Below are 60989 nucleotides of genomic sequence, written 5' to 3'. Positions count from 1 at the left end.
TGAAATGACACCAAAATTTTAATACGTGAAATAAGAAGATGAAAGTTAATGGACGAAATAGTGAAAACCATGATCAGAGCCAACGGTCATGGAAGCATATCCACGTATCGAAACACAAGAGGGAGAATCAAAGGCAAGTGAATGAGCCATAACTGCTGGATACTTGAGGGAGCTAGAACTACAACTCTGAAGGACATCTTGTACGACAAATAAGTCAGTTTTAAACGATAACACGTGACAATCGATGATTTGCACTTTAAATACTAGTACAATAATAAATTAGAGTTTGTTTACTTTGATGGAAAAAGAGATAAAATATATATTTTCACGATTTTTTCACTATTTTCACATGTTTATTATGATATAATTTTTTTTTTGAGCATAGGGGAATATTTTTTTCACTCATTTTCTCTCTAATGTTGGATAATATTATCTTTTGGTAGTGGTGTGAAAATATTTTCCAACATTTTCTGATATTTTTTTATCTCTAGTAATATATGATAAGAAAAAAGAAAAATATAATATTTTCTCATATTATTCATCATTTTGCAATAAAAATTTACAATGAGAGTAAACACATCATGAAAGTTAGAGGAAATCTTCAGGATTATAAGTGGATTCGGTATTAGGCCACGTCACCTCTTCATGCCACGTCACCTAAAAAGATGTAGATGCCCTTCAATCCAAAGACTATAAGATATAAAAATACAAAAATATCTGGTTATGTGCAGAGCTGAAAAGACTATTTTACTCTTATCCTTGTAATATTTATAAAAAATAGCTCTACGTTCTCTTGTAAACTCATGTCGTGCACTCATATATTTGTATCAAAACTCTTGCCATTTGAGTTGTTAGCAATAGAAAAGTAATCTTTAAGCTTTTACTTTGAGTTTTTAAACATTTTCCCCATAAATCTTTTCGTTTCCACCGTTTCATTTGTACTTTTACCACTTCAAGAATATGTTGAGATCGAAACTCAACTCAACGCTTGTATGTATACGATTAACATCAAATATGTCATATATCAATCTCTTTCATTATATTTTACGTCAAATTTATAGTATCTTTTTATTTTTCTAAATTTTTCAATTCCGCATCGATCTTTTATAAAACTCCATCAAATGAAAAATTATTCACGATAAATTTACCACAATTTATCTTTCAATCCGTCCATAAAAAAATTATCACTTCTATTCATAGTGGTAGGATCTACACAATTTCACTCATATATTTAAAGTGAGATCTCTAGTCCATTAATAACTTCACTCATATTTTATAAAACTTGATCGTCCATGCCATGTATAATGTAGTAGCATTTTTTGTGTGGATGGAGGACGTATCTGTAGTATCCCTTAATTTACGAAAATGATTTTAAAATTCACCATCAATTTAATTTGGTCAAAGTAAATTAATTAAAAGAATAATTTATATAAAGACTATCTTATATGTTATGATTCTTATGAACATAAAAATAATAATAAACCAAAATATAAAATATTTTTTTTTCATTCAAATTCAACGAATTACACGATAATATCCGTTATAATTCTATTACCATTTATTGAAGTGGTTGATTTTTATTATTATTATTATTATTATTTTATTATTATTATTATTATTATTAAGAGTTTGGCATGCATTTTGTGAAAATTTTCATAAAATTGGATATTGCAACTAAGAAAAGTGGTTATCCCCATTCAGGTTTTGTTTAAGTGGCAAACTGAGGCATTTAAAGACTCTTCTTGTGAGAGGTCTTGTGTTCAATCTTACATGCGTGCGATTTAGTTTTTTCATTTTTGTGTGGGTAGTGGTTTTGTCTGCGTACGATTATTGTCCCATCTTTATGTGATGTATAGATGTTTGCAGACGAATTACTTATTTGATTATATAATAGATACATCTTGTAATTTAAAAAAAAATGGTTATTGAAAAGAGAAAAATGTAGTAATTCTAATTGCCAGTGAGAAAATGCCAACTCATCGATTAATTGTAATTACCAGATAACAAAATGCTTTTTTATTATTTATTTATTTATTTATTTTTAAATGTGACGGTGCCTTAATATCAAATTATATATGATAGTCTCCAATCTAAAAAAAAACGTACATATACAAAATTTTACTTGTCTTACAATTCAGAATAGGTACCTTCCTTCTATATTTGATAAATGCACATTGTCCCCACCCTCATCTTATAGGCCCAATACTATAAATTTTTCGATGGTAAAGTGAAATAAAAAGGTGGTTGGCGCAACAAGGTGAATTAAAGTATAAAAAATATTTAAAGTGTATGCATGTGTATAAGATTTAAATACGGACAACCAATTTCGTTAGGTTGTTAAAATCGCATCTGCTGTAATAGAAATTTTATTAAAAGGAAAATAGAAAGAACAAAAACAAGTGAAAGCACCCGCGAGAAGCCACGAGAAACCGAAAAACAAACAAGACTAAGAGAACATTTTTAGAGGATCATCCTCATCAAAACAATCTTCGTCGTCAAGCATATCTCCCCATCTTTTAGAAACCACGGTCGACATAGCACGAGCAGCGTCAGAAGAAGAAGAAGAGTGTATCACAAAATTTTGCATAAGCGCGCCTTCAGAATGAGCATGTTGCACTTTTTTCAAGAACTCCATTGGCGACGAAGAGTCAAGAACGGCTCCCTGCAAAACAGCACCAGCGACACGACCAGTTGCTTATTTGTCCGAGGACATACCATTCTTGATTATACGCCGGAGCCGGTTCTTGATAGAGGAATCAGAAACCTTCCCCTTCTTGGAAGCCCCTTTCGGACGCCCACGACCGCAAATTATGGGGGGATCCTCCATTGTCGCCTTTCCTGGCGTCACAGTCAAAGCCATGTCTATATTACTACAATGCAGAGTGACAATATCAACCTGTGTATCTGACACTATAGTAGTTTCCACCGGATGTCGGGTAGTGTCATTCATCACCGGAACAATCTCCATACCAACAGACTTGTCCGCCCTGTTATCACCAACCGAGTGTTCAGAGACAACCTCATTATCCAACTGAACCTCAGCATCCAACGACTCCAGAGCAGCAAAGGGGTTGTGAAGGTCCACCTGCGCAGCCTCAGATCCAAGATTTAGGGAACCAACGACTTCCTCCCTTGTTGAATCCGGGAAGGTGTCCATCTCGTCATCCCCAAGAGCAGAGTCACGATTCGAGGGGGTCAGGATTCCACCCTTCTCATAAACAACCATCTGAAGAGAAGCCTCAGAGCAGGCCTGTTTACGATCCACTTGTTTCCATTTGGAGCGATGTTGCTGAACAGGGGCTGGGTCAGTACCTTTGCCAGCTGGTTGACCCTCAGTATCATTCATCCCCTCTTTAGATCTCCTGCAAGAGGTAGTAGCATGGCCAACAACACAGCAAGAGTGACAATAATATGGGAGGTCTTCATATCCGAATTCGAGAACAAAAACCCGATCCCCACATTTGACATCAAAAAAATCAGGCACAGCCTTGGAGACATCCATCTCAACCAAAATACGCGCAAAATGACCCACAGAAGCATGAGCAGATAAACCATCAATAACAATTGGTGCCCCTACGTGTCTAGCAATACCAGAAAGCACCTCCGGATGCCAATACTCGTGAGGTAAATTAAAAACACGAATCCAAACTTGTGCTTTAGTGGATGAATCCTTGTATGGATCAAAATTTGGGACCCAAGTCTGCAAATGCAAGGTGCCCGGGCGTAATTTCCATGTATTTTTAGCGAAAGCCAGCGCCAAATCTTCCGCAGAGGAGAATTTCAGGGTGAAGTAACCTTTACCCAGATGAATAATTTCCCAAGATAAATCCGGCTTCCATATCTGCTGTAACTCGACATGCAAATCAGCAGCAAAACGAGGACGATCCCCCTTGCGAAGGATAATCCGGCCATGCAGGGCATGAGAGAATGATCGCACTTGTCGTTGATGGAACCCTTCCGAAATGATAAGACAGGGTTTATCGTTTACCAAAGAAGGCTGTAGAACCGTGAAGTCATAGGCAGGAACATCAGCTTGCCGACTTCCCTTCGTCTGTTTGAGAGTATCCGCAAAAGATCGACTGGATTGCTGTGCTTTAGATTGACCCTTCCCGACGAACTGTTCTAGTGGCGGCATAGCCGAGGTCGGCCCCCCAAGCCGAAGAGGAGACGACGTCTCCGCCTGAGAAGGCGGTGGAGTTTTCTGTGCAGCCAACTGCGGAGAATCAGAATCCGTCTCCTTCTGATCAGATGGTGAGTAGGCATCCACCGGAGAGACGACACTGGCCGTAGGAGAAGGCCGAGAACCAGGCAAAACGAGACAAGAGACGTAGTTATTTGAGACCTGCGGGAACGGTGGGAGGGAAGCCATAATAGCCCCGTCCCCAAGAAAGGACGCAGAGAGGAGAAAGCCGGAGGCTAGAAGGCAGCTCGCGCCGCCGCGTGGACAGCCCGGAGAAGAAAGACGCGCATCCTAGGGATCTGTTTTCTTGAAAGAGAAACAGCCCAGATCTGGATCGGGCAGATCTTAAGGGTGCGGCTGTAGAGCTGCTGCGGTGTGGCGGGCGACGGCGTGCCGTTGTCTGGAGGCTGCTGACGGCAGTGCCAAGATCATCAAGTCGCCGGAGACACGCCGTCGCCGTGCTGGTGTGGCCGGCGTGCGGGAGGCGGCTGCGAGCTTGCGGCTGCTGGGCTGCGGCTGGGATGGTGGGAGGCTGAGCACGGGGGCAACCGGGAAGCGGCGCCCGGCTGGGATGGTGGGAGGCTGAGCACGGGGGCAACCGGGAAAGGCGCCGGTGGATGGTGGGATGTGGGCTGAGGGATGGTGGGATGGTGGGAAAGGTGCCGGTGGATATTGTTAAAATCGCATCTGTAACATAATACATTGCGCTAAAATAAAATAAAAATACATAGTACATTTATAAAATATTTGACTTTGGTGACTAAAAATATAAAATCAGTTCGAGTCATATTCAACATAATTACAATTAATTGTACTTAATTCTGTTTTTTAAGGGTCATTGATATTGATAATGGGCGTAATAATAATATTCACCAACGTTTTGATGGAACACAAGTTAATTCGTATCACAAAGTAAATAATTACTGAGTAAATACCAAGAAATTAAAAAAACTACGAAATAACAAAAAATGGTGAGAACGTCGAAATTTCATTCTTAAATTCTACTAATATCTATGCCTCCGCAACGCTCTACTTGATGGGTTACTCGAGTAGAGCATTGCACTCGTGTAGGGGTGTTGCGGGAGGGGGAGGTTACTCGAGCCATACTCGAGTGCTCGTGTAGCACTCGAGCAGCGCGTACACGGCACACGCTCAAATAAAAAAAAAATCATAAACTTTAATTTTCAAAAATGGCAACAACTTTTTTTTTTATCCAACGGCTAAAATAGCCGTTTGGCCTTTTTTTCTTTTTTTTTTTTCTCTTCTCTCTATAAATACTATTTCTCCCTCCCTCATTCATCACAATCCACTCCTTCTTCCTTCTTCAATTTTTGTTAAAAAAATCCCATCTTTGTTCTTCCAAAAATGGCGGAACCCCAGCATGATTCTTCGCCTGATTCCAACAATGTAGCTGAAAGGTTCATGGAGTGGGTAGAGTTGCAGAAACAAGTGCTTGCTCCATACTCCTCCCAACCGGCGGCAGAGCCGGCGCGTGGCAAACGTCCTCGATCATACGTACATCGTGATCGTGAGGAGGCCCATGTACGTCTTATGCAAGACTATTTCAACGACAATCTGTCGTACAACCCTACTTTTTTCCGGCGTCGTTTTCGAATACAAAAGGAGCTGTTCTTGCGCATCGTCGATGCTGTTCAAGGTGAAGATACTTTCTTCCATATGAGCACTGATGCACTCGGTCGAGACTCTCTCTCTCATTTGCAGAAATGCACATTGGCTATCCGTCAATTAGCCATCGGGGTTAGTGCGGATGTTTTCGATGAGTATCTCAAAGTCGCCAACTCCACCGGGCGTGTATGCCTCAAGAAGTTCTGAATGGCAGTCATCTGGGCTTTTGGAGCCTATTACCTGCGCCGTCCAATGCCTACTTCATATGCACGAGGCGCGACATGATTTTCCCGGGATGTTTGGGAGCTTAGCTGTATGCATTGGGCGTGGAAGAACTGTCCAAAGGCGTGGCACGACGCCTACACACACAGTGATCAGGGAGAGCCCACCTTGATATTGGAGGCCGTTGCATCCCACGATTTGTGGATTTGACACGCCTTCTTCGGCGTCGCTGGTTCGAACAACGACATCAATGTGCTGAATCAGTCGCCTCTCTTCTCCGACGTGTTAGGAGGAATGGCGGCACCGGTGGACCGGTGGTCTTTCATGCCAACCAGCGCGAATACCGGATGGGCTACTACTTGTGTGACTGCATATATCCGGAGTGGTGTTGCTTCGTCAAGAGTCCACCAATGCCGACCAATCCGAAGGAGGCGAGGTTCAAGAAGATGCAAGAATCGGCACTGAAGGATGTCGAACGCGCCTTCGGAGTCTTTCAGGCTCAGTGGGGAATCATTCGTAGTCCGGCGCGCAACTGGTACGCACAACACCTCAAGGACATCATGTTGTGTTGCATCATTCTCCACAACATGATTGTGGAGCACGAAGGTAAAACGACTCTCAATTGGAGAGATGACGATGGGGCGTCTAACAGCACTTCGACGGAGAGTGCTCAACAAACACCGGTGTCCTTCGAGGACTACGTGCGAAGAGATTCAATTCTTCGAGATAGACATCTACATGCTAGCTCCGAAATGATTTGGTGGAGCACCTTTGGGCACGTTTCGGATCTCTAGGGCCAGCGTAGTTAATTTTTAGGAATTGTTTTTATTTTATTAAAGTTTTATGTAATATTTAGGATTTTATAATTAATGCAATTTAAATTTGAAATAAATTGTGTTATTAAATTTGAGCAATTAAATTTAAATGAAAAGCATAAAAATAAAAACTAAAAAAATCAAGTAGGCTATCAAATAACTCCAATGCATCACTACTTACTCAATGTGATCCCCCACTATCAAGTAAGCCCATTGTGGATGCTCTAAGATATTAACATTTCAACATGCAGACATGCGACTTTGGTTAAAAACCATGTAGCTCAACACGACTTTTGGGTAGTAATAATAATTCTTACTCGGCTTTCATCATTTATAGTATGGATTTAGAAAAAGAAAAGTAAACTCTTTAAATTCTTACCACAGTCGTTCTATGTGGAAGGGGAAGGCAGTTGATAATTTTATTTATTAATTTATTTATTATAGTATCATTTATGAAGATCAACACTTTATTTAAACTATGTTCATTTATCAAATATTAAGAGACTGAAAAGTAGGCTATAAAGTTCAGTTGGCTGATAAGTTGATATAACTTCATACATAAATATCCTCAGCAATTCAACATTACCACTTTTAGATCAAGTTGATTTTAGATATAAATACTACAAACAAAGAGGGTACTATAAAATTATATTTTTTTTTAAAGATTATTAAAATTGTGTTTAAAAAAAGAAAAGAAAAAGAGTGCTATAAAATTTGAACTCGAACCCAAAACATTTTGACTTTAACCATTAACCACTCTATCACTTGGCCAACAAGCGCACATGTTTTAATCCAACATTACATCAAAAGAGTGGTGATAGTCGGCTTGACATCTATTTTATTTTAATATTTTTATTAATTAAATTTTACTAATTATTATAGAATAATTGAAATCCTACATAGATTAATTACTAATGATTTTAGTACCAAACATTACATAACAAGACAGCTTTATGTTATAGTATTATATGTGTAATATAATTTTTCCATGTTAAATTAAATCTATTTAAATTTACTTTTCGTTTTGGAGATGTAAAATTAAAAAAATAATTATAATTATAAAATATTGTGAGCAGTTTTCTTATCGTGTTAGTTTAATTAGGTGAGTAACGGCGTTAGACAAACCGTCATCTCTCCCTCTTCCCTTTCTGACCTGTAAAATGGAATAACTTAAAAGAAGACTCTCTCTCTCTCTCCTCTCTCTGAGCATATGTATGTATAGATATGGATAATTTACTTTGTTAATGTTTCCATTCGTATTTTATGCATATAAATCGCTCACTCTTCTACACTCCTGCACGCCTCACCTACTATTCTCTAGGGTTCGCGACTGGTGAAACGCCTCTGCTCGATCACGTAAGTTTCTTTTCCTTTTTGAAATTATTTTTTATCAAGAGTCTCGATTCGTTTTAGCTATCATGTGAAGTATATGGATTTGTTGAGTATATTTATTGCTGTTTTCGCGGAATTATGTCTCATGGAGGTTGAAAATCGGAGCTATTGAATTGGAAAACGGTGCATATAATGCCAAAAAGAATTGCTATCGCTCCCAGTTGTTGAGCAATGAATTCCGGATCTCAGTAAATCTTTTCATGGGGGTTTTCAATAGATTCTCCGCAAAATTTGGTGCATGAAAATGTGTTAGTGTCTTTTGCATTTGCTATGCACATGAAGTTCACTGGTGTAAGTGTTCATTCTCTTCACACGAATGAAATTTTGTTTTTATTGTTAGTGCCATGTGATTTTACGTCTCTGGCGGATTCAATGGGTGAGGTCTATGTTAGATCTTCAACAGTTCATCTGCATAAATATTTTGGTTGTTGATCTGTGATTGTTTTTAGTGTGTGATCATGGATCTGTGGATGCTTTGATTTTGGTTGTTGAAGATGAAGATAACAAGTGAAATTGAATTGGATTGATTATTGATAATAGAAAACTGTGCGGTGTTTCTGATTTAGCTCAGTAATTGGCCTTAATTTACATGGCAGAGTGTTGCTTGTGTGCAAATCCTAGTTAATGTTGTCAGTATGATGATGTTTATAGGTAGTGGATTTCATTTCTCCATCTCCAGCAAGATAGTCTATATTATCTACTTTCTTTGATATAATAAGCATAAGGATTCGGTAGATGTTTGTTCATTTACATATACATGTAGAGGAGTGTAATGAGGTGAAGCATATAGCTCTGATTTCCATGATTTCTGGTAAGGGTTGGGAAAGAATGTTGTGATGCACTATTGTTGTTAAAAAGCACGCTGACCAACAAAGGGCCATATATTTTTAATTAGCTGTTGGATGTAGTTGATGTGTATGTTATGATTGCAGGTAATGTTTGCCAATATTCTCCAAGTTTATTTTCTGAGGTGATTGACACAGAACGCTATTATAAACGTAATCTGTCCAACTTTTTGCCTGTATGTGAGAAGAATGGGAGCTGCTTGTTGTGTTGCCGCAAAGGACAGAACTATAGTACATGGACCAAGTAGTGGAAGTCTGCAGAGACATGTTCGATATTCACCATCATGGAGCTTTAGATGGGATAATCGTGGTCGGGTAGCTGGAGAAGAAACACATGCAAACTGGTTGCAAGATGGAGATGTAAGAAATGGTCAAGTAGAAGTAAAATATAGAAATACTGTTGATACTCCTCTTGCTTTAGAGGAAGGTAGTCCACTAGTTAGTCGTCGCTCGCGTTGGCAGAAATCCCCCATTTCTGATGGAAATGCGGGTAATTCAAAGTTCCGAAATTCAGGTAAATTACTTCTGGCACTCCCAACAAATTCTTTTGGACATCTAATTGCAAAAGTGAAGTGCGGTAATTGGATTTGATCTTTTTCAATTATCGTGTCTTGTAATTAAAAGAAAAGGGACAGATCAGATTATGGGAGAGTATTTTAATGGTACTATAATGAGTGGTTTGAGCCACTTCTTATTGCCAAATTCCCATCCAATTGTAAAAAGTGAATTATTCTTAAGAGGGTTACTTATGGTTTGTTGAAGAAAATATTAAGGACATCTATTTTTTAGCATCGACAAAGATCAAATCTAGAATATGCTGATTTCTCAACAGGCTGGTCTGTGGAAAGGTGTTTTGCCTTTTCTCAGGCACCAGCACATAACAATAGACCCGTGAATTCTTCAGCTTTTCTCCAACTATTATAACTTGAGAGTTTCCAAACATACTAGTCGATTTTAGGTTGAAAGATCTGATTCTTTATCTCCATTTTGAACAAATTAGATACTGTTCATTGGACATACAGAAAATTTATTAACTTTTTTTTTTTACTGGTTCTTTTACTTAATTAGTTGAGGAATCTTTAATTTTTTTTTTTTTTTTTAAACAGATGAAGCTATCTCCAGGAATCTAGTGGAGGTATGTGGAGAGTGTTACTTGCAAATATATAGTTGGAATTCCTCATCTGAAGTTTAATATTTCCTGCTCATTGCTCAGGTTAAGGACTCTGCACAATCTCCATCGGTTTCACACCCATCACCAGTCAAGCTATCTCCTTTAGCCGCATCTGCAACATCTCCCATGACTTCACAAAGTCAGTTGCTTCATCCGGACTCGACTCCTTCAAGATGCCATCGCTATTCTGGTGGACCCCAGTTTTTGCAGAAAGCACCTGCTAGCCAAATCCCAGAATACAAGTCACCACCATCCTCAGTTTCCGAAGAAACCTCTTCACATCTACCACCAAATTGTGGTAGCGAATCAGCTAGGGGCTCCAACGGCGGGACTTCAGACAGTTGGTCCATCCCCGTGTTCTCTGAGCTCACGGCTACCAGAAGAGAGAGGTGGTCATTCGATAGTGAAAACTCAGGCTTCAGTGTCGATAAAATTGCTAAAAGTTCAGGGTCTCCTCCTAGTGATCTCCAAACTTGTGGTGTTTGTGCAAAACTTTTGACCATGAGGTCCTCGTGGGGGTGGACCAGCCAAAAGATAGTATCCAGTAACGAACTGGCCTGTAGTTTCTATTCTAACATGTGGCCACGTCTACCATGCCGAATGCTTGGAGTATATGACTCCTGAAATCAATAAGTACGACCCGCCCTGCCCAGTTTGTACTTACGGGGAAAAACAGGCCGTGAAGATGTCTGAGAAGGCTTTGAAAGCTGAATTGGATCTAAAACATAGAAAGAGATGTAGTAGAAAGCATGTTGCTGGTAGTGATTGTGGAGCGGAGGTAAAAGGTTCCAAGATTAGCTCAAGTATAATGAACAAGAGCTCGCCTTTCTTGAAACGGCACTTGTCGTTTAGCTCGAAATCTGGTAAGTCGTTGCTGGAGAATCATCAACTTGCTCGAAGGAAGGCATTTTTCTGGGCAAAATCCAGCAAAGACTGAGCTCTAATGGTATTATTGCTTTCATGATATCGAAAATGCGTTAGTGCCCAATACCGAAATCTCTTCTCACAGATTTGTTTTTCTTCCATGTCATAAGAGTGCAGATTGCAGACATGCTGTCCATTTTCCTTCACCTTGAAAAATGCAGACATAGGATAGGGTGCTGTAGCAACACACTGTAAATAAATGGTTTGATATTGAACGAAGTTTTCATTAATTAAAAATATCTTGAGTTACAGTTTTGATTTCGGAAATGGGGAATCTTTTAGTGATTCGATTGTCCATTGTTAACTCGGAAGTTTTAGTATTTATGATGTTTTCGAAGCTCCATCCATTTAATTCAATTGAATCATCAAATATGCTATCTCTTTTTCCTCAGATAGTACATAAAGTTGCATCAGTTATATCATAATATAATACTCTCTTTATCCCTAAATGGTGTGTGCATATGTTAATAAATGTTAGGTGGATGTATTATGATCAACTTTTATTAGTGTTATACCTTGTTTGATAGATAAGAAGCTTGCAAATAAAATAGTTCTTCATATTACACAACTCACTGATACCCTCAATTACACATACGCACTTGAGTACTGACAAATTATGATTTGGGAAGGCAAAGGTACCCTCCTCATCTTCGACCGGGTGTTCGCTGCCTTTCCGCCTCTCTCACCTTCACCCACATTAATTATGTCAAGCGCGAGGACATCATGGCCGTTGATTGGGTGGCCGACAACCAGGGCCGTTTCTGACGAAAAATGGGCCCAGGGTGAAACGATAAAAATGGGCCCTCTATTTACCATCATAACAACACAAAAAACACTTTTTTTAAAGTCATATTATAATATTTTGGTAAAAAATATATTAATAATTATAAAAAAAAATGACTTATTCTCGCCTTTTTTACTTGCAAAGTCATCTATAAGAACATTTGTTTCAATATTTTTTAAGATATATTTTTTAATACAAAAAATTGCTAAACTATTTAATCTTTTTTGCCATATCGACGTTTTTAAATATGTCTTCAATAATTTTAACTTCCATAAACTCTTCTCAGCCGAAGCTACTGTTACAGACATAGTTAACAATATTGCAACATTTGGATAACAATCTGTAATTTTCATAAATTCAAGAATTTCAATAGTTAAAGTTATTTTATTTGATAATTTCATTTGTAATATTTTTAATTCAATAAATAAATCATCTAACTCATATAATGAGTAAAAGTAAATTTAAAATTAACACATTAATGTCTTAATTTTTCACAATCCAAAAATTTTAAAGTTTTCGAATCAAATGAAAAACCAAATATATGATCAAATGATTTCATTTCTTTAAATCTACATTTTAAAGAAGTAATCGTTATGTCCACAACAACTACAAAATATTCAAATTCTAAATGACATTTTATTAAAAATATTGGCTCCATATTCATATTAGATGCAAAACTCTTAGCAATAGTCAAACTTGTATTAGATATTAGACCTTCTAATTGTTTCATGATAGAGTTAATGCGCATAGTATACACAAAAAATGATATTAGACCTTATAATTTTTGGGGGCCCCAAAATTATTCAGGATGAAATTTTTTGGGCCTCATTTTTTTTTATTCAATGCTAATAGTATACACAAGAAGAAAGTTAGGCCAATAATAATAATTGTATATATAAGAGAATATAAAAAATTTTGGGCCCCCAAAAATGATGGGCCCTGGGCGGTCGCCCATGCTGGCCCGCCCTCAGAGACGGCCCTGCCGACAACTTCTCCGGCTCGGTGGTGCTCCCTCTGGATGCGGCGCTGTGATTGACGGTGAAGTTGAAAGAGAAGGCCGGAAAAAGTGGGAAGAGCAAGGTTTTGTGGATTGCATGTGAATTAGCACCATTCATATGATTTTGTTTAAAACGACAACAAAGTGGAAGCTCTCTCTCTGTGGCCATTTGAACCAGAAACCGTCGAATCGGATCGGATTCGGACCGAAAGTCAATATTTTGGAATCGGAATCATGGTCAACCGTTTTGAATTGGAACCGTAATAGTGTCTGATTGGTCTGATTTCAGTTTCAAATTTATTGAACCGATGGTTCACGGTTGGAAACCATAATCGTGCGGTTCGACTTGTGAACAGTTCCAAACCCTCGGTTCTACGATTCCAACTGTGCGAATTGGAACCAACACTCCTCCCCAAAAAACTGTCTGCAGAACTGGCCCCATCTCAAAAAAGTTCGAAATTTGAATTTTAAACTATAATTTTCCCCCCATTTTCCCTCAATCTTCCCTATAAATACTCCAAGATTCTACGTCATTTCTCACACCTTTTCTACTTCTATCTACTCTTTCTAAGCATCTAAATTTAGTTCTCTTGTTCTTGTGCTACTTAAATTTCTCAAGTTCTTATTGTTGTGCTAGTTAAATTTTTTCCATTCTTCTATTATCATACTTCTCTTCTTTATATAAATGGCTTCTTCTGGTTCTTATCGTAATGACAAGGGCAAGAACCTCGTTGATCTCACTGTCACCATTGAAAATAGACCACAACCTCTTCGTAGGAATCGTGGTGTTGTTATTCGAGAAGATCATCTTCAGGATTACTACGTTGGTGAGGATCCTTCTCCAAATGCTCAATTCCAAAGGGTTAAAATGGAGTATGTAGGATTAAACAACAAGGAGTATCAAAATTATAGCCGATCGAGAAATAGCGAAATGTCTTGCTGCCCGAATGGATGAAGATGATGAAGAGGATGACATGGATGAGTTCCAAGATGGCAGAATGAGAGCGGATGTCTGTTCCCAAAGGCCCGTAGCGAAAAAAGATCAAGCTCCTCAATCCAATGTATTCACTGTTTTCTTTAAAATCAAAAAGTAGCCGATCCTAATGACGGGGATCCCATTATGAAAGCCGTTTGCAACTTTTGCAAAAAGGAACATTTTCAAGGCAGGAAACGGGTATGACACATATTAATGACACATTGTCAAAATGCATGCTTTCTCCAAGAACAAAGGTAAACAAACTCAAAATAATTTGACATCCCGACAAAAATCCAGGTATGTTTGGGCATCTCTTTGTTTAAGTATAATGATATTATTGCTAGAGAAGTTATGGCTAAATTTCCTCGCAATAATATTATTATACTTAAACATGCCAATAAGGCCTAGCTCAAGTGGCAAGGTTAAGGCACCCAAAGACTCTCATTTGTGAGAGGTCTTGGATTCAATTCCGCCTGCGTGCGGTATAGTTTCTCCACCTTTGTGTCGGTAGTGGTTCTGCCTGTGTGCGGATGTAGTTTTTCTACCTTTGTAGTGGTGTATAGATACCTTGTAATTCTAAAAAGAAAATACACAGTTTGATTTTTGTCAAATTCTTCTGAAAAAAAAAAGTTATAGCTAAATTTGTTGCAACTGAATCTCTTGCTTTTCAATTTGACGATAGCATGTGTTTTGATGAATCTATGAAAGTTGCTTATAATCCTTTGGCGAAAAATAATTCTCGTACAACTATGACTAAGACTATAGTAAAATTAGCTAAGAGATATAAAATAAAATTGTGCTTTTTAAAAAGATTTTTCTATGGGTAATAATTGTTTATTGGGTGGACATGACTTTGAATTTAAACAAATGTGTTACACCGTTAGTATACCTTTTTTAATAGCTGCTTGTAATCCTACTTTAGATGGTCAATATTTTGATACTCGTTGCATTTATCATATTTTCAACTTATGTGTCCAAGATGGTTTAAAAGAATTAGATAAATCCATTGTTCCAATTAGGAGAGATGTTGAGTTATTGTGTGATAACAAAAATTGCATGGATCATGGTTAAAATTTTGCAAAGCTAAAACTTAACGTAGTAAATGCTTCAACATAGATGTATGTAATAGATGGAACTCCACATATGATATGTTAAATTTTACTTATGAATTTAAGGATTTATTAGTTGAATTTTTTACTACTGAAGTTAATAGCATGATTTTATTGGGATAAATGTTATGATTTTGTACAATTACTTTCTGTTATCAACAGTTTATTATCATGCTTGCTCACGTGTTTTATATCATTGTATGTTGGTAGCATGTCAATTTTGCAACTGTTCACTCAAAGATAATTTAACTAAGCTCATAAATAAGATGGTCAAGAAATGGCTAAAATATTTTAGAGATATTCCAAATATTTTTCTGATTGCAAAATGTTTAGACCCCTCTTTTAACTATGAAGGTGTTTGTGGAATCATAAAATTATATTATAACTTTTTTTTCATCAAATGAAATTTTATGAAGCATAAGGATATTCCCAGTGAAAAATTACAATTACCTGATATTACGAAGGTCAAAGCCATTCTTTATTGTTCATTAAAAAATCTTTTTAAAAAATATTTTTCTGAAAATATGATCAAAATATTTCTCATAAAAGCACTGTTAGGAGTTGTAGTAATCTTACTTTTGGAGTAGACACAAGTACTCAAGCGGGTCAAATGTCAAGTTCTTTGCAAATAAAGGAATAGGTGCGAGTGGACAACGTCACACATTCAAATTAGATGAATACTTAATGGACCCAAAGCGGGTGAGTTACTTAATGCAGGTTCAAATGATGACGACGTAGTGCAATGGTGGTCAATGAAACAAGTTCAACACCCTATTCTCGCAATCATGGCCTAAAGAGATATTTGCGATTTTTTCAATGGTATTGGTCAAATAAGTATTTAGTGTTGGGTGAGATATGCTCAATGAAAAAAGATCCGTGAATAAGTTGATAAAATAAAGGTAAAATAATAAAGAATTTGTGATGAAATAGTGTCCAAATATAAAAGTACTCAATTTTGATCTTTAAACTTGAATCAAGATAACATGAAAAAGTAAATTTGAGTCTTTTAATCTCCACATGGAATTAAGGTGTGGACTTTGGGTTATGGGTTACCCAAGTTTTTTTTTCTTTGGTTTTATTTAAAAATGATTTCTGTAAAATAAATCTTAATATTAATATATTATATATAAAATGATTTATTTATTGAATAGTATTTCATTTAGGATTAAAATAAAGTAATTAATTTATAATTATTTTAAATAGGTTGAAAGGGGATTTTACCCAAATTAGTAGGAGTAGTATTGTGGACTGAAGGGAAAAGGAGTGGAGTCCTGCCGCCACCAAACGTTAGCTGAGAGATCTTCTCAAATCGAAATCTGAAGCTTCCTCATGCCGCCATTGCTTCACTTTCACAGTCTTGATCCTATTTAATGGCTTTCCAATGGCTTTTCATTTAAGAAACTCAAGGATTCCCAAACCCCCTAATCGAAATGACGGACTATTCGCCGCATCGCGCTCTCCCGGAGAGGAAGTCCCGTTACGACACCGGCGAGAAGCTCAAGGAAAGCAAGCTCAAGGTAGCTCTCTGCCCTTGTATCTTTTGCTTCATTCTTTTACTGCTAGTCGCATCAATCGTGCTCACCCTCAAATTCCGTCTCTACTGTCCACACTCCACTTCACTCCCTCCTCTTCCACAAAGCCTGCCGTTAGCCAATTCCTTTCTTCCCCAATTTAGGCCCTTTTGCAAGTCTGTGGGCTCGGTTAGTTCTGATTCTGAATTTGAGGAGGAGGTGGAGAGGGTTTGTAGGGTGATTGATGAGACGTTTGGTGTAGATAGGAATATGGAGGCCGTGTTGGATGAATGCGGCGTTGATTTGAGTCATGAATTGGTGGTGTGTGTGTTGCGTAGGTTCAAGTATGCTCGAAAGCCCGCCTTTCGATTCTTTAATTGGGCTGCGGATCAGCCGGGCTATGCTCATGATTGCTCCACCTACAATGCCATGGTGGATCTTCTGGGAAAGAATAGGCAGTTTGAGAGCATGGTTTCGATGCTCCAAGAGATGGGGGAGAAGGGCTTGCTGTCGCTGGAGACCTTCATCGTCTCTATCAAAGCTTTTGCCTCTGCAAAAGAGAGGAGAAAGGCCGTTGGGGTTCTTGATCCTGATGAGCAAGTATAAGTTTAGGATTGGTGTAGAGGCCATCAATTGCTTGTTGGATGCGTTGGGGAGGGCGGGGCTAGGGAAGGAGGCACACCAGTTGTTTCAACACTTGGAGCATAGATTCACTCCGGATTTAAAGACATATACAGTTTTGCTTAATGGTTGGTGTGAGGTGAGGAATCTGATGGAAGCTGGCAGGGTATGGAACGGGATGATTGATAGTGGTTTCAAGCCTGACTGTTGTTGCACACAACATTATGCTTCGAGGGTTGTTGAAGGGTGGAAAAGAGATGTGATGCAGTCAAGTTGTTTGAGGTGATGAAATCTAGGGGTCCATCTCCCTAATGTTAGGAGCTACACAATCTTGATTGACCATCTTTGCAAGCATGGCGACACTGCAGAAGCCATGAGCTACTTGGATGATATGCACAGGTCCGGTTGTGAACCGGATGCTGCCATATACACTTGCTTGATGATAGGTTTTGGGAACCAAAGGGAGATGGGCGTGGTGTACCGGTTGTTGAAGGAGATGAAGGAGAAAGGATGCCCCCCTGATGGGCGTGCGTACAATGGCTTGATCAAGGTGATGACGAGCCAAAAGATGCCGGATGATGCAGTTAAGATATATAAGAGGATGATCCGGAGCGACATACAGCCATCCCTTCACACTTACAACATGATGATGAAGTCGTATTTCGTAGCAAGTAATCCAGAAATGGGTTGTGCGGTTTGGGAGGAGATGAAGAGGAGGGGATTTTGCCCTGATGACAACTCCTACACTGTTTTGATTGGGGGACTCATACGGCAGGGAAGATCCAACGAGGCCTACGAGTATTTGGAAGAGATGATCGACAAAGGAATGAAGGACTCCCCGACTTGATTACAACAAGATTGCAGATTATTTTTCGGGACCTAGGAGAAATGCTTTGGATGAGTTTGCTGAGAAAGCAAGATTTTCAGGAAACTCAGAGGTGGCAACTCTCTTTGCCAACTGGTCCCAGACGATGAGGATATATTTTACTTTGGTGTTATGAGATAATTTGTTCGCACATTGCCTACTTATGGTGTGAAAGAGCAAAACAACTTGTACTATTGTAAATGTTTGTGGCTTCTCATTTGACATTAACCAGAGTCTATGCTTTTTCTAGTGTGTAAATGAGTTTAGCCAAGCTAAATAGATAGTATTAAGAATACTTGGCAAATACAGCTGAGAAATTAAATTGTTTGGAATATCCTAACTACTTAAAGTTGATATATTAACCATCTTATCTTGAGACAAATTTGGGGTATACACGTTCGGTTCCACAACTTGAAAACCTAATTATACAACTGTTTACATCATGACATGTTTCTCGAAAGTAGGATACAATTACTATATTCAACATTTCTTTTGCATTAATTGCTGCAATCTATGCATTAAAAAGCAATGTTTGCAAACCCTTAAACAGATATGTAACCCAATCAACAACAGATTCCATCTTACCACCCACCCCATGTGCTCCATTACCATGATAACTTTTCTCCATGCATACAAAATCTACACAAGTGTGGGCGTTTTGTAAACATGGTATAAACAATCCGACATATTCAAATGGATTATAAAAGGTTGCGAAATTTGAAATTTGATTGCTGCGAAGTTAAAACACAATACAAAGATACAAGCAGGCTTGACACTGAAGAATAAATTACGATTTGAAAGGTACAGCCTCAACAACAGATCTTCCAGAACAAAAGGAGAATAAGCCAGCAGCACCAGCCACTATCTGCATTGGTCCAAACGGAAGACACGACTTCTAGTCCTTCCCGAAATCAGTATTGTAGTGCGCGCTTGATTCTAGCTTCTTAGCTTCGTTTAGTTTTCTCACAGCCTGCCATATTTTGAGAAATGAAATATCAAATTATTTGCGAGAATCTGGAAAACACGTAAGTCCATGGAGAGGAATTCCAACAATGCAGTATGAACGATGTTTCCTCCACGAGCAAGTTATGTCAACAAGCAAGAAAATGTGTGATTTCCTTAATTGCTTTACTATATATAGAATTCATAACAAGTAATGGCTAAAACACAGTACATAAATGTTGATAAATAGGGATAGGAAGATATCCTTCTAAAATATATACACATGTGATGACAATGGAACATATTCCAAAATGTAGATGTCAGTGCAAGGTAAATTCAATTATGCATGACTATCTTTTAACAGGTCTAGATTGGATGTCATATGTCAAATGAAATAATTTACCTTCATGAAGTCTTCATGGATGACGTAATCACGCTCTGCACGAATTGCTGACATACCAGCTTCCGTACAAATATTCCGAAGATCAGCCCCATTGAAACCCTGTAAAGGACGGAATCTCAGCAAAAAAACACTTTAGTGAAAGCCAAATAAGCATTTTTAGCTAACCTCAGCAAGTTTGACGACAGCTTCATAATCAATTTCTCCATGTTTGGCTATTCCAGAAGCATGAATTTTGAGAATTTCCATTCGTGACTGCTCATTTGGCAATGGGATTTCTATTTTCCTATCTAATCTTCCAGGACGAAGAAGTGCAGGGTCCAGAACATCAGGCCTATTTGTTGCCATTATCATTTTAACCTGCACATGATGATGCATCAATATCATACTGAATAGTCAACTCTATGCAGAATTCATGCATTCCAGAATAAAAATAGAATTAGACCTTTCCGAGCTGGTCAAACCCATCAAGCTGGTTTAGTAACTCCATCAGAGTCCTTTGAATTTCACGATCAGCACTTGTTCCTTCACTAAAACGACGCCCACCAATGGCATCAATCTCATCCATAAATATGATGCAAGGCTTCACAATAAAAAAAGTGATCTTGAATGTAAACCCTTTGTTTAATCAATCTTATGTGTGGGCAAATCATTATACACATTGAATACATACTTGGTGATCACGAGCATAACCAAACATTTCCCTGATCAACCTTGCACTCTCACCTATATATTTATCAATAATTGCACTTGATACAACCTGCATGACTACAAATATGTGAGAAGTTGACCAGGATATGAAATTGAGTATAGAGGGTCTGGTAAATTCCTGCCTTCAAGAAATTGGCATCTATGTTACTGGCAATAGCTCTGGCCAACAATGTCTTGCCAGTTCCAGGAGGACCATAGAGAAGAACACCCTAAAATTGGCAAACAGGGACATCGTGAAATGATAAACCAAAGAGCATCAAAATCAGAGTCAATTGTGCTCTTAAGAGAGTCAGTTACCTTGGGTGGTTTAATACCAACTCTGACGAAGAGTTCAGGATTCATTAGAGGTAATTCTATAGATTCTCTCAGTTCTCGGATTTGATCCGACAAACCACCAACAGCAGAATAACTAACATTTCCTGGATCTTCATGAAGCATATTATAGACAACTGGATCTACCTGCAACATACATCAACATTCAAAAGAGTCAAGAAAACTCAGATAGAACCATCAGCAATGATTTCTAGTAGCTGCATAAGTATAACTTTTTTAGCACATATTTGTACCTCACGAGGTAGAGCTCGCATAATTGTGAGAGTTGTCATGTCAAGAACCACCCTAGTGCCTGCTGTAAGTTTATCCTTGTCCACCTTACTGCGGCAACCTACCACATATCTAGGGCCACTGCTTGCTTTGACTATCACTGATACAGTAATAATGATGTTATCCTCCCTTCTTAATAAATGTGAATCTAATACTATTAACAATATACTGACAAACTTCATCAAAAAACAAAAAACAATATACTGACAAACTATGATTTCAAAGTGACCTAATCTATCTACAGAAGTCAAACTCTCTAGTATACGATATTTAAAACATTGTAGTCATGCAATTCCAGATCAAATTATCCAAAACTCCAACCACTAAAGAGTCTAAATTAAAAAATCTCAAATGCAAATGCTTCTAAAACATGACTAGAACATTGATAAAGGTCAGCAAAAAATCTTACAGCGTTCATTGTCCAGCGGTCTCAGCACTTCACCTATAATCTGTCCAACACTTTGAAGGGACTTCAGATCATCTTCTGTTTTAGCATACTCCTTCTTTATAGCTCTCAAATTCTCCCTTACTGTTCATGTCATATATTTACATTTGGTCATTAAAATAGTCGAGAACAAATCTGAAAACAGAGACACATGAACAAGCAAACATGTACACATACATAAACATATGCATGTATGTACATATAAACAATCCAGACAGATTATAATACTCTAACCATACTGTACAAGTAGCTTCTTGGACTTCTTTCGACAAAAATACTTCACTCCAAACATGTAAATCTAAAAATATTTATGTGCACACGAAAGTTCCAGCACCATTAACGTAACCCAGATCAACAAGATCTTTTCAGAGCATATAAGAATCAATACAGAAGGCAATGCACCCGCTCATGTCTCTGCACGTGAATCTGAGCATTATAATTGTTTAAAAGTCCCAGAGAATGCTCCTAGAAACCTAATAAAGCAAAAAAGGGCAACCAACCCTTGATCTAGCTCAACCCCATCACACTTAGATAATCTCTGAAACCTATAATCTTGAGCATCGATTTATCTTTGCTCGCGCTATCATATCCTATGCTGGTCATCTTATTTCTTAGTTCACTACTCAACCTAGTCCAACCAAACACTGCCAAATTGACTTCAAAACAGAAAAGGGCGTCCATGAATTCCTCGTCATATCAAATTCTGAGCCTCTGATCTCATTTCTTAGCTCGCCGTCTACTTATCAATCTAAACACTGCCAATTTAAATTTCAAGAGAAACAAAAAATAATTCGAAATGGTAGGACTAAATAAGCGCCGTTTTCAGATACGTTAAAAAATGAAAGTAATAAAAATTAGGGTTTAAGAAATGGAAACCAGATCGAACGCGGCCCTCGAGTTCCTTATGGTTGAGAAGCTTTTTCCGGTAATCTGCGATGGCCGATTTGCGGCGGATGGCGTCGTCGCTCTCGGTGGTAGCCATTGCTTCTTCTCTGAGGCGAATAGCAAAAAATTCCTAATCTCCGCACCTTTAAATGTTTTTATTTACTCGTCTTCCTGCCCAAGAAAAAGAGAACTCTTTAATTTTATTTAATTTCTTTTTATGTTTATTTTTCAAGGGATGCTGTTGGATACAAGAACTATTTTCCACTCCACCTAAATATTTTGGAAAGTATTTTCTTTTATTCCAAATTTGTCATATCAAAGTTAGATATGGGAAAATATGTGAAAAAATTATTTTATTTGTCTCACGTGACTTAACAATTTAGGGGTGATGAAAATTCGAGTGCCCGTACCCAAAATTTAGCATTTATGTTATCCGTACTTGAATCTAAACGGTATTCGGTTATCGATTAAACGGGACGGTTATATGGGTCGGTTAAATGGGTAACCGAGTTACCATTAAAAAAAATTTAGCTAATTAGAGGGTAGCTATTTAGTAGTAAAACTTATTTAATCAAGTCACTTTCACTATTTTTCGTGTGATGATGTCATGAACAAGTTAATGATTTCATTGAGCTAAGTTAATACTTTAATAGAGTTCGATAATTTATTATTGATTTTCTAAAAAAAAAATATTATTGATTGTTCTATTATACATTTGACTATTTATAAGTCTATTCAATTATTAATTTTTAAATTGATACATTTACTTTCACGTAAAGTTGTTTTGATATTATAAATATCAAATTAAATATATTTATGTGATAAAATTATATTTTATAATTTTAAAATTAATTAAATCGATTAATCGGGTATACCCGATCGGTTACCTGATAACCAAAAACTCACAATACCCATACCCATAAGCGTACCATTTAGTCAAATATTGGGTATTGGTTACCCGATAACCGGCGGGTTTCGATTCGATTCGGATATAACCAATACCCATACCCAATATCTAAAAAAACAACCCTACTTAACATGGAGATGGAGTATTTCTTTGGTAGATGTCTGATTTAATTTAATTTATTTTTTAATAATTTTAATTTTGTTATAATAAATATACCTAACATAATTTTACACTATAATTTTATTCTCTTAACTAAAAGTACGTTGGAATGAAGAAAATATGGTATTTAAATAATCTCAACTACTTCTCTCAAAAAAAAAAAAATCTCAACTACTTTATTTTATGTTTTCTAAGATATGACAATTAGTCGGCAGAAACAATTTTATTTTTTATGAAACAACCTCAATTATTTTCAGATATATATAAATTATAAAAAGTAAAACACCTCGCAAATATATTAGGACGTTATGCAGGTAACATTAGATGCATTGATTTCGATTGAACTAAACTTAAATGTATCATCCAAAAAAAAAAGGTTTAATTTCATGGCCGTAAAGACTAAAGACAAAGAAAAGTGTAATGAATTTAAAATTCGTTACAGAAATCTCCAAAAATTCCCAAAAACAGATGAAATTGAAGAAAATAAGGTGTAGTCTTTTTGAAAAAATCAACCATAGATGATACAACCCACATCTCGTCTTCTATTTTCCAGTTTGTTGATCTGATGCTATTGATTACTGTTAGTTTGAGATCTGTCGCGGCGTTCATTTCTTATTTTTTTGAATTAAATTGTTGAAATAAAATAATGAATAATGATAAGGAGCGTGAAGGCGGCAAGATCGGATGAGTAAGGCGTTATGATGAATTAGCGGTAACAGAAAGAAAGAGAAAAAGGAAAACAAACCGAATCCGCAGAAATGCTTATAATTTTTGTCTCAGAGATTGACTGACCCCTGCCCTGCCCCTCTCTCTCTCTCATCCTCTCTTATCGCCGCCAGGAGGACCAGCTGGAGACATGGATGAACGGCGGCCCATCCTCCTGGTCTTACTCTTAATATCCATACCCAATGCCCTACTCGCCGCGCCGATCAACGCCCCCTGCCAAATCCGACGCCTTCACGCCCCCCGACAACTACCTCTTCGACTGCGGCAGCCCCACCCCCACCACCACCCCCGGCAACCGCGTCTTCGTCGGTGATTCCGAAGCCGCCAAATTTCTAGCCTACGGCGGCACCCCCATCGCCGCCGCCGCACCGCAGCCCGACCCCACCGTGCCCTTGCCGATCTACAACACCGCCAGCGTCTTCGACAATGTCGCGACGTACACGTTCCACGTGACCCGACCCGGATGGCACTGGATCCGGCTCCACTTCGCTCCCATTCAGAACAACGCCGGGAAGGATCTCAAAACCGCGAAATTCAGGGTGACGACTGAGCGCCTCGTGTTGATACAGAGCTTCGAGAACCCCAATGCCACGTGGAGCATGAGGGAGTTCCTCGTCAACGTTACCACGGAACGCTTTTCCGTTATGTTCACCCCCAACACCGGCAGCTTCGCCTACATCAGCGCCATCGAGTTCACGTCCGCGCCGGATATCTTGCTCGCCAATAACGCCGCCGCCGTTTTCCCCAAGGGAGATTATTCTGGGCTGTCCAACGTCGCGTATCAGACGGCGTACCGGCTCAACTCCGGCGGCCCCTTGATCACGCCGCAGAACGATACCCTAGGCCGGAGTTGGGAGCCCGATCAGCCCTACCTCGACCCCAAATTTATGGGCTCCGCCGCCTCCGTCCAGCCTAACGTCATAACCTACCCCGAGGGCGAGTCGCCGCTCATCGCGCCGCCTATGGTTTACGCCACCGCCACCCAGATGGCGGACGCTAATGTTCAGGTCACATTTTCTAGCATTGTTATATTCATCGTTTGCATGCTACATTAATTTAATTACGGGCAAAACTTGGAGTATCAATTTCCAATTAGTTTATTAATCATAATTACGATTGAAAATTTACATTTGGAATGAATTGATTGCATGATTTTTGCAGGTTCCTAATTTCAACATTACATGGAGAATGAAGGTCGACAAAACATTCCAGTATTTCATTCGCCTCCACTTCGCCGACATCGTGAGCAAGGCCGCGAACGAACTCTACTTCAACGTGTACCTCAACGGGAGGGCAGCCATCACGGGCCTCGATCTAACGACGGTGGCTGGCGGCCTGAGCGCGGCCTATTTTGCGGACTTCGTGTTGAACTCGAGCATGGTGACGGGCCTGGATCCATTGACAGTCCAAGTAGGGCCGATGAGCCAAAACGTGGGCACCAGAAATGCCCTTCTCAATGGCATTGAGGTGTTCAAGATGAACAATTCCGTAGGCAGTTTGGATGGAGAGTTTGGCGTCAATGGTGAAAGGCTCGACGGCAACGGCGTGAACGGAACGGTGGCCGCCGTGGGGTTCGCGATGATGTTCGGTGCGTTCATCGGATTAGGCGCGATGGCGATGAAGTGGAAGAAGAGGCCTCAAGACTGGCAGAAGAGGAACAGCTTCTCTTCGTGGCTGCTACCCATTCACGCAGGAGATGCGAGCTTTTTGTCCGGCAGCAAGACTTCTTTAGGGTCGAGAAAAAGCCAAGTTTTCTCGTCCACCATGGGCTTAGGCCGATATTTCTCTTTTGCTGAGCTGCAGGAGGCCACCAACAACTGGGAATCCACCGCCATCATCGGCGTTGGCGGCTTCGGAAACGTGTATCTTGGAACCATCGACGACGGCCTAAAAGTGGCGGTGAAGCGGGGCAATCCGCAGTCGGAGCAGGGGATCAACGAGTTCCAGACGGAGATCCAGATTCTATCGAAGCTCAGGCATCGCCATCTAGTGTCGTTGATCGGCTACTGCGACGAGAACGCTGAGATGATCCTTGTCTACGAGTTCATGGCCAACGGACCTCTCAGAGACCATCTTTACGGAAAGGATCTCCCCACATTACCATGGAAGCAGAGGCTGGAGATATGCATCGGCGCTGCTCGAGGTTTGCATTATCTTCACACAGGGGCGGCTCAGGGCATCATCCACCGCGACGTCAAGACCACAAACATCTTGCTCGACGAGAACTTGGTGGCCAAGATGGCCGATTTCGGGCTCTCCAAGGACGCCCCGGGGGCGGAGCAGACGCACGTGAGCACGGCCGTCAAGGGCAGCTTCGGGTACCTGGACCCGGAGTACTTCCGGAAGCAGCAGCTGACGGATAAGTCGGACGTCTACTCCTTCGGGGTGGTGCTGCTGGAGGCGCTCTGCGCCCGCCCCGCCATCAACCCTGCATTGCCCAGGGAGCAGGTGAACCTGGCTGAATGGGCAATGCAGTGGAAGAGGAAGGGCCTCCTCGACAAGATCATCGACCCCACGCTGGTGGACCACATCAGCCCCGAGTCCATGGCCAAATTCGCCGAGGCTGCTGAGAAATGCCTATCGGAGTACGGGGTCGATAGGCCCACCATGGGCGACGTGCTCTGGAACCTTGAGTACTCGCTCCAGATGCAGGAGTCGTGGTTGCAGGAGCACGGAGTCGTGGCGGGGGAGGTTGGAACAACAACAACCCCGCCTTCGCCTCACGTTGTGGTCTCCACTGGCATCGAGGAATCTGCTCCTGCAGCTGCGGTGGTGACCGCAGCAGATCTCGTGCCGCCCTCCACGATTGAGGAGGGCAGACCTGCGGGTGAAGCTGAAGACCACGAGCACTCGGGAACTGCCATGTTCGCACAGTTTGCAGCTCTCAATGGCCGCTAGATGTTACACCAGACCAGATCCTCTCTTGTAAATTTTACTTCTCTATATCATCAAATACATGCCGTGTGTAAATGGATAGATCCTGCATTCTATACTATTGCATTGACTTAACTTTATATGGGTTTCTCTGTATGCTCATTCTTACCATTAATTATATGAAACCAGTACTGATAGGTGGGGAACGCAGCCATACCATCTTTCTGTTCATCACTTTTTTTTTTTTTTTTTTGTAATATATACAGCAAGATACTAATAAAGTATGTTAACGACTATGTGAATGTAATTAAAACTGCTAATTTGATCTTTTAAAACACTTGACAACTATAAATTGCTACATAAAATTGAAACTACGTATGAGAATATGCATTTAATATTAGGATTGATTAATATTTTAACAAAAACATTTTATTTTTCAAATAGAAGCGGCGACGGGAAAAAAACAAGAGTATGAAGGGCGGCGGCTAAAATCAACAATCTCCTTCCACCATTTTAATTGCGAATTTGCCGTTTTCATTAACTTCTCAGATACTGATTGTTTGCTTTGTATGTGCTGGAATATGTGTGTGGTAAATATGCACACGTTTGTTATTTATGTAGCAAATCTCGTATGTTCTAGAGATTAATATTTTGGCTTAGTGTCTTAATACTAGAGCTGGAAGAAGCGTTCAGTAATTGAATATTAATGATGATCCTAGTCTCGGAAGAGAGAGATGGATGACTGAGGCAAAACAAAAAGGCATTTACTTAATCATATATATAATTATATTACCATCACCCTCAAACCTTGATCTTTTATCTTGTGGATAATGGTCTCTCCATTGTTATCAAAAGGTTCAAGAGATTAAATTTATGCATCGCGCTTCAATAATATACAATTTACTTGTTGTAAATAATGAATAGAGTAAGACATCAAGCAACCAGTATGAGATCATGTGTTACATTATTATATAATGTATACTTGCTTCATTATCACTAATGTATATATATTATGAGAATAAGATAACATATCATTGTATTTGAGTGATACTTAAACATATTGCATGTATCATTGACAATGAAACATATACTGATGGAGTGTTTGCTTAATTATATTGGATGTAATTTGAAAGTGTAAGCAATAAGTAAACAACCGAAGAAACTTAGGTGGATTTCTTAAAAGTCTTAAGATTTCTACACTATTCACTAACGGAGTGTTTACTTTGCTTGGATAGCTGAAAACTATTCAAGGCTAATATCCAACACAAATATGATGGTTTCCATAGATATTAATTGAGATGAAAACAGACAGCAACACATTCATGCCGTCTGAAAGCACGCCACAAATGCATACATGGTTTACACACACACACACATAGATATATTGAAGATCATATATATATGCAATATACATATTATTTCTACATCTGGAACGCAGACATGAGCGGAACCCAAACAAAGTTATCCGCAGGGAAGAAATGGCAGACCGGAGTGGAACCGGGCTCCACCCCGAGCACACCGAACGCCACGTGGCCACGCCCCCATTGAGAGGTATCCATGTGACAAACAGCAACCGCTTCAACTGCGTCTCCATTCTCTCCCGCCAACGACACTCTGTAAACCCTGTTGTCGCTGTCGTGGTAATGGCAGTAGAATACAGTGTATGCATACGGCATCGTATGGCACGACACCAGCTTCGGAGACGGAATCTGTTGGATTCCCATGATTCTATACCTCTGCACAACCCCATCATCGGATTCCGATCGTTTGAGGTGAGAAGTAGACAAGGCCTCGACTGGAGTGCCGGAGCCGAAGATAGTTTCGAGGAATTCGGACATGGATTTTAAGGATGTTGCGCAAAACTTCTTCTCTCCTTGGATTGGCTGCCTGTCGCACTCATCCAGCGTGGCGGCCATGGCCGTAGCCTGAGGGGAGCCGTCGGAGAAGGAGAAGAGGCGGAGGATTTGAGGGAGGCTTTGCGAGGAGAAGGGAATGGAATCTGCTTCTTCTTTGGAGATTAAGTGAGTGAGGGAATCTGATAGTTCCCTTTTGGGGAAATAGATCTTCATTGTATTCCCGAGTTTCAGATCCTTGGGGAAGAAGAAGATGATGAGTGAAGGATCAGTCGCGTCGTGGTGCATATGAGAATGGACTTGCTGTATGTGATTATCGATAACAGCTCCATCAGATGAACCCTGAACATAATTGGAAAATTATATTTAGATTAAAAAAGAAGATGATTAAGTTGGAATGAAGATGAGATTACCAGTAGAATAAGAAGATGAAGCAGGAGAGTGCAGAGGGTAAGCTTTGCGTACATGGTGTGATTGAGTTTTTTGCTGGGAAATATTTTGTATGCAATATTTCCACTATTTGTTAAGAAGTATAGAAATCTGGTTTAAAGGGTTTGATTTGAGGGGCCCTCTAAATATATGATGATAGGCATCATTTGGGAACCATGTTTTTTTGTTTCCACGTGTTTTCGGTCACAACTAATTGCAATGGCGTGACAAGTCTTTTTACTTCAAAAAAAAAAAAAAAAGCGTCAAAAGTCTCGGGTTGAAGTTTATAATAAAGAGTTAATGGGCGATCGTTAGAAAAAATGTTAATGGCCCATTATAGCCCATGCCACTATTTTTTTTATTTAAAAAAAAAAAATGAGAGAGGAGCGGTAGAGTATTAATGAACCTAGACTTTGTTGATATTTTTTTAATAAATTACATAAATAAATAAAGACCACATGACGGATGACTCAAACCTATATAACCTCAGATCTTGAGCATTAACTTTTTATGGTTAGGCCAACACGCGCACACCCTGGACTATTGTTAAAAATATAAAAGTTTGCACCACTTAGATTACACAAAATTGTATACTACTATTTATGTAACAGTAGTTTAAATAACATTGTTACTTAAATTACATGATTCATACAATCGTGTAAAGACATGCAAATCGTTATAAATTCGTGTATGCATGAAATTCTTGTGTAATAATCGAATGTTTTGTGTAAGAGTATTAAAGTTACTTTTACACAAAAATTACTATTATTTCCATATATTTATCCATATGATTATATTTTTTTTTATTACTATATATCATTGGCTACTATACAGTGTAGTCTCTATAATTAACTAAAGTTATCAATAGTTTAAAATAATTAATGAACATACAATATCTTAAACACGAGAAGTAATACATTAAAAGGAGTTATATATTTATAATATGAATTCGCGTGATGGTGCAATATTAATTTTTAATATTAATGAACTTAATTATAGTGTGTACAATATTAATTCTTTAAGAGCATCTCCAATGCATTGTGTCTTATAGGGGGTCTTAGATGGTGGTCCACACCTAAGACACACCACTCTCCAATGCATTGGGTCTTAGAGTGAGTCTTAAATTTTCATTTCCACAAAATTCACATTTCTACACTTTAATCATATTTCTACACTTCTATTTTAAAATTAAATATTTTATTAAAATTAAGAATTCAATATTATATTAGTTAAAATAAAATATAAGATTTTAAAATTAAAAATATTGCAATAATTAAAAATTAAGTGAAAATGAAAAAAAATTAAAAAATTACTAGGATTTTAAAAAAAAAACAAATATTTAAATCAAAATTAAAATTAGAAAAAAAAAATTTAAACCCTATCCACCCCACCCCACCCACCGCTTTTTTTCTTCCTTCTTCCCCACCCAGCCGCTTTTTTTTTCTTATTTCTCCCCCATCCCCTGCAACTTGCTTCTCTATTTCTCCCCATCTAATTTCTTGCTCACAGTCACAACCTTCGTCCTCTTCACAACATTTTTTTTTAATCGCACGTGGAACGCACGATTACCCCAATCTCCGGTGCTAAGCTTCGCCCCGGCTTCGACCCAGCCGAGGTCTCCAACGCGACAGCCCCTCCAGCGACCCGGATCGACGCGGGTTTTAAGACCCGCATTGGAGATGCTCTAATGAACTTAATTATGGTGGATCAACATAAGAAAGTTCGTCAGTTCGTCATTCATTCAATGTTCGAGCCACATGGCCCACATGTGAGCACAAGATAGAATATGTGAATAAAAAATGGACAAGAGTTCAGCCATATACATCAAATTCAACAATCAAATGTTTGGCATATGTTAGGGCTTGATTTTTTGCAGGATCTTATATGAATTTTATATGTTCTTCATTGTAGTTTGGATTAGTTAGTTAATTGTATATTTATAATTTAAATATTATCCTATAAGATCCTATCTAGTTTCTAACTCATCAAATTTCGATTATAAGTATAAATTTTAGAAACAAATTCATACTTGGATAAAGTTCAGCCATTTAGATTCATTTGTTGTGGTGGAGAATGGCGATGAACCAAAATAATGACAGTAATACGGTTTAGCCACTCAAATATAATCAAGAAGTGGTTTTATTACTTGTTCACCTTTCAAACACGTATATCAACATTCACTATAATTACGTAAATTTGTTTTAATTTATAAATATAATTTATTACAATAATTTGATATCACCGCAATAACAACACGAATATTACAACATAAATATTAATAATAATTAATAGAATAAATAATAAACGATTAAAATTCAGAGAACGGGTCAATTAATGTTCGAAAATGTTTAAAAAAAATTATAGTACCCATTCTCATCCCAAATCCATTTAAATTTTATGAAATGTCTTGTGTTATTTAAATATGACCCTCTCTGTCCCATTACAAATGTTCCATAATGGGATGTCCTATTACAAATATCTCATTTCATTTTTAGCAATATACTATTCTCTATCTATACCTAATATTTAAATAATTTTCACCAACTCGTTTTGTCTACTTTCTACGTATTTTTTAATCTCTATGCCCAAAAGTAATGAGACATTTGTAATGGGATGGAGGGAGCAGTTGTTTCAATAATTGAATATATGTCTCAATAAATCTCGAACATTACTGAGTAAGCATTAATAATGCATAATATAAATATCCGCTAATTTCTCATTCTCATATATATCAGACCCGCATAGTAATATATTTTGAATCCCCTAGCTCATTTGAATTTCTAAAAATAAGTTGTTATAATAATTGGATGAAAGTTCAGTATATTTTATGAGCAAAGTCAGATAAAATTAAAAGTTGTGGAGTAATTATCACTCCACAACCCAAAGTTTGTATGCAAGACTAGCTAGAATTGGATGAAAGTTCAGTATTTTATGGGCAATTAACTCATTATTTAATAGATAAATATATATTATTATATACATAGTAAACATTAATAATAAATTCTACAATAACAAAATATTTTAAATTGATTCAAAGTATAAAACTAAAATTATATGATCTACGAAATTAGTTTTGAATTTATATACATATACATGTCCCAAACTCGAATTTAATGGTTAAAATAAATTAAAAAGTGACGAAAAATAATTATTATTGGACAATTTTCTTAACTAATTTCCGATTAATATGATCATTTTATGTTCAACCATGAAGAATAATTATTGAATTCATGCAAAGCTTTAGCAAAATAAGAAATGAAATTATAAGGAAATTACTCTTTCATTAAATAAAAAAATTAAATATGTAAATTAAGAATGTATATAATAAGAATTTAAGATAATGAAAATGATGTCACGTAAACACATAAAATAAGGTGGTGTTTTGAATGCATCAATGAATTTAATACAAATAAAAATCAAAACATAATGATTTAAGAATGTATAAGATGATGAGGTTTTAGAATGACACTTAAAAAAGAGATTACGAAATCATACTTACTGCTCCATTATAAATAGACAATTCAACACTTTTTTCCATTAGTTACAAGGGAATTAAGAAAAATATGAATATTGCAAATTTCAATACTGTATGAAAAAATAATATTCGCTTCGTCCGCAAAAGTATATAGTATATAATATTCAGTAGAGTTAATGGGTTCAATTAGCACTTCTTATGACTTATATAAAAAAGGAAAAAGTGTCCATCCAAATAAAAATATGGAAAAACTAGTCTTTTTTAATGTGAATGTACAATTATACCCTTAATACAGTTACACACTTTTTTGCAAAAGTATGTAACAGTGTAAAATACACTGTCACACACTTTTCAAAAATTGTGTAATAATCACGAAAATCGTGTAATAATGTATTTTCTACTATTACACACTTTTTCACATAAGCGTGTAATAACTTAAAAATGTGTGATTGCGAAAAGTGTGTAACAGTGTATTTTACACTGTTACACACTTTTTCGCTTCTAAAATGTGTGTAATAGTGTATTTTACACCGTTACATATTAAAAGGAATTTTAGTCAGAAATGCTATTATTTTCATATTTTTATTTGTATGACTATAATTTTCTATGATTAAGTTTTGGCTACATTAGGATGCTGCCTCAGTTTGAGTACAATATGTATTTTAATAAAATACTTGATAGACGTGTATTTAAAAATAAAAAGTTTTATCATTATGTAAAAATGAGTGATTGTGATTTATTTAATTATGAGTTAAAGTAGTTTTTTGACGCTAATAAGGTCTACCTCAAGTGGCAAAGTTGAGGCATTCAAAAAGTCTCTTTTGTTAGAAGTCTTGGGTTTCAATAATGCCTGCGTGTGCATGCAGATAATTTTTTCACTTTTATATAGGTAGTGTTCCCACCTATGTTTATTTGACTATATATTATACATCTCTTGTAATTTTTCTAAAAAAATGGTTTTTTATGGGTAGTTCAAACGATTTGTTTATTTGATTATATATTATATATTTTTGTAATTCAAAAAAAAAAGTGATTTTTTGACAAATAAAAGTTGAAATACACGAGAAAAAAATAATATACTCCTTGTAAATATCAAATAATTATATACCTTTGTGGATAAATTAAAGAATTTGTTAGGTGTCTGACAAATAATGGCATGCTTCTGAAGTCGACATACTAATAATAGTTCTGAGTTTTCTGACGAAGTTTCTTTGGCCAGCTAGGTAGAAATCTGTTGTATAACGAGTGCATTATTGGTTTATATATGAAAATAACACTATCTAACTTGATTAATAATGCAGAAAATCACTCATTATAACTGATACTCCCCCGTCCCTAAGATGTCATGAATTTTAATAAAAATTAATATTTTATTTTATTTTATTTTAATTGTATATACCTTATATATTTCAATTCATACTTAGATAAAATATTTTTATTCTTCTGAGTTAGGAGTTGGAAAATTGAGATTTAGTATTCAAATTATTCACCTTTATAAAAGGGTAAGAATGCAATAAATAAAAGGGTTTGGGTTTGAGTTGTAATTTAAATTAAATATTAATTAATGAACAAATAACTTTTAAAAAAATGTAATGATGAATTCAAACATAAGACTTTTAATCTTACATATTAATCACACTATTTTTTTTTTTTTTTTGAGAAGGCGAAGATATTTTATTGCTCACATGAACATGGTACATGGAAATGACCCACCACACACTCCGGAGGTTCATTCCAAACATGAAGTGAATTGATATCTCGCGCCGCTTTCGCTAAACCATGAGCGATAGCATTATGTTCTCTCCTGACATGCTTAACATTAAAACCGGGAAGGAAAGACAACAACTCTCGACAATGCTGAGCTATAACTCCACACTCGGCAATATTTCTCTTTTCGGACTGAATTGCTGCACAAGCCTCCTTGCAATCTGTCTCCAGCCACCCCCGTTGGAAGCCCAAATCTTTCAACCAAGAAAGTGCTTCTCTAATGCCTATCAGTACACCCTCTCGAACATTACCACAGCCCCGAACCTTGATCGATTGTCCAGAGATGAACTCCCCATCATAGTTTCGAATATAGATGCCTATGCCCATAGCTTGCTCGTCGTTGAAGAAAGCTACGTCAACCCCACACTTAATAGATCCTTCCGGGAGATCATGCCATGCAAGACAACCCACAGCTGCTGTCTGCGAAGAGCCCGGAACAGCAGAGCGAATTTGAGCAAACGTCCAATCCTCATAGCACCTTTCAGCTGAGATCACCGATCACGCTGGAGATGGGAACTGATTATTCCAAACCACCAGATTTCTATCCTTCCAAATTTGCCATAATAACATGCAAGCTTTGGAACGATTACAGCCACTTAACTCATCCACAATTCGAAAGAGAGCTTGGTGAAAGGAGTCACTACGAATTGTGATGGAATGAATAAGCTCGTATAAGCTACTCTCATTCCAACAAGCTTCCGCAAAACCACAGTGGAAAAACGTATGCCAAAGGTTTTCAAAACCTCCACCGCACGTAGCACACTCTCCGCCCACAGCAATACCCCGGGAGAGAAGATTCTCCTTCGTAGGGAGATTATTCCGGGCCGCCCGCCAAAGAAACTGTTTAACCTTAGGAGGGACGTGTAATTTCCAGAGTTTTGACCACCCTCCTTCAACTCCATGCGTCTCATCCAGTGTAAGCGAACTAGCGAGCCTATACGCAGATTTAACCGTATAGAGACCATTGTCACTAAAATGCCAGATCAGCTTATCTGCCCCCATGTTCGGATAAACTGGAATACTCAATACCTGAGATGCCTCTGCACCAAAAATGTTATTCACGTAATCAAAATCCCAGCGAGAAGAGTTAGGTAACAACAGCTCACTAACTTTCATACTTCCAAGCTCCGGAGGGCAGACCACATCAGTCCGAAAATTAGCCTTATTTCTTAACCAAGGATCACCGAAAACACGCACCTTAGCACCATCACCAATTCGCCAACGGACCCCTCTTCTAACCAGCTCTTGAGCTGATAAGATACTTCTCCAAGAATAGCTGGGATTGTGACCCAAAGTAGCAGTAAGAAAATCAGCATTTGGGAAGTATTTTGCTTTTAAAACACGGCAGACCAGAGCATCTGGCTCCTCGAGAAGTCTCCATCCCGTCTTGCCAAGTAGAGCAGTGTTCAGAAGTTGTAAACTACGGAAACCCAAACCACCAAGGGCCTTATCCACGCAAAGACGTTCCCATTTCATCCAACAGATACCCCTCCCCGTACCAGCCTTATTTCCCCACCAAAAAGAGTTCATGAGCCGCTCAAGCTCATCTGTCAAAGAAATAGGCAAAGCAAAGATGGCCATGGTATAAGAAGGGATGGCCTGCGCTACACTTTTGATCAAGATCTCTTTTCCGGCTTTCGAAAGCTTCTTTCCATTCCAACCCTGTATGCAATTCCAGACTCTATCCCTTAAGAAGCTGAAAATTTCACGTTTTTTCCGACCCAAAAGGGAAGGAAGACCAAGATAACGACCCGTATTCAAAGGCGCAGAAACTCCTATAAGATTCGACATCAGCTCACGATCTCCAGTACTCACATTGGAGCTATAAAAGATGCTCGATTTTTGGTAGTTGATAGCTTGTCCCGAAGCCGACTCATAAGTTTCTAGAACTGCCTTTAGCCGAGCACATTCGGGTGGAGAGGCGCGGCAAAAAAAGAGGCAGTCGTCTGCAAACATAAGATGCGAGATGGAAGCCCCTCCACGCCCAATATTAACCCCATGCAGCGAACCCCGGTTCGTTTCATGCCGAATCATAGCCGAGAGACCTTCCGCACAAAGAATAAACAAATAAGGAGAGAGGGGATCACCTTGACGAAGACCACGACCCGGGGTAATAGGTCCGACCGCAACTCCATTAACAAGAGCATCGTAGGTGACCGATCTAACACACAAGTTCATCCATGACCGCCACTTCTCACAGAAACCCAGCCTTCTTAAGATCGCATCCAAATAATTCCAGTCCACTCTATCATAAGCCTTGCTAATGTCAATCTTGAGGGCTAGCGAACCATGTTTACCTCGAGTTTTCCGCTTCATTGAGTGAATAGCTTCAAAAGCTATGAGGATATTATCCTGAATAAGTCTCTCTTCCACAAAAGCCGATTGAGAATGATCAATAAGAGAAGGCAACACCTTTTTCAGACGATTACATAACACTTTAGAGATAATCTTGTAGGCCACATTACACAAAGCGATAGGTCTGAGATCCTTCATACTCACAGGAGAGGCAATCTTCGGGATAAGCGTGATAAGAGTATGATTAAAGTTCGGGGGAAAACTCACGTCCTGCATCCACTGCACACTATTCTCGAAAATATCATTTCCAACGAGGCCCCAAAATTTCTGGAAAAACTTTGGATTGAAACCATCCGGGCCCGGTGACTTATCCGGATGCATTTGTGAAATAGCCGCCTCAAACTCCTCTCGTTGGAAAGGTTTCACAAGCTCGTTGTTCATATCAGCGTCAACACAAGGGCGAAGCCGATCAAGAGCCTGACTGAAGTCCACAGAACTATTTGATTCATCAAACAAATTCTCAAAATAATGCTTCACAACAGAATGGAGCTCATCATCGGAGACCGTCCAGCTGCCATCATTTCTCTGTAAGCGACCAATATGATTTTTCTTTCGCCGATTCGAGGCCATTGCAAAAAAGAACTTTGTATTACGATCACCCTCCTTTAGCCAATGTTTCTTTGCCCGTTGTCTCCAGTGTGCATCCTCGCGAAGATACACATCAGCCAGATTTCTTCTCACCTACTGTAATTTAGAGATAGACAAAGTGTCACTTCTCCCTTGAAGAACAGCAATCTGCTTTTGCAAATAGGACTTGTCCCGGTGGGAACCACTCTTGGTATATTTAGCCCAAATAGATAAGGCTTCAGACACAGCCGTAAGTTTATCTATAATAGAGATACCTTGCAGGTTGAGCCAACAGTCACGGACTACATTAGGCAGTTCGGGCTCAAAACACCACTTATTCTCAAACCTGAAACGACGAATATCAACATGGGGGGTGGTGCCCTTATTCTTCAAGATAAGAGGAGCATGGTCTGATATCGGGGCGATAAGGGCCGTGAGTGTGGCATCTGGAAAACGCATCTTCCAATCATGATTTGCCATACCTCTATCTAGTCTCTCCTCAACAAAATTCTCAGCCTGTTTTCCACGCGACCAAGTATAGGGATATCCTAAGAGAGGAATATCAGAAATCCTGCAGTCCATAATGGCAGAGCGAAAACCATTAAAGAGCCAATTTGGATGATCGACTCGACCCCTCTTTTTGCCCGGATCAAGAAGGTCATTAAAATCCCCAATAATAACCCAAGGAAGGGAGTTAACAACAGCAAGCCGCCGGAGGAAGTTCCAGGAGTCTCGGCGCCTCCGTCTCTCTGGGAAACCATAGAAACCCGTTAAACGCCAATCTCCACTCTCATCAGTTACTTGAACATCAATATGGTTTTGAGAAAAGCCAATAAGCGAACACGTGGCCGACGCACGCCACAACAAACATAAACCACCACTTCTACCAATACTATCAACAGAAAAACAACCCTCAAAATGAAGCCGCGAACGAATGTCCTCCATACGAGAATGATGCACCAGAGTTTCACAAAGAAAAACAAAATCCGATCGATGAACTCTAACGAGTTCACGAAGAGTGGGAACTGCAAGGAGCTGACCCATCCCCCTACAGTTCCAACTTAGAGTATTCATTGTTCCCGGCCGACTCCGAAACCGGAGCCCGCCGATATAAAAGTAGAGTCATCGGAGACATCCCCGGAAAATCCAACGGAAAGATCTACTGATGAGATATTAGAGTTAAGAATCATAGAGGAAGCGCCACGTCTTCTTTTTCGTTCGTCAAAAATAACCACTAACGAACCATTATCCTGCATGGGCTCATCTGCATGACTTTCGGAGCTGATATTTTGTAGAGCCAATCTGTGGGGAGTTGATTTAGATACTTCCCTATAATTCTGGGGATCCGATATGGAAATATTAACGTCCCGATTTTCAGGAAATTTTTGTTTTGGATCCAAAAATCGCGGCTCAGTCACAACCCTAGCACCCGCCACCTCCTTGCTAGGGTTTTCTCCATCATCGCGCGCAGCCACTTGTCGCCGGCAAGCGTCACCCCCCGTCGATCCGCCGCTTTAAGGCTAACACCCATTCCCTCACGGTGTCTTTCGAGCCTTCGTTGAACATAAGCTCGCAAAAACTCTCGGAATGGCCAAGTCTTCCGCAGAGAAAACAAAAAACATTAAGCCTCTCGTACTTGAAGTTAACAGTGAAGGTTGATCCATCTTTCTGTTTCAATTTCTTAAAGCGCTTCAAAGGATCAGTCACCCGAATGCCAACCCGAACTCTCATGTACTGTCGCCACACCCCAGATGAGTTAGTACTATCATATTCCATGAACGTACCAATGAAGTTACCCAGAAGTTTGCCTACCCCTTCCGTCAAAAATCCAGCAAGAAGATCATGGATTTGGACCCAAAAAGGCAGGATGTCCAACGGAACAGTAAGCGGGAACTCTCCTTTCCTCAATCGATGGAGAATTAAAGGGAAATTACCAAACGCCCAAGGCCCTCCCTCGTAAACTCGCTTCAGATCTAGTTCGTGAAAAAATTGGAATATGAATCTCCCTTTACCGATATCTTTCATGAATACTCCCTTGCCCGGTCGCCAGATACTAGCCATTCTACTCCGCATAAGATTGAAATTAATTGGTTGTTCAGTGAGGAATCTACCTACCAAACAAAGATCCACAGAGACCGACGATTCCCCTGTGATATCGTCATCAAGGAGCAGTTCATCATCTTCATTGGGAGAGATTTAGTGCAGCCATCTTGTCCTCCATAGCCGACACAGCAGAAAAGCAAACGGAAAAACTAGGGTTCTCAACCAAGGAGAAAAGCAAAGGGTCTCAACAAGGAGAATTATACTACGGGCACAAACTTTTGTTATTATTAATCACACTATTAAAAATCAAAACATCCAAGCAAACCAAAAAATTTACCAAAACAAAAGTTAATTATACTAATAACTTCATTGGGAGATATTAATTTGTCATCCAATTTTCACGGATTTTAAATTCCAAAATATCGAACAATTACGATCTACAAGGCAAGACCATGCTGCAACAGTGCAACTTGCAATATTGTTATTAAAAAACAATTATATATACATATAGCATTATTTGTTGCTGACAATAACATGGTATGCTTCTGAAATTACTCGACAAACTGGAGTACTTCTGATCGAGTTTGTGTGGCTATGAATTTCTTAGTACAATGTTTTATTGATTTATACGATACATCGTATAAAAATCAATTAATTAAATATGATATGACAAGTCATAACATAAATAATGAATAGCTGTATAACGTTAAAAAAATATTTAGATGAGATCACAGCAAGATACGTATCCCATTTTAGCGATTTTTCACATTCAATGAGTAAATTTAATTATCTTAATTATTTGAATCATATTAAGTAAAATTAACAAAAAAGAAGGATAGTTTAAGCACGAACGATCATGTTGCCATCTTATATGATTTAATATACATTATCGTATCTTTTTTATGCCGCTCAGCTTGAGTGGATTGGATCGACAATACTAGAGTTAAGTCGCCAATGAGGCCTTGCTCTAGTGGCAAAGTTGAGGCACTCAAAGACTCTTCTTTATGAGAGGTCTTGAGTTCATTTCTGCCTGTATACGGTGATATTTTTCACTTTAAGTGATGTTGTATTTTCGCCTGCATGCGCGGTATTGTATTATTTGATGTTGAGGTCCCACATACAAGGCGTTTGCGTTTCCATCGTTTGGGTGGTGGTGAGGTTCCGCCTGTGTGCGGATTACATAATTGATTATATTCAAGAAAAAGAAAAAAACAATAGATTAAAGTCGAACTACAATTGGCGGCTTTTAAACATTTCTTCGAACGGGCTCCAAAGGTGAAGCCACAATTTGTTGCAAGTTCCTTTGGAGTTTTGAATCTATACCCTCAAGCTAGAGTTAAATTAAAATTAGTTGCGGATTAATAAATTCTGATGGGCTATTTTTAATCTCTTGCTAATTTAAGATTAATAAATCCTAAAAGAATTTTTTAGCATATAAGTTAGAGAGAAAATTGTGAGTTAGAAAAATAAAATTATAATCAAAGAGAAAATTGAAGAGAAATTAATTTGTAATGGTATATGATGAAATTAACAAATGGCTCATATTTAAATTAGGAAAAATCGACGATCGAACTAATTTAAAAAAAAAACGAAAAAGTATATATCATGAGGGAAAAAAAACAAGTGCAATTTCCCGAATTCCTTAAAATATTTTGGATTTAGAGACAATTAACCTATAAAATTTTAGTACGCAAACGTAAATAAAAATTAAATAATATAAATTATAATGAAAATTTTATTTTTAAGATATATAACTAACTATTCATCCACATATTTATATTAAAATTAATACAAATGTTGATTTTTTAGAAATTTTATGTATAAGATTAAAGAGTTCTAAAATGAATTAATATACTAATTTATTATGAATTTTACATCAAATTAAAAATTTTCTCATAGTATTTAACTTAAGATGCATATTGTATCTTAATGTATCAAATTTAACAATTTTCGAAAAAGATTTAAATTAAAAAAAAAAAGAAAAAAAAAGAGGGGATGAGAAAGAAATTTGACACTAAAATGTCGTTGGAACTGTGAATTTAAATAAGATTAAAGGACCTGGTACTGCACAAAGTCCATTAAATACATTTTAGGGGTATAAATAAACAAAGAGAAGTAGAAAATGTGGAATATAGTACTATATGATCGATTACATAAACCATTTACTGATCCCCACATTGTTCCAATATCACTTATCGGAGGTAGTGATGCCACCGGTTCGGAATCACCGATTTACGATTCATCGGGGAAGGTGAACCATAATCGACCCGTGAAGAGGTTGAAAATGGTCGGTTTCAGATTGGGTCGAAAACCGCCAGTTCAAGGGTGGAACGATTATTTTTCTAATTATTTTATTTTTATTTTTTATATATTGTGTATAATTTATTATTAAATTACATTATTTAATACATTACATGTAACAAAATTGTTGAAAAAACTATAAACGAAATAAAATTTTAACAAATTAAAACCCAAAATGTAATAAAATTCGCATTTTTATTTTTAAAGTATTTCTTTTAATTTACATGTACAAATAAATTACAATTTTCAAACTACAAAATTGAATAAGTAAACTAAACTTACTAAAAAAATTACTAATACTTATGAAATTTGAATTGAAAAAAAAATAAAAAAAAAATCGTCGATTTTGGACAATTAATGTGCGGTTTCTGACTCGACGGTTAACCGTCAGTTTTCGGTTCCATATTTTCGGGCCCAGAAATAGACCGAGTGTTTTATGGTTCGAGTTCTGGCCCGTGGTCGACAGTTCGAGGCTCAGACCCTTTGATCATGAGCCGATTCACCATGGTTGTACCACAAGGATATATGCATTTGTAATTTGAAGAAATAAGAGGAGCATTTTTGTAGATTGATCAAACCTCAAGGCTATGTTTGCAATTATTGAATTTAGTTGTATTTTCCTTCTATAAAAGGCACGTAGTATCATTTAACAATTAGTATCAAATTGAAGGGAGAGAGAAAGAGGGAGTATGAGAGCTATGAGATCCCTTTGCTTTGTCGCCACTGTGGCCTTGTGTCTTGCTCTGGTATGCCCTCAACTTCATTCATCTCTATGTCTTCTTTCGCTTATTTATTTTATTTATTTATCTCTACACATGCACACACATTGTTAATATTAACAACTAACTAGTGGTACCACGAGGTGAATCTATTTTGAAGAAATCTTTACATGTCTTCAGAATTTCTCTTCACTCTTAATTGCTTTCTTAAGTTTCTACCAACTTTAAAATTTTGACATTATTTTTAGATATTTATTTTACAAGTTTAACTAAATCTTTGGTTAATGTGCTCTATATTACTCTAATCCATCCTATAAGAGTGTGCGTCACTTTTAGGATATTGATTTTAATAAATGTTAGTGAGTGTGTAATTAAAAAAAGAGACTCACTTTTATTGTAGTGTTATAATAGTGAGATAAAATAAGGCATTTGTGGTGTACCATGTGCGGTAAAGTTGTGAATAAGTTGATAAGTAGAGAAAAAAAGTAAGGGATTTGTAGTACGTAGGATAGTGTCCAAAAATAAAAAATACACACTCTTGTGGGATAATACCGAAATAGCAAAAAGTCACTACTCTTATGAAAGAGAAATGAGTATTATTAAGTCATGTGATTTTAACAAGTCAAACCACACGGTTGTACTCCCTCCATTTCATTGTTAATGACACATTTCATATGAGCACGAGAAGTAAGAAAACAATGTTAGAGTGTAAAATGAGTTTGGCACCCTAATTATTTTTATTTTGAAACTAGATATATCATTATTAATGGGACAAACGAAAATGAAAAATGTATGTTAGAACGGAGATTGTCACTTTTTAAAATCACTATATGCGTTTAATTAACCTTTTAGTTTGGTGGACTCGTTTTTAAATATATGAATTTGTTGGAATGTAGCTTGCACAAGTTAACGAAGCAAGAAAAGATCTAGAGCAGCATGTCACCGAAGAAAAGAGCGATTGTCACACCTCTATCGAGTCATCCAACCTTGAGGCTGATGGTCACAATCCCGCAAGTGAAAAGTCTTTTATAAGAGATTTTGAACCGAGGCCGAGTGCTACCGCCTACGTGGATGGTCACAAGCTTACTGGTGAAAAATCTTTTGTAAGAGATTTTGAACCGAGGCCGAGTGCTACCGCCTACGTGGATGGTCACAAGCTTACTGGTGAGAAATCTTTTGTAGCAAAAGATTTTGAGTCAAAGCCCAATATCTTCAAATATATTGATGATATGAATTCTAAGAATGAGAAAGTTTATGCTAAAGACTTTGAGCCGATACCTAATATCTCAGCGTACAATGACGATGTGGTTGGAGTAGGAAAGTGAAAAACTTAACCATCAGCATATAGTTTATGTTGTTTGTTCCTATCACTGATTTTAATGTATGAAGGTGGATAAGCCTCTATATGGTCTTCGAATAAATGTATCCACTGTATTTAAATGAAAATCAATCGAGTATGTTTGTTTCTGTATGTTGCACTCTAATTTATGCCTTTTTTAATCTCATAAATTTTAAAGACAAATGCAGAATATTTGAGTAATTTCTTTAAACAGAATAAATAATTTCGAATGTATACTCTGTCATATCTAGAGTCAATAATTGATGATTAATTTATTAGTGAATTGTTACATTGATCGATTTAGCCCATGCGTATGCACGGGTGGAATACTAGTCCAACTAATTAATAAACCGATCCCAGCTCTAGATATGATAGTATATACATAATATTTCATAGAGTTCCTTAATTTGTAACTATATTAATATATGCATTTAATTCTCACAATAATACGCTCTTTATCTCTTCCTGTACATAAGGATGATCGCTTTGCCCATGATTAGTGGATTTTGGCATGAGCTCGCCTCTTTCTCTCGTTGTTTGCTTTGCCTTCTGTCTTTTTTCAATCCAGTTCCATCTTTCCTTAGCTTCATTCAGGAGGTTTGAATCCCACGTAGTACTTGGTCTGGACACATTGATTCTGCAATTTGTTGTGCTTGCAAACTCGTATCCAGGGCCGTCTCTGAGGGCGGGCCAGCATGGGCGACCGCCCAGGGCCCATCATTTTTGGGGGCCCAAAATTTTTTATATTCTCTTATATATACAATTATTATTATTGGCCTAACTTTCTTCTTGTGTATACTATTAGCATTGAATAAAAAAAAATGAGGCCCAAAAAATTTCATCCTGAATAATTTTGGGGCCCCCAAAAATTATAAGGTCTAATATCATTTTTTGTGTATACTATGCGCATTAACTCTATCATGAAACAATTAGAAGGTCTAATATCTAATACAAGTTTGACTATTGCTAAGAGTTTTGCATCTAATATGAATATGGAGCCAATATTTTTAATAAAATGTCATTTAGAATTTGAATATTTTGTAGTTGTTGTGGACATAACGATTACTTCTTTAAAATGTAGATTTAAAGAAATGAAATCATTTGATCATATATTTGGTTTTTCATTTGATTCGAAAACTTTAAAATTTTTGGATTGTGAAAAATTAAGACATTAATGTGTTAATTTTAAATTTACTTTTACTCATTATATGAGTTAGATGATTTATTTATTGAATTAAAAATATTACAAATGAAATTATCAAATAAAATAACTTTAACTATTGAAATTCTTGAATTTATGAAAATTACAGATTGTTATCCAAATGTTGCAATATTGTTAACTATGTCTGTAACAGTAGCTTCGGCTGAGAAGAGTTTATGGAAGTTAAAATTATTGAAGACATATTTAAAAACGTCGATATGGCAAAAAAGATTAAATAGTTTAGCAATTTTTTGTATTAAAAAATATATCTTAAAAAATATTGAAACAAATGTTCTTATAGATGACTTTGCAAGTAAAAAAGGCGAGAATAAGTCATTTTTTTTTATAATTATTAATATATTTTTTACCAAAATATTATAATATGACTTTAAAAATGGTGTTTTTTGTGTTGTTATGATGGTAAATAGAGGGCCCATTTTTATCGTTTCACCCTGGGCCCATTTTTCGTCAGAAACGGCCCTGCTCGTATCAAGATGAAATTTAACATTCATTAAAATCATTAATTTTACCTAATTCAGCCTCAGGATTTCTGTAAATTCTATAAAATTACAAGCAAGTATCAGTTTTGTCCATATAAGACGTTCCATTTTCTTGGCTTAACCTCTATGTTTTGTAGATTAGACATTTATAGTTGTTGGTTGCCACTTATCGCTTGAGTTCCTATTAGACATTATATGTTGTCTCTTCTAGATTTGCCTTTGTTAGGTATCATGGTTTTTCACCGAGAAATGTTTTGAATGTTGAATGTGTTGTCGCAGGGCTCTAAAACTCAGAAGGAGAAGCTTACTGTGAGAAATCTTCCGTTCAAGGTTCTTGTCATTTACTTAGATATTTTAATTTTTAAGTTTGATGAATAATATACCTAGCTATGTACTGTTGTTGTTGGCTGCTGTTATAAGTTTTGATGGAAAAAGGGTAGAAAAGAGTATAACTATTGTCATTAATAACTTGCGGACATAACTGATGTCTGAATTTCTGCTGTAATCATTTAAGCTTTTCAGGACATGATTGCAGGCCATCCAAAACTAAATGGGAAAAAAAATTGGTGAAAGACCAATTGCTGTTGATTGGGCTGTTTCAAAAAAGATGTATGCATCTGGCAATAATACTTCTGCTGCATGAGATGGTATTCTCCATTTTCCTGCTCTTTGGATCTACTTAGCTTTCTCATGCCTTCTATCTTCTTCTCTTTTTCATAATTGCAAAGTCATGTGATGTGCCAATGCCATGAGTTTTTATTTGCACAGTGCTTTAATACGTGAGTCATCTTATGCAGTGGGTTTAGCTTTGTGTTTATTTGTAGTGCACATCGCCACGCCACATAATTTACAATCTTGTTTTTAGTTTTTTTGTAATTTATCACTTGGTTAGCTGCCTTGAAATATCTTGAATACTAGTTATGATATCACTTAGTTCACCACAATCCGAGATGTGGATTTTGCAGGGAAGGAGGACGATGATGGAAGCAGTAGTTAAATCGAACGATTTTCATCAACAATCTTCGTTTTGATATCAACAATCCATTAAGGATGTTGCATTTTATTTTATGGTCCATTATTTAGAGCTTATTGTCTCTGCAGGCACCCAGATTTATGTTTGGTGCATAAAAGAGGGCGAACTTAGTGCATGTGTTTGTGCGTGTGTTTTAGCGAGAGAGAGAGAGTTAGGGATGAAGAAGAGAGAGATGAGAGCAATGCCGGCACAAGGGCCACGACGTCCCAGAGATGGAGCGAGAGAGGTGAGTTGTGTGTGCGTGTAATGGGTGGATTTTATCCGGATCAAAATTATTAAAATTGTTACGGTTTTGAATCCAAAACAGACTCATTGCTTATTGAACATGGACTGAACCAGAACCATTATGTGGCAAAATAAAACAGTTCGAGTAGTTTAATTATCCATGGGCCTCATAATATCCAAACCCAAAAAGCCCAAGAAACCAAAACCAACAGCGGCGTTACCTCAACTCAATTCGACAGGTATGATCAAGCATGGCTTGTGTAAATAGTATACATATATTTATATATGGTCCATGAAAAGAGTGATCAGTTTTGGTTGAAAGAAGTGGCAAAGCCAAGATCAGATGGTACAGAGATTTTTCTACATAGGAATAGCAGAATCCTAGGTGCATTTTTTTTTTTGGTTTGATTATTACACTAGTAGGTCTCAAGGTTATTGGAAAATTAGCAAGATGAAGATAATAATTCTTCTTTTTCTTTTTTATCTATTTTTATTTATTTTTGGGGGATTTTTTTCCCCTTCTTGTTATTGATAAAGTAGTTGTAGATAGTAAATTCTAGATCGATTGATACTATTGAAATATGAAAGTCATATTTGAACTTGTTGCTTCGGATATTTTTGCATCTTCATGATTATGGGAAATTTATATTGAGGGTTAGATTAAACTAGAAATTAAAAAAAAAAAAGTTTACGGGCCGAGTCGGACCAGACCTGAAATAAGCGGGTCTGGACCGATTGGGTTTTGAGTCTGAGGGGGTCGGGTCTAAAATCGGGATCGAAACTGTTACTTTGTAGCTCAACCAGTAATCAACGATTTCAAATCGATTCGGATAAAACCCGCCCATTGACACCCCTACGTGTTGTGTTTACATCGAGAGAGAAAGTGAGTGCAGAGAGGAAACTCGAGTAAAAGACGGAGTGAGATAGGTTGGGCTGAAATTGGGCCTATTTTCATGTGTCAAGTTAAAACGACGTCGTTTTGGACACGCGTATTGCCACCGTGTCAAAAAGGTCACGCGTACTGCCACATAATTTTAATAATAGTCCACGTGATTGTCGGTCAACATTAATTATAATTGGAGTTCTTGACGTTTGCACATTTCAATTAAATAAAAAATTTATGTATTATGGAGCTAAATTAAAGTTCATGTGCAAATACAAATTCGGGCAAAGTTCATATATTTTGGAGCCATTAACCCCATTTTTTTAATGTGTTTGGTGTCTTTCATATTATCTATACTTAGCTATATTAGCTTTGAAAAAATTATTAGTGCCTACCTTGAAATATATTTCTATCCTTAGTTTACTACTATGGAGCTATCATATGGTGTAGTAGTAGTAGTTGTTTTTTTTCATGTCTGACGATTCTAGGTATTGTAGGTTGCACGAAGATAAGATGTGTAAGCTTCAATCTCCAAACTTGCGTGTATACAAGACTTATTGTATACATTTGGTGCATCCACAATTGAAATGCGTTTTGGTTTTGGAGCAGAGTAATTGTTGCCAAATTTTTGCATGTGGAGTCGGTATCAATTGGTCCCCCTTTTGTTTTGTTGAAATTTATAGAATATACAAATGAATTCTCCCTCGTTTATCTTTTTATAAAGTTAAGAAGTTGTATCAGATGCAACACTTTATTTGCTCATCCAAAATATACAAAAAAAAGTTGTGATTTACAGAAAACCTTATGTAAGGGATGAGAAGGAAATTTAATGCATTTTTAACAAGAAGAGAATAATAGAATTATAGTAAGAAAAAGGGAGTGAGTTTGTGTGGTGGTAATTAGTATAATATTTTCCTTATTCATAAGAAAACTCTTGAAATACACTTGCAGTGAGTACTGAATTATATATGGAGTAATGCTAAACAGTCACATTGTGGGTGCCCACAATTTACTTAAGTAGAAAATAATTTAATTTATTTAACTTATTTTTTAAAATAAAAATAAGATTTAGTCATTTTATCATATTCTCTACATTATAGTAATTTTTTTGCAATTTTTTGGTAACTTTTTTATTTTTATTAAAAAATAAATTAAAAATAAAAAATGCAAAAAAAAATTAAAAAAATAAGTACAATATAGAGAATATAATAAAATAACTAAATCCTATTTTTATTTAAAAAAATAAATTAAATAAATCAAGATTATCCTTATTATATTAGTGTGTGGGTGGCCACAATGTGGCTGCATAGATTTATTGTTATATATGCTTCCCCTTGACGTTTTGGTGATGATGAGAAAATCATTTTACCCATTAACAGAAAATCCCATTATAGCCACTCATTTTCTCTTGTAGTAGAAGTTGTAGCTCATCCATTTATAGACTTTATCCGATTTGGCCTATTTTGTAGGGCTATATGAATGATGGGAGGTGGGTCGGATCGGACATCACATGGGACATGATAACTTCCACTCCTCAATTATTATGCTAATCTTTGGACAATTTAATGTAAAATACATAAGCATATACTCCCTTCGTCTCGCTTCAAATGACCTTAATTTTTTCGGTACAAAGATTAAGGAATGTGTGATAAAGATGTAAAGTGGTGATGGGACCATCCAAAAAGTAGTGTTAAATATATATTTCTAAATTTGGATTGAATCATTTAAAGTGGGATAATCCAAAATAAAAATATGATGGTTTAAAGTGGGATGGAGGGTGTATAGTTTATTGAGGCGGCGGTGGCGAACGTCATGTCACATGTGGTGTGTTTTGATATAAATGCATGTTTTAACGAGGAGATGCAGTGCGGAATTACTACATTCTGCTTCCCCTTCATGTCCGACATTTATATATATCTTCATATTCATCCCATCTCTATTTTCCACCTACTGTTTCTTGCTAGGATTAGGAATCCCATCCAATTATTCTTTTTCTGATTTATTTCATCTACCTGATTTCAAGGATATACTCACAAATACTATATTCATTCATTCACTTCATTTATGGAATTCTTTGGACTTCACCCAAACAAATTAAAAGAGTCCATATCAATGGAATCAATGGATCTATTTTCTTCATTTATATCAATCTCGTCTGGGAGTATAAATGTCAGTAAATAAATAAAAATACGTTAGTATGATCGATTCTTTTTTACAGATTCATTACCTTAATTAGTTTCATTTTTTATTTATATTTTTTCAAAAAATTTGTTATTACCCAAATAAAGAAAAAAAAAACTTACACTCCAGCTCTCTAAACAACTCGAACCCCCGACCTACCACCAGAGTGCGTTTCATCGTCAAAAAATAAATTTAATTAACCCTCTATTGAGAATTGAACGCATGAAAAAATTACTTAATTCGTTTCATGAATACATGCTACATATATACTATTTCATACTACAAAAATACGTAAATATAGTAATGGAGTATAAGTGGACGGAGGGAGTACTATACTTGATGAGGATGGTATTCGGGACTCTGGGTCTATGCCCCTAGAAGCAGCCAAGAGCCCGAATACCTCATTTAATTGCCAAGAAGGAACCCCTCTTAGATTTGAGAACATCCAGAGCAAATTAAGAGGAAGTACCACCCAGATGGTATTGGACAAGACTTCTCCAAGAGCCAAAGAGCTCGAATATTGTTTCCATAAATTAGAGCAGAGTCAGCAGAGTACTAACTTTGCTCATCAGAGCAGATCTGGAAGAAGCCCCAAAGAGTAGCGAGTCTCACGTCGATCTGGTTGTAGGTAGCTCTTGAAACCCCACATATCTGACTCGCAAGAGCTGAGTAAAGGAGTATAGGTGAAAAGTAACTTTATACATAAAAGGAGGAGGAGCGCACCTGCGACACTTAAGGTAACAGAATTGTAGGCGGTCACTGTCCTTCTTTTTGCAGGGGTTGCCTCCCTTAACTAATAACTTGTCGGCTGACGTGGAAGATGCCTTAAAGTAGAAATGACGTTCTTGCCCTCACGTATATTGAAGAATAGAAATGAATTGACAAAAATACCCCTCCACGTTAATATTAGAAATTACAAAATTTTCCGCTAGGTCATGCAATCTATAAATAACACAAATCTTGGTCTTTTAACACACTTGATTTTTGAATTCTTACCCGATTCTATACAGAAATCACTAGGAAATCACTCTAATCATCTCGATTCAAAATATTCGACGTTAAATAAGGAAAGATACAAAAAGAAGAATATAAGGCCCGGTACAGAGAAAAATGAAGGATAACACCTAGATCGTGAACATTTAACTCTGTTCACGTTCCTAAACCAGGTTAGATTTAGTAGTTTAAAGTCTTAAAATGAGTGTTGGTAATAACCATTTTCACCAATTTTTTTTTTATGAAGCCTTCACCAATATTAAAAGGCAAATATTTTAATTTAAAATCAATTTCAAATTCATTTCGAAATTGAGTGGCAATTTTATAGTTATAATAAATTGAAGTTTTATTCGTAAACTATATTTTTTCTTTCAATTTCATTTTATTTATTTATTTTGTTTTATTTCTTTCTAAAATTGTGAAATTCGACTAATTATTACTACATATTAATATGCATATCAAATTAAAGATGACCATAATAGCTTTATTTGATATATTTTTATATAAATATTTAATTTAAAACGTAAAAGTTATAATTATGTAAAGATTAAAAATTAAAAAATATATATATCTTTGTCCTTGTTCACATTTTTTTGAATAAATCTAACATTTTTAACTTTTTTTTGCATTTCATAATATCTATTTTTATTATTGTGATTTTTTTTATTTTACTAATATTCAACTCAAATAAATTAAGTTAAAATTATTTTTTATTATATTTATAAATATGATAATTTAATTAATATTAATTTTATATAAATATAAAAATTTAAAAATATTTCTCGTGCATTGCAAGGGGTGCAAATGCTAATTAATATTAAAGGCAGGAGGATTTGATATGAAAGTCCCTAGTGTACGTATCACTCCTTCTTCTTCTTCTTCTTCTTATTATTATTATTATTATTATTATTATTAGTATCATTATTATTATTATTATTATTATTATTATTATTATTATTATTATTATTACCTTAAATTTATTTATAGCGGGCTATCTACTATTCTTCGAAAAACTGGTGAAATCAAAATTTCGAATTATTGAAAACTTGACGCTATTATCTATCAATTAAGAGAAGATCGGTTGCAACTAACACGTGACAACTACAATAATTTGATAGCTCCATTATTTATGTGAGGAGAACATGGATCAATAGCAACAAGCATATATATGTCCATCAAAAATAAATTAAGACTACATATAGCTATGTGGGTGGGTGGGGAGGGGCAGGGTGGGGGTCCTATCATTATTATTCTAATTAACCAATAATTAATAAAAGATAGAAAAGTTTCTTCTCGATTTTATCAAATTGGTGCACAACACATTTTATTCATCAATCAAATGGAAATTGTTCACCGACAGAGATAATGTTATTTTAATTACCCCCTTATTATAATCTTCGCGTCTAATCTTGATCTTATAAATGCGTAAACATTAATCTAACGACCCTTGTTTTTTCCCCCTTCTTATTTTTTTTTTTTGTTTTTCTTAAAAAAATAAAGTACCTTTAGCTGATTGCCTTAATAGTCTCATGTACTTGAAAGTGAAAACTCATAAAACTATTTATCATCTTAATTTTGGACTTCTTGATTAAGCAATTAATAAAGTGGTTGAGGATATTATAAGATGGTCACATATTATTGAAGCTGAAATGATTTAGTTGAGTAACTTAACTCCACAATATCATGGTTTATTTATAGATGCTAGTATATATATTTAGGAGTAGCATTTTATGCACACATTCGCATATGTATCCGAAGAAACAATTTTTTTAGTGACATATCCGAAGAAACAATTAAAATCTAGTAGATACGCGCCACAATGATTTATGTTTTAATGTATACAATAGGTCTAAATTAAAGTTGAGTGGCACGATTAAATAGATAATAAATCAAGTAGATATATACTAATTTATCTACAAGTAAGTGATTGTGATGTATATATACATAATTCAATTGAATGATATATCTCCTGGTATATTTTGCTATTATAACTTGGTGCAGATTTAGGAAATATGGTATCTGTTATGTTAAGTGTGAAGTTATATGACTCGAATCACAGGTGAAATCATCTAATTCACAATTTTTATTTTATTTTGTTTTATTGTTATTTTTATTGTCAACTTATGACGAAAAGTTAAATTTTATGCAACGATACTAATCAATATAACATACAGCATATATATTTAATTCACGATAAATGTACATTTAAGTAAGTGTCTGTTACTTTGATAAATACTCCTATTCAGCAAAATAAAAGATTTTTTCGGCAAGAAAAAATAAAATAAAATAAAATAAAGAAATAGAGCATCCCCTTTTCCTTTCACCTTACTCGATAATCGAGAATTCGAGATTAAAGAAAGTATTAAGCTTCTAGTGATTAAATAAAGTTAGATGAGAACGCGCTTTTGCAGACACAATTACCTAAAAGCATAGCTTCCCTAATCCATCAAAGTGATAATCTCTTTGTCTTTATAGTAAGATACTGTATATAGTAGGCGATCGGACCTCGTGTTACAAACTTTTCAACCATAAATTCTCGATGAAAGAGAAACATAGCAGACAGCAATTTCAACTGTAGTCATATAAAAATAAATAAAAAGAAAAAGAAAAAGAAAGAATGAAGGCCCATCTTGATGTTGACATGAATGCAAGCAAGCTAAGAGACTTGTGTTGTATGAATGATGAGAGAGAAAGAGGTAATTTACTGATTGTTTTATATACTAACTTAAAAACAAAATGTGGAAAGCATCGTCTTTAAAGCTGCAATTAATGTCCGAAAATTTACTTCATAGCTTTTGAAAGCTTGTGTCAGTAAATCTCCACATTCTCGCAATCGCCATTCATTTCCGTTTCTCCGAAAACAAGAAAACCAAAAATGGAAGCCGTTTCCAAATGTTTTTTGCTGTTTCTGCTGTTGAATTCACTCGTGCAGTTCGCCCACTGCGCCGTCACCTACGACAGGAAAGGCCTCATCATCAATGGCCGAAGAAAAATCCTTTTCTCCGGCTCCATTCATTACCCAAGAAGCTCCCCCGATGTAAGAAAACATTCAATTCACCCTTTTCTTTGAGTATCAGAGCTCAACATTTTCACAATGCAGATGTGGGAAGGGCTGATTCAGAAGGCTAAAGATGGAGGCTTGGATGCTATTGACACCTATGTCTTCTGGAACCTTCACGAACCTTCGCCAGGAAATGTTAGATTTCTTCTACTTCTCTTGCATTATGTGAGATTTGATTTCCTTCTTTCCTTAGACTTGGGACTGATATTGTTGTGTTTTTTAGTACAATTTTGAGGGAAGAAATGATTTAGTTCGGTTCGTGAAGTTGGTCCAGAAGGCAGGGCTCTACCTTCATCTTCGGATTGGGCCTTATGTTTGTGCAGAATGGAATTTTGGGTTAGTTCATTTTTCTTCATGGCTGAAAATGTTTGTAATTGTAACAGTAATAGTTCTGTTCATTATGTGTTGAGTGTTTTTTGGTGGCAGAGGTTTCCCTGTTTGGTTGAAGTATGTTCCTGGCATCACTTTCAGAACCGACAATGAACCTTTCAAGGTGAGAGAGAGAGAGAGAGAGTGTTCATGTGCTTAATTTTTAGGTTAGATGTGAAGTAACAACTGTCTAAAACTGCGTGATCTACTTTCTTGACATAAGTTTTCCAATGTTGAATGTTACAGAATGCAATGCAAAGATTTACTGAGAAAATTGTTGGAATGATGAAGGCTGAGAGGTTGTTTCAATCTCAAGGTGGTCCAATTATTCTCTCACAGGCATGTTTTCTTCACTCAACTTTTGCTTCATCCATATTTTATTTGTAATTGTTCAAATATTGCGGATTTGCAATCTGAAACGCCTAGACTCAAGTATGCCAGTTACATATTGTAGATTGAAAATGAATATGGTTCAGAAACCAAGAATTTTGGTGCTGCTGGCCATTCTTACATGTCTTGGGCTGCAAAGATGGCCGTCGGCTTAGACACTGGAGTGCCGTGGGTCATGTGTAAGGAAGATGACGCCCCCGATCCAGTGGTAACACTTTTTTATGCTCTTGTTCCGTATTGATCACTCAAACTTGCAAGTTATAGCAATATAGTTCTGTGGTTGATGATGTTCCATAACATTTATCGACAGATTAACACGTGCAATGGTTTTTATTGTGACTATTTCTCCCCAAACAAACCTTACAAGCCAACTATGTGGACTGAGGCTTGGACCGGCTGGTACATATGTTGTCCGCCACCACTCCCTTTCAATTGTTGACTGAGCATTCTGTATAATAAGACTCTTATCATTGTTTTTCTTGTTTTGTTTATCTCAAGGTTTGAAGAATTTGGTGGGCCGATTCACCATCGCCCTGTTGAAGATTTGGCGTTTGCTGTAGCTAGATTCATCCAGAAAGGAGGCTCCTTTGTGAACTACTACATGGTAATAGAACCCCTCTGATGTGAAGAATCTAGAATGATTAGCACATAGTAGTTTTGATTCTTAGTATTTACATCACTCATCACAAAGTTTAAGTAATCTAAATAATTCCTGGGAGCCATCACGAAAAAATGTGAAGCTGGTTTTAATATTGCACCTGATTTGATGGATCTTTAACTTCATGTCTCAGCTTGAGTTGCTTCATTTTAGCATTTCCTTCTTTGGAGAATACAAAGTTTGGGATAAAAACTTGCACAGTTGGTTTTTCAGCAACATAGATTATAATTGCAAATAAAGAGACTTGTCGAGATAGTACGAAATATTGAGATAGTGCATCAATTTCACATGTGTTTTCTTAACCTTGTGTAAGCAGTACCATGGAGGAACAAACTTTGGAAGAACAGCTGGAGGTCCTTTCGTTACAACCAGCTATGACTATGATGCTCCAATCGATGAATACGGTAATAGAAGACTACTAGAGCAGCCAAGTTCGACCTTTTTCCAAGAATATGTAGATTTTTACTAATATTTCAGTGTTTTATTTGTAGGCTTACCTAGACAACCTAAATACAACCATTTAAAGGAACTTCATATGGCCATAAAGCTATGTGGGCGTGCTTTGGTTGATGCTGATCCTACAGTTACTAACTTGGGAAACTATGAACAGGTGTTGTATTTCTTATTTGATCTGCAAAAATTTGTGTGCATTTGGAGAGAACTTTTGAATCTATAATTTATCTTTTTTTTTTTATGTTTTATTGCCTTCTCGTAATCAAATGGCTCGACTATTCTTTCTCCAGGCGCATGTATTTACTTCAAAGTCAGGCCACTGTGCAGCATTTTTATCGAATTACCACTGGGACGCAAGCGCAAGGGTGACATTCAATAAAATGCACTATGACCTGCCTCCCTGGTCGATCAGCATACTCCCCGATTGCAAGACTGTTGCTTTTAACACTGGCACTGTAAGTCGCATCATCAACCTTCTGTTTTTGCTAAAATGACATATCTGGTACCAGACAAAGATGAGCTTCAGACATATTCTGCATATTTCTTTCTTATTTTTACAGCTTTGAGGTTGCAAACTCTAAGTATTGATTAGTAGAAAATAAATGTTGATGCTGTGATCTGTGTAGTTACTTTTCATCTTACAAAAGGATTTTGCACCGTGTAGATGAGATCAAAGAAATCTTTGCCACAAATGTTGCCTACAAATGTCCGGTTGCTCTCATGGGAGACGTTCAATGAGGACATATCCTCCAGCGATAACGATGCAAGAATTACAGTTGTTGGTCTTTTGGAGCAATTGAATGTCACTAGAGATGCTAGTGATTATTTATGGTATACGACCAGGTAAAGATACACGACCTTTCCCTTTTCTCCGAAAGATACTTTCACGAACCCCATCAAACTCATACGATCCTTAACTCCGTGCAGTGTCCAGATAAGCCCGACTGAATCTTTTCTACACAGAGGTCAGGGTCCAGTTCTCTCAGTGGATTCTGCAGGCCATGCTTTGCATGTTTTTGTAAACGGAAAATTCGCTGGTGATACTCGATCTTTACCTTGTTTATTACAAGAAATACAATATCTAACATAAGATGGCATGTTCCCTTATTACAGGATCGGCCTTTGGAGCTCAAGAAAACAAAAAATTCACTTTCTCAAAATCTGTCAATTTTCACGCTGGAGTAAACAGCATCGCGCTACTTAGCGTAAACATGGGGCTGCCGGTTTGTTTTCCTGATACTTTCCTTAACTAGATGCATAAAATAAATACTATATCTGCAATTGCTATAACTTTGAGTTTCATTACACCGACACAATTGTTTCTTTCCCATATCAAGAACATAGGCCACCGTTTTGAAACATGGAGCACCGGAGTCCTCGGACCTGTTGCCTTACACGGGCTAGACCATGGTACACGAGACTTGTCGTGGCAAAAGTGGTCATACAAGGTTCGTGGTACCATGTTTTGCTTTACTCAAGTTTGTTATTCCTATCATGCACAAACTTTAGATGAGAAACCTATCCTTTTATTTTTCAGGTTGGAATGAAAGGAGAAGCCATAGACTTATATTCGCCAAGTAAAATATCTTCCGTTGATTGGATGAAAGCATCGCTTGCAGCAAACAAGCAACAGCCACTAACGTGGTACAAGGTAACACATTGAATGATAAAATCGGCTATTACAACATGGACCAAAGAAATCCACATTGACTTGGGCCTGCTCTCATCTTCTCCTATATAACGGGAGATGGTACTCCAACTTTATATATTGACAGCAAGATTTTTACCAAGTCGAAGCGGAACCAACAAAGTGACTTCAACATAACATGAGATATATATCTCAAAAAATATATCTATACTTGCACCTTTTCTTGTTTAACATGGAAGTATACACAAATTGCAGGCTTACTTCAACTCACCAAACGGGAATGAGCCATTGGCTTTGGACATGAGTAGCATGGGAAAGGGCCAAGCGTGGATCAACGGGCAGAGCATTGGAAGATACTGGACAGCCTACGCGAAGGGCCAATGCAACGCTTGCAGCTACGAAGGAACATATCGACAGGGAAAGTGCCTAGATGGATGTGGGAAGCCAACACAAAGATGGTATGAAAATCATATATATATAGGTGTTGTTGAAAGCATGTGTAGTAATTGTAATTGATGGGATTTATTTCTAAATATAATTATTGTTGTTTGTGTAGGTACCATGTTCCTCGGTCATGGCTGAAGCCTACCCAGAATTTGTTGATTGTTTTTGAGGAAATTGGTGGTGATGCTTCCAAGATTTCCCTTGTTAAAAGATCACTTGCTTATGTATAGATTACCCCCATTAACTAGATTATTAGGGAAATTATACTTATTGAAGCCCTATGTGTGCCTCTGTATACTCCATTCTTTGTAAATTATGGATATACTTGAAACGCATTGTATTTTGTAAGGCAGAAAGGAAAATTTGATTTGAAATCTTTGTACTCAACCAACTTCTGTCACACACCAAATCTCATAATGTTGATTTATGACTTTCATTATTCAAAGCACAGCAACGTACGATCCTTTACTGTCCTTCAAATAGCGTTTGTGTGTCTATGTATACTATATATAGCAATGTATATACCTTCCTAATATTATGTTTATCAACAATCTATACCTACTTAATCTTTTTATGAAAAAAATTCATTTTTATTTGTAGTGGATAAAATTCGCTTTGAATAAATATGTTTTTGTGTTCATGTAAATTTGTAGCTGTTATTTTTGGTTCGCATTGAGTAAATTCACATTCTTATGCAATAATTTACAAATAAGTTGAAGCGGATAAATCAATGTGAAATATTTCTTTCGTTTCATTTCACATGATCTATTTTTTTGGGACGATTACTTAAACAAATAAGATTCTAATATAAAGCATGTGAGCTCATGTATAATATTAAATGATTATATATATAAAAAAAATCAATTAAGAGAATTGGAATTGGAAAAAACTTGGATACTAAATCAAATGGGATTGAGGGACTACTAATTTTGTTTTCATATCACGTTGGGAGCTGATAACAAAAGACATTGACATCATTGATGACAAATGAATCTTCTTTTCTTTATTTATAGTTTGTCTCCGTTTTAGTGATGTTTGCAAGACTGCAACACTTATATATCACACCCCCTCCCTTCCGCCAACATATTTCTCTCTTTTTATTTTGGTCATTTTTTAAAATATATTCTTAATTTATTTTTAAGAAAATTTTTATTAAATATTATTTTTACAATTTCACTTGGGACCCATTCTCGACTTTCATTAATTATTATTCTTACAATTTTACTTTTTGTCATCAATTCTCCACTTATCAAATATACGGATAATTTTTATTAAAATTTGTGGCGGGAGACGGAGAAAGTAATATTTTTTATTTTATTTATAGAGAACGCATATATCATAATATTTGATTAGGCTGATTGACAGAATAAAATAAGAAAAGAAAATACGATAATGAAACCAAAATTTGTGTTGTGAGGAAACAATAAAAAAGAATAGGATGAAATTATAAAGGAAAAAGATATTGGAGTTGGAATTTGGATTAATAAAAGCGGGCGTGGGCTCTCTCTCTCTAGGAGTATCTATCTTGGCTACATGTACTCTCTCTCTCCTCCGCTCCTCCTCCGTACATCACATGGCTAAAGCCAAAGCCGCCCGCCGCACTCTCGACTCCTACTCCGTCAAGCATATCAACAAGACCATCCGCCGTGAGTTCCATCATTCTCCGATTATGATTTCCAGCGCCGTCAATTTCCCTCTTTATGTTGTTGTTCCTGCGTGCTTCAATTGACGCTCACGCTCGGTCAATTTCCGCTTATCTCGACTAATTATACTTTTTGCAGCCGGGGACTGCCTCTTGATGCGGCCGTCGGAGTCATCAAAGCCGTCGTACGTCGCGCGTCTGGAGAAAATCGAGGCGGACAGCCGCGGCGCGAACGTGAGGATCCACGTGAGGTGGTATTACCGGCCGGAGGAATCGATCGGTGGCCGCCGCCAATTCCACGGCTCGAAGGAGGTATTTTTGTCCGATCATTTCGATATTCAGAGCGCTGATACTATTGAAGGCAAGTGTACTGTACACAGCTTCAAGAGCTATACTAAGCTCGACGCCGTTGGGAACGAGGACTTCTTCTGTCGTTTCGAGTATAATTCGTCTACTGGTGCTTTCAATCCAGACAGAGTTGCCGTGTAGGTTTAATTTTTAGTTTGTTTCTGTTCGCTAGCGGTTGAAATTAGTAAAATTTGAGGGAAATTCTTTTAGAACGGTCTTCTTTCTCAACTTCTGGCGAACTATCTATTCGTAGACGTGCTCATTCTCAGTCTTTAAGTTGATATGTGTGTCTAGCTTCGATTTATAGACTTGCTCTAGTTTCATTTGGGTGATAGTTGAAACAGTTAGTTCTAATTTCCATCAATTATTAAAGCTTTAGGAAAAAGTTCTGATATCTTTCAAGAGTAATTTAAGACGATTTTAATGTAGTAAGATTGATCCCTAGAATGTAAGCGAGTTATTGCTGCATGCTTGTGTGGAATATGTTCTTTGATTTTTCTTGCTCATTTTGCTGCGGCAGGTACTGTAAATGTGAGATGCCTTATAATCCAGATGACCTTATGGTTCAGTGCGAAGGGTGCAGTGACTGGTGAGTATATGTACGTATGAATTATTTTTTTCGTTCATTGTCTGGTATGGTACATCTTCTAATTATCTTGTGAGCTGTGGATTTTACTGCATTCATTCAAGGTAGAATTTTAAGATCATCAAGCGTTCATGTGTTCTTTGAGGAGTTTTTTCTGTATTTTCTTTGAGCGTATAGTGCTATCTATCAATCTATGCAATCTTGCTACGTTTTGATCTCAAAGGCTATTATGTGTACGTTTTTATGGGCTTTACTCTATACCCGGAACTGAGCTAATTCTGAACTCCTTTATTGTTCCCTTGATGCTTTTTGGCTTCTGGAATTCTCAACTGTTCTGAGGTCATCTACATATCTATATGGCAGGTTTTATATGGAATACACAAAGTTTTCTGGAAGCTAAATTTCCAGGGATAAGTGAGATTCTATATGTAGATTACTCTTCATTATATGTGTGTGAACAAATTGATATCTTGTTATTTCCACAAAAAAAGGAAAAGTAGGTCAAAACCAAGATAGAAGCAAATTAGGGGTGATAGGATTGTAATATATGCCTTATTAGCCAAAGTCATATTATGATCGGAAACATTTCCCCCTGGAAGTATCATTTCCTTCTTAATGATCCAAAATAGTTTAAAAAGTTGGCAAACCCCATGCTTGTAGGATTTTCATTACTGTTTCGTGTTATGTCCTCGTGAAACTGACATTCAGGCAGTGTACAGAAATAAAGATAAAAGGGGGGAAAGAGAAGATTGCTGATTAGTTAGAGTGAGAATCCTACAATTTTTCTACTTGACAAAAGTAGTGTGAATATAAGTTGCATCTTGAATTAAGCACAT

The 60989-nt window shown here is 36.8% G+C and overlaps 8 protein-coding genes, 1 long non-coding RNA gene and 1 pseudogene across 11 annotated transcripts in view; 7 read left to right on the top strand and 3 right to left on the bottom strand.

Moving 5' to 3' along the window:
• The first annotated feature begins 8000 nt into the window (after nt 1-8000).
• LOC131000972 (uncharacterized) lies at nt 8001-11426 on the top strand (annotated as a pseudogene).
• Nucleotides 11427-16271: 4845 nt separating this feature from the next.
• LOC131000969 (pentatricopeptide repeat-containing protein At3g62470, mitochondrial-like) lies at nt 16272-18296 on the top strand. Its single transcript, XM_057927122.1, is given in 7 exon segments — nt 16272-16644; nt 16646-17140; nt 17142-17378; nt 17380-17424; nt 17426-17479; nt 17481-18005; nt 18007-18296. Coding segments are annotated over 7 exon segments (1746 nt in total). The 5' UTR covers nt 16272-16422; the 3' UTR covers nt 18175-18296.
• Nucleotides 18297-18744: 448 nt separating this feature from the next.
• Nucleotides 18745-22287, bottom strand: LOC131000973 (26S proteasome regulatory subunit S10B homolog B-like). The gene is made up of 10 exons (XM_057927124.1): nt 22016-22287; nt 21104-21223; nt 20658-20794; nt 20389-20550; nt 20214-20300; nt 20054-20140; nt 19826-19963; nt 19549-19740; nt 19384-19482; nt 18745-19008 (listed from the first exon to the last, which is right to left on the bottom strand). The coding sequence occupies exons 1-10, from the start codon at nt 22119-22121 to the stop codon at nt 18934-18936; spliced, it is 1203 nt and encodes a 400-aa protein (XP_057783107.1). The 5' UTR covers nt 22122-22287; the 3' UTR covers nt 18745-18933.
• Nucleotides 22288-23931: 1644 nt separating this feature from the next.
• Nucleotides 23932-26921, top strand: LOC131000967 (probable receptor-like protein kinase At2g21480). The gene is given in 3 exon segments (XM_057927118.1): nt 23932-24015; nt 24017-24823; nt 24978-26921. Coding segments are annotated over 3 exon segments (2613 nt in total). The 5' UTR covers nt 23932-23946; the 3' UTR covers nt 26715-26921.
• A 1027-nt stretch (nt 26922-27948) lies between these two features.
• Nucleotides 27949-29223, bottom strand: LOC131000966 (BURP domain-containing protein BNM2C-like). The gene is made up of 2 exons (XM_057927117.1): nt 28957-29223; nt 27949-28885 (listed from the first exon to the last, which is right to left on the bottom strand). Exons 1-2 carry the CDS (start codon nt 29008-29010, stop codon nt 28112-28114), a joined length of 828 nt encoding a protein of 275 aa, XP_057783100.1. The 5' UTR covers nt 29011-29223; the 3' UTR covers nt 27949-28111.
• A 9404-nt stretch (nt 29224-38627) lies between these two features.
• Nucleotides 38628-39197, bottom strand: LOC130998074 (uncharacterized protein At4g02000-like). Its single transcript, XM_057923508.1, has one exon. It carries the CDS (start codon nt 39195-39197, stop codon nt 38628-38630), a length of 570 nt encoding a protein of 189 aa, XP_057779491.1.
• Nucleotides 39198-42134: 2937 nt separating this feature from the next.
• Nucleotides 42135-43670, top strand: LOC131000965 (organ-specific protein S2-like). The gene is made up of 2 exons (XM_057927116.1): nt 42135-42226; nt 43096-43670. Exons 1-2 carry the CDS (start codon nt 42170-42172, stop codon nt 43522-43524), a joined length of 486 nt encoding a protein of 161 aa, XP_057783099.1. The 5' UTR covers nt 42135-42169; the 3' UTR covers nt 43525-43670.
• Nucleotides 43671-43973: 303 nt separating this feature from the next.
• LOC131000963 (uncharacterized) lies at nt 43974-46122 on the top strand. 2 transcript variants are annotated; one of them, XR_009093827.1, is made up of 3 exons: nt 43974-44135; nt 45519-45569; nt 45775-46122. It is a non-coding gene; the product is annotated as an uncharacterized LOC131000963 (long non-coding RNA). The 2 variants fall into 2 exon arrangements; XR_009093828.1 differs by having other exon boundaries at nt 45762-46122.
• A 6961-nt stretch (nt 46123-53083) lies between these two features.
• On the top strand, nt 53084-57964 carry LOC131000962 (beta-galactosidase 3-like). The gene is made up of 18 exons (XM_057927115.1): nt 53084-53591; nt 53655-53750; nt 53839-53951; nt 54042-54108; nt 54231-54323; nt 54439-54582; nt 54685-54773; nt 54873-54978; nt 55349-55436; nt 55524-55642; nt 55776-55940; nt 56150-56328; nt 56413-56522; nt 56599-56708; nt 56823-56933; nt 57023-57136; nt 57389-57591; nt 57690-57964. The coding sequence occupies exons 1-18, from the start codon at nt 53430-53432 to the stop codon at nt 57805-57807; spliced, it is 2187 nt and encodes a 728-aa protein (XP_057783098.1). The 5' UTR covers nt 53084-53429; the 3' UTR covers nt 57808-57964.
• A 1067-nt stretch (nt 57965-59031) lies between these two features.
• The window catches only part of LOC131000961 (chromatin remodeling protein SHL-like), a 3445-nt gene continuing 1487 nt past the window's right edge, over nt 59032-60989 (top strand). The window contains exons 1-3 of one of the 2 annotated variants that reach the window (XM_057927113.1): nt 59032-59223; nt 59359-59704; nt 60088-60156. In XM_057927113.1, the coding sequence (XP_057783096.1) occupies nt 59151-59223; nt 59359-59704; nt 60088-60156 (488 nt within the window). In that variant the 5' untranslated portion in view covers nt 59032-59150. Of the gene's footprint in view, nt 59224-59358; nt 59705-60087; nt 60167-60989 lie in introns of both variants that reach the window. The other variant, XM_057927114.1, reaches the window with a different exon arrangement.

The sequence above is a fragment of the Salvia miltiorrhiza genome, chromosome 8 (assembly GCF_028751815.1).
Source record: "Salvia miltiorrhiza cultivar Shanhuang (shh) chromosome 8, IMPLAD_Smil_shh, whole genome shotgun sequence".
In the NCBI taxonomy this organism is placed as follows: Eukaryota; Viridiplantae; Streptophyta; class Magnoliopsida; order Lamiales; family Lamiaceae; genus Salvia; species Salvia miltiorrhiza.
This window is presented reverse-complemented; position numbering and strand designations above follow the sequence as displayed.

Coding starts and splice junctions, on each gene's coding strand:
- LOC131000962 (XM_057927115.1), top strand. CDS start 53,430: ATGGAAGCCGTTTCCAAATGTTTTTTGCTGTTTCTGCTGTTGAATTCA. Junction 53,952..54,041: donor TGTGCAGAATGGAATTTTGG/GTTAGTTCATTT, acceptor TTTTGGTGGCAG/AGGTTTCCCTGTTTGGTTGA. Junction 54,979..55,348: donor CCTTTGTGAACTACTACATG/GTAATAGAACCC, acceptor TTGTGTAAGCAG/TACCATGGAGGAACAAACTT.
- LOC131000965 (XM_057927116.1), top strand. CDS start 42,170: ATGAGAGCTATGAGATCCCTTTGCTTTGTCGCCACTGTGGCCTTGTGT. Junction 42,227..43,095: donor TGGCCTTGTGTCTTGCTCTG/GTATGCCCTCAA, acceptor GTTGGAATGTAG/CTTGCACAAGTTAACGAAGC.
- LOC131000966 (XM_057927117.1), bottom strand. CDS start 29,010: ATGTACGCAAAGCTTACCCTCTGCACTCTCCTGCTTCATCTTCTTATT. Junction 28,886..28,956: donor TTCATCTTCTTATTCTACTG/GTAATCTCATCT, acceptor AATTATGTTCAG/GGTTCATCTGATGGAGCTGT.
- LOC130998074 (XM_057923508.1), bottom strand. CDS start 39,197: ATGGCTAGTATCTGGCGACCGGGCAAGGGAGTATTCATGAAAGATATC.
- LOC131000973 (XM_057927124.1), bottom strand. CDS start 22,121: ATGGCTACCACCGAGAGCGACGACGCCATCCGCCGCAAATCGGCCATC. Junction 20,551..20,657: donor TGCGAGCTCTACCTCGTGAG/GTACAAATATGT, acceptor TGTATGTTGCAG/GTAGATCCAGTTGTCTATAA. Junction 19,483..19,548: donor CTGTCGTCAAACTTGCTGAG/GTTAGCTAAAAA, acceptor CGTCCTTTACAG/GGTTTCAATGGGGCTGATCT.